At 36.3% G+C, this 72,089-nt stretch overlaps 1 pseudogene; it reads left to right on the forward strand.

Annotated features, from left to right (window-relative positions):
* Nucleotides 1-21,740: 21,740 nt before the first annotated feature.
* On the forward strand, nt 21,741-24,444 carry LOC131658976 (casein kinase II subunit beta-1-like; annotated as a pseudogene).
* Nucleotides 24,445-72,089: the final 47,645 nt, after the last annotated feature.

The following is a 72,089-nucleotide window of genomic DNA, read 5'->3' on the forward strand; positions in this document are numbered from 1 at the left end:
CATGCGCCCATGGTGATAAAGAAATGAATTTAGTTTAATAAATATATAACTCTGTTAGAAATGTGTAAAAATCAAATAAAATCACAAAATAGCAAAAGGTGGGGATCGGACCCGCGACCTAGGCAAGGGAAAGAGTCTTAAGAGCGCGCGCATTACCACTGGGGTGGCAATACACCCATTTACTAAAACGCCTTCAACTAAATATATTTTAAATCAAGTTTCAAAAATCGGTTTCAACTTCATCTTCAACCTTTGCACAAACCATTTTTAGAAAACGTGAATATATTAATTCTCAACCAAATGCAAAACTACAAACATGAAACTTGTGTATTTTTTCATCATGAATTCAACCATGTATCATCCATGAATTTATTTTAACTGTAACTCAAGAATTTCTCAGAAAACCTCAAGAACCCTAACTTTTCAAAACAAGATTAAATGATATATACCAATTATAAATGGAAACCAGTTGAGGGCTTTTGATCCTCACATTGTAACTAACATAATATAATCAAGTTTTGCTCAAAATGATACAAAAATTAGAGAGTTCAAGTTTGAAAACTTACCTATGCATATGAAGATCAAGAGACATGTTAGAGCACTTCCAGATGAGTTATGATGATTGGGATTGCTTCCTTGGACCTCAGTAATGCTAACTGAATGCTTAGATCACCTTGAAATAGTCTTAATCCTCCTGCCCGATTCAAGTTGGAATAGCTTGAAGTGAAAATGGAAACTTGATTTAGAGTGATTATAAATGTGATGTGAGTGATCAAAAAGCTTATATGTGATGTGTGTGAAGTGTTTGAATGGTTGTTTGACATAAAAATTGTCTAAAACTCAAAATGCAAAAGTTTATACAAGTTAGAAATTTGGAGCTTTCAAGTGAGGTAGTGACTTTGGGATTTTCTGTGTGTTTAAAAACAAGAGTAAAAAGCCTCTATTTATTGGGAGGATTTGTGATTTGTGGGGGAAAAATCCAGACCATTTGGTTTATTCAAACAAAAGTTATGTGACTTTGCTTCATGGTGAAGAAATCTTGAAGTTATGGTTCCCATGGTACTTGTAATGCTTTATACATAACTTAAGGGGATTCTTCTTCAAAACAGGAGGTTGCTTGTTGGTTTTGAGATGTTATGTGATCAGAAGCAACAATGTATGGGCTTAAGACTTAAGTTTTGTGATTAAAGTCACTTTACCAAAGTGGAAGTCATGCCTTTAGTCTTGAAATGGAATGAAACATTGGTTAATGATCAAAACAAATGGATAACGCTCTTTGGATTTATGTAAGTTTCTGATTAGAGAAAAATTTACACGAAAGAGGGTCTGCAAACAAGGATTATGCATATTTGGTTCAAGATTGCAACTTGGTTCTTCATGGAAATGGCTTGTAATTTAAGAATGAAACCCTAGTTTCATCTCTTTGAATCTCCTACCTCACAAATGCTATGGAGGAGTTCTTGTACTTTTTTGAAAGCCTTAAACATTCTCTACATTGTTCATGTTTCGTGTTTCTTCAAGTTCCCAAGAAATCTTTATGTAAAGTGGCCTCAAAGATGCTTACTTTTGAAGAATAAATTTGCCTCTTTGTAAAAATTTCTAAGTGTTAAAAATGTCAACAACTTTCAATCTTCATAGCTTAAAAACCATTCATCCTTTGGAATATTGTTCACATTGAAAAATATGTAGATCTTGGTTTTCTCTTAGAATTGAGCTTTGAAACACAAATTTTGGCCAAGTATTGAGGAAGTTATGACCTTTCAAAGTTGAGTAAAAAACATGTATTTCTTCATGAAAAAGTTAAAACCCTAATTGTTGACTTCTCTATTCTTAATTGATTTTCTTGGTTTTTATTGATCAAGTGACTTCAGTAATCTTATATTCATAATTTTGATCTTCAAAAGTCAATGGTTGACTTCTCTATTATATGAATAGTTGACTTTTTCCAAATGATATGATTTCTTCTAACCATCAATTGAAACAAGCTCTTCTATTCAAATGGATGTTATGCATGGATTATAACGAGGCATTAGTATCCTTGAATCATGATTTGATCCATGGTACCATGCTTTGACCAAAAGTCAACTTTCTAGAGAATTAGGTCAAAAACCCTAATTATGCACCAGATGAATTTGAAAGTTGTTGATCTTGAATGTGTTAGACGCTGGCCTTAGGATCTAGAGGGGGGGTGAATAGATCTTACACAGTTTTGCAGAATTAATTGAACTTTAAGCGGAAGTGATTCTGAATCGACTCGCGTCTATTCCGAACCACTATTGAAACGATTGTATATGTGTTGAAACCACTAACCAGCTTGAGATAAACGATGAGAGAATACACTATAGAATCAATACGTCGCTCTACTGAAAATCAATTAACTTCTTATATGATGAACGACTTTGCAATGCAGTAATGGTGAAAGAAGCACAAACACAAACACTTGGTGATAATGATCAAATTGATGGTGGTTCAATGTGTGATGGATTGTGATGTTTATATAAGTCCTTAATTCACAATCTTAACAGTCGAATCGTTGATCAATTTGCTATTATAAGCAAATATGAACAGAACGTAAATGAAAAAGTAAAAGCGACAAGAACACGATATTTGTTTAGGCAGTTCGTTGATCGTCCTCGCTACGACTACGTTTGCCCCCAATTCCAAACTGAAATTGGGAAATCTTTCATTAATGTTGAAAGTAGTATATACAAAGAAGATAACAAAGCGATAAACCATAAACCAATTATGTCGATCCTTTGAATCTTCTTCCCCCTTAATCTTGAGTCAGATCAAGGTTATCCAAGAGCTTCACTTAATCCCTTTTCTGCAGTGTCTTGAATTGCCTTGAACCCTTTTTCTTCAATCTTCACACTCAGATGGATCCTCGATGAAACCTCTTGATAAAAACCCCCAAGAAACACCTATCTTGGAGGACAAAACCCGCAGATTTTATTCACCAAAAACCCCACAAATCTTCACCCACTAGGAATCTTCAATTCCGTTCCATGGACGTTATCGAACTCGATCACTAACCCTCAACGCAAGAATGATTATGTGTAATTGTGTTGGAGATGACGAAGAACGAAGATGAGAAGCCTTTGTGTATCTTTCAGTCGTTGGTGTTGCTTTCAATAATTGAACCTTTGATAATATATATGAGTGCCTATCAGTTGGAGCCAAGAATAACAGACATTTTGGCATTTTTGATCAGTTAGGTCGACCTCTTGTAGGGCTTAGGTCGACCTAGCAGAGGTGCATTAACTTGAAATGATTTTGCTCCCAGTTAGGTCGACCTGTTTGGGAAGTAGGTCGACCAAAATTCTCTTCAGATGAGTTTTTGGGATATTTCTTCAGTTTAGGTCGACCTAGTTGATGTGTGGGTCGACCTAGCAGAGGTATGTGAAATTTTCTCCATTTTAGGTCGACCTAGGTTGACAGTAGGTCGACCTAGCTGCTGCTTTTCTGCATTTTTCTTGTTTTGCTTATATTGGGTCGACCTATATGCATAGTAGGTCAACCTGCTCTGTAACAAATGACCAATGCTTGCTTTTCCTTGCGTTCATCTGCTTGTCCCTTGTTGCTTGTATGCTTATTGGGTTTGCCATGAATCAAAAACATCTTTGTAATTGTGATCTTGTATTCACATACTCCCCCTTTTTGATGATGGCAAACCGATAGTAGAAGCTTTGGCAGTAAGTGATGAAGGCTCAACAAGGCTCCCCCGTACACTCTGCTGATCTCCCCCATACACTAATGAAGGCTCAACAAGGCTCCCCCGTACACTCTGCTGATATCCCCCGTACACTCAGCATCTATCTCCCCCTTTGACAACATCAAAAAAGAAACAACGAAACAGAAGAGAAGAGTAATGGGAGAAACATAAAGAATACCGGCATTCATAGTAATAGATAACATGTAGATAGTGAAACCATAAGAACCAAAAATGTTTTAAAAGAACACTACAACATACATAATCGTTAACAGATGCAAATAGAGGTGACATAATATCCAAAGATAAACTTTGAATGTTACAATCAAGCACACATAATATTCAGACAAATTTAAAAGAAAAACTAAACTAAGTACTTAGAAACTTTAGTAAATATTCATGACAATGATGGAATGAGATGTAATGATATGATGGAATGAAAAGATATGCATCCTAACGCCTTCCCCGTCTTCCTCTTCCTCTTTGAAATGTTTGAGGACGGTCTTCTTCAACTTGTTCCAACAGATCAAGCACGGAGTGGTTTAGAGTATTGAAGCTTTGACTTATGTTGGCATGATGATGCAATGCCGTTTCCTCAAACTGATTCTGTCTTAGACTCGAGTTGGAGGCAAAAGTCTCAAAATCGCTTTTGTGGTCTTGAACTAAGTTGTACAACGATTGATATTGTCGTTGTTGTTCTTCATAGCGATCTTGTTGGAGCTGTTGCATTTGTTGGAATTGAAGCTGTTGTGTGTTGAAGTGTTGTTGTTGTAGGAGCTGCATATTTTCTAACATGGAAATGATGTTGGTTTGATCTGGCGGAGGCGGAGCCGTGTATCCTCAAGGGATATCCTCTTGTTGTGAAGGAACATATCTCCAATTTGCATCCGTATCTTGTGCAACATCTTCCATGTGGTGATCATCATCATTTGCATTGTCTTGATCAAGTCCTTCTTCTTCATTTCCTGCATTGTTTCCAAACTCCGTGGGATCATCATAGTTGTAGATAACCTTCCCTGTTCCCTTTTGAATGAGATAGTAGGTTTTCCTAACTGGATTCCAATGGTATCCCATAAGAGTCAAGGTGGTTTGTGAGAATTCTTGAGATTGATGTATGCGAGTGTAGTGTAAGTGATCAAGTCGCATGCCGAAGTGATTGACAATTGTTTGAATGATTGATCCATAACACAGGGCTGTTGTTTTCTGTTGAACCTCATGAAACTTAGCAGCTAGGAAGTGAGCCCAATGTATACGCGTTCTATTTTGCAGCAGATACATGAGCACAACTTCATTCCTTTCAATTCTTGAATACCCTCCTGCCCTTGGTCGAATGATTCTTGAGATGACCCAATTTAGGAGCCTAGGATCTCGCTTCAGATGACCGGCTGTTATTGTTTCATTAGGTCTGTCAAATACGAAAGGGTCTTTGAGGATAGACTTCATGTAGACCTCATGGTCATAGTTTCCCGGTACATCCCCGTCTACCATACAGAATTCATCACCTACAATTTTCAGACCAAAGATACTAATCCAAGCCCGTTTGTCAACAACATGCGACCTAGAGCCCATTTTGAAACGGAAATTACAACCATCCCCTTTTGTAAATCCTGCATAGAAAGCCCTAACGGTATTTTCACAGTACGGAGTATCACATTGCACTAAGGGATGAATATTTTGATGTTCAATCAAAGCAGCGACATCGGGGATATGCATGTTTTCGACAAGATTTGGATCATAGGTATATTGCTTAACAATTTTTCTTTTCATCTGCCATTTCTCAAAATTTTCCCTACAATCAGGATGAACAAGAGCACTTACCGGTTGAGATGATGAACCAGAAGCAATTTCCTTTCCCTTTCTTGATTTTGGAGGCATGGTTGTTGATGATTTGTGTGAGAGGGATGATTTTTGACACTCTTTGAACTTTGAGGTATTAGGGTTGGCCGTACACAATGATGTGAAAATGAGTGGGAAAGAAAAGAGGAATGATTATGAATGAATGGGGATGGGTCGGGTCGACCAACAGACCCAAAATTGGAAATTTTTGAACCAGTAGGTCGACCTAAATGCAGGCCTGGTCGACCTAACAGAGAATCCTTAAAAAATTGCAGATTAGGTCGACCTAAAAAGAGGGTAGGTCGACGTAACTGGGCATTTTGGCTAAAATGTTGAAAAAGGCTTGTGTAGGTCGACTCAGATGCATGTTAGGTCGACCTAAGTTGCTTCAAATGTTTGAAATGCCTTAGGGATGTTACTATATGATGCTTTTATGCTTAGTTACTTGCTTGTATGCCCAAAACATGATATGTTATGAATGGAAATGATAGACATATATATGTAATTGAGATATATAGATAAACATATATGAAGTCACTATAAGCATGTTAATTGATAGCATATTATAGTATCAATAAAATTTTTGGAAGTGAACAATAAACATGTTACCGCTTTCTCAATATGTAGGTGTTTTGTCATCATTGTGTGGAGTCCTCTTGTTAGTGTGCCATACTCCTAGATTTGATGATGAATTGTCTTGATAGAATGTTTCATAACTTGATTGCTTGATTTTTGCGAAAAACTCATCTAGTATCGATTACTTGATGTTCTCCCGGATGCGGGACATGGTCCCAAACATTATTCTGCTTAGAATAGGTTTAAAATTTCTTTGCAATGCAACTTGCCAATTGCACATCAAGTAATGCGTCCTTTGTGTTTTTCGGGTTAACTTGTATTTGTGATGTATCTTATACATTAGTAGTGGCCATGGTCACCTACATTTCCTTTGCCAAGAATAGTTCTTCATAGATGACATACCAAAAAGTGATATGTCTCCCTTTATGTGTCTTGAGCATCAGCTATCAAGGAACCACCACCTTTCGGCGATGTCAAGACACTTTTCCTGCAAGATTAATTTAGAATAGAAGGTCCCCAATCTTCATTGGGTCCTAGATGGTGAGTACAGACATTGTTGCACTTAGGCAACCATTGAAATACTCCTTTAGGAACTAAAATTCTCCTAAATTTGCATTTTTCAATGGTATGGCCCTTTTTGCAACAATAATGACAGGTAATATGATGAGAACATGCTGTTTTGCTAGTTGATACTTTTGGTACAAAAGTGTATTTGCTATATAAAGGAGTATACGATCTTTTGAACTTATTTGGATCAACGGCAAAAGTCACTTTTGGTTGTAGAGCCTTGTCTAACTTGGCTTTTAGATCTCTTACTTCTTTTTGCCAAATGTGACATGTCTCACAACCAAACCATGATGTAGGATCTATTTCAACTTTATCCTTTTGAATGTCTAGCATAGATTGTTTTAAAGCTTCCATATCCTTTTCGGTTTTCTCAACTTTTGATTCAAGATATGAAAAGATTTTCTTATTTGAGGCCAAAAGTTTGAAAGCTTTAATTGCATCTCTATGTAATTCTTCAAAAGCAAGTTTTAGTTGAGAGTGAGATACCTTATCTACGAGTTCAGGTTTAAGATGACTTACAGCTTTCTTTTTCTTGTGTTGATGAGCCATGAAACATAGGTTTGCTGATTCTTCTTCATCGCTTGATGAGCTTTCACTAGATGAATCACTTTCCCATGCTATGTAGGCTCTTTTAGATTTGTTATGACCTTTTCTTTGGTTCTTCTCTTTTTCTTTCTTAAGGTATGGACAATCCGGTTTGTAGTGACCGGCTTTCCCACAATTGAAGCAAAGGCCTTTGATTTTTCCTTTGTTGTCGTCATCTTGTTTGAACTTGTTTGATTGCTTTCTATAGTTGATCAAGCCTTTGTCAGAATGTTTTGCTCCATTTTTCTTTAGATATTTGTTGTATCTTCGCACAAATAGTCCCATTTCCTCATCATCGGAGTCTTCGTCATCACTTGTATCACTATCCTTTAGCTCTTGTCTTGAGGTCTTGGAGCTTGAAGCTTTTAGAGCTATTGACTTCTTCTCTACCTCTTTATCCATGTTCTTTTCTTTCTTTGCCCTTTTCTCATGCATGTCAAGGCATTTAAGGTGTTGTTCATGTTCCTCTAGTTTACCAAAGAGAGTGGTAATGTCTAAGGTGTTTAGATCACTTGCTTCCTTTATTGCTGTAACCTTGGGTTGCCATTCCCTGTTCAAGCATCTTAAGATTTTGTTAGTAGCAACTGCATTGGAAACAGGTCTATCAAGAGAATTTAACCGATTTTTCAGGTGAACGAATCTCTTCTGCATATTTTCGATGGATTCACCATCTTCCATGTGGAAGAGTTCGAACTCTTGAGTTAACGTATTGATCCTAGCTAGTTTGACATCATCCGTTCCCTCGTGGGCAACTTGCAATGTGTCCCGCATAGCTTTAGCGGATCTACAATGGGAAACGCGATAGTATTCATCAACTCCTAGAGCTGAGATTAGAATGTTTCTCGCTTTCCAATCGTATGCATATCTCTTTTCATCTTCAGCATCCCAAGTATTTTCTGGTTTTGGAACAACTGCACCAGCTGCATTTGTCATGGTGATCTGAAAGGGACCATTGACAATAGCTGTCCAGATGTTCCTATCAATTGCATTGATGTGGACACACATACAATCCTTCCAATAGCCATAGTTTTCACCGTTGAAAACTGGAGCTCTATTTTGAGCCCCTTTAGGTCCGGAAGCCATCTTTCCAATAAGTGTTTCACGTAGCACGGAATAAACCAGAGCTCTTGATGCCACTTGTTAGACGCTGGCCTTAGGATCTAGAGGGGGGGTGAATAGATCTTACACAGTTTTGCAGAATTAATTGAACTTTAAGCGGAAGTGATTCTGAATCGACTCGCGTCTATTCCGAACCACTATTGAAACGATTGTATATATGTTGAAACCACTAACCAGCTTGAGATAAACGATGAGAGAATACACTATAGAATCAATACGTCGCTCTATTGAAAATCAATTAACTTCTTATATGATGAACGACGTTTGCAATGCAGTAATGGTGAAAGAAGCACAAACACAAACACTTGGTGATAATGATCAAATTGATGGTGGTTCAATGTGTGATGGATTGTGATGTTTATATAAGTCCTTAATTCACAATCTTAACACTCGAATCGTTGATCAATTTGCTATTATAACCAAATATGAACAGAACGTAAATGAAAAAGTAAAAGCGACAAGAACACGATATTTGTTTAGGCAGTTCGACAATCGTCCTCGCTACGACTACGTCTGCCCCCAATTCCAAACTGAAATTGGGAAATCTTTCATTAATGTCGAAAGTAGTATATACAAAGAAGATAACAAAGCGATAAACCATAAACCAATTATGTCGATCCTTTGAATCTTCTTCCCCCTTAATCTTGAGTCAGATCAAGGTTATCCAAGAGCTTCACTTAATCCCTTTTCTGCAGTGTCTTGAATTGCCTTGAACCCTTGTTCTTCAATCTTCACACTCAGATGGATCCTCAATGAAACCTCTTGATAAAAACCCCCAAGAAACACCTATCTTGGAGGACAAAACCCGCAGATTTTATTCACCAAAAACCCCACAAATCTTCACCCACTAGGAATCTTCAATTCCGTTCCATGGACGTTATCGAACTCGATCACTAACCCTCAACGCAAGAATGATTATGTGTAATTGTGTTGGAGATGACGAAGAACGAAGATGAGAAGCCTTTGTGTATCTTTCAGTCGTTGGTGTTGCTTTCAATAATTGAACCTTTGATAATATATATGAGTGCCTATCAGTTGGAGCCAAGAATAACAAACATTTTGGCATTTTTGATCAGTTAGGTCGACCTCTTGTAGGGCTTAGGTCGACCTAGCAGAGGTGCATTAACTTGAAATGATTTTGCTCCCAGTTAGGTCGACCTGTTTGGGAAGTAGGTCGACCAAAATTCTCTTCAGATGAGTTTTTGGGATATTTCTTCAATTTCGGTCGACCTAGTTGATGTGTGGGTCGACCTAGCAGAGGTATGTGAAATTTTCTCCATTTTAGGTCGACCTAGGTTGACAGTAGGTCGACCTAGCTGCTGCTTTTCTGCATTTTTCTTGTTTTGCTTATATTGGGTCGACCTATATGCATAGTAGGTCAACCTGCTCTGTAACAAATGACCAATGCTTGCTTTTCCTTGCATTCATCTGCTTGTCCCTTGTTGCTTGTATGCTTATTGAGTTTGCCATGAATCAAAAACATCTTTGTAATTGTGATCTTGTATTCACAGAATGAACCACATTTGGACTTGGATATTGATGAGGGGAATCACTTTAGCACATGACAAAGCTTGAGATCCTTTTTGATCCTCAAAATCCTAGTTTATTTGAGCCTCTTGGTTAGCTACCTACCTTGTGAAACAAGCAACAAGAAAACACCATTTTTTTTGTATTTTTTGGCAAGTAAATGATGCATGAGTGATTATGTATAGTGAGGATGCATGAATGATAATGATGATAACACTCTTGGTGCTTAATGCAAAATGTGGTGGAATCTCCGGGTAAAAAATTAGGGTACAACAAAGACAGGTCTTCGAATCCAAACATCTACATTTTATCCCCTTATAATTTTTTTTTAAAATTTTTTATGACCTTTTATCTCGGTTTTGCTGAAAATCGAGGAGTAAAGTAGTTAGAGGACACGTCTTGGAATTCCAACAACTATAATTTATCACCTTTTAAATTATTTTTTCAAAAAATTATGAACTATTACCTCGGTTTTGTTGAAAATCGAAGGGTAAAATAGCGTATTTTTTTATTTTTTATTTATGATCAATTTGATGAAAAAAATTAAGTAACGAATCTTTTCCATCTATTTAGAAAGTAACACTGGTAAAGACATTGCCAACTCATCAATCCACATAACATTAGTGATCATGTAAAAGTCTCACTAGCCAATCAAAACATGAAAGCCCATAACTATCCAAAATGTGCTGAAATTTAAACTTAACATATTCAAAACAATGATAATGAAAGAAAGAGAAGGAAAATATTTTAAGGTTTGTTTCTTAATATAATCTTTTCTCTAGTAATTCCTTGTTAAAAATCTTTAATGTTAGTTGTAGTTATATCAAGTCAAATGTTTAATATTATTGTTGTTATTGAAATTTTGTATTTAACGATTCTATTGATTTTGTTTATTTATTGTTAATATTTTTGTTGTTGAGATCTACTGTTTAAAGATTACATGGATTTGATTGTTGTTGTTATTTTTGTTGTTGAGATTTAATATTTAAATATTCTACGGATTTTATTTTTGTTGTTGTTATTGGTGTTGTTGTTGATGATGATGATGATGATGATTTAAAATTTGTTATCAAATTTGATGTTCTGTAGATTTATACGGAGAAAAACAGGATAAAGCTACAATTTTGTAAACAGGACTTTACCCGTCAGGTTTTGTTAAAAAATGAGGAAAAATGTAAAGTAGTTTTGAAAATCCAAAAAATTAAGTTGATGGGGATCGAATTCATGACTAGTGTCATTTTTCCACACGGTTATTAAAAAAACCAAGGGATAAAGTGGCAGTTTTCATATCGCCCTTTATTATCCCACCTCTGTAACCAAGGTTATATCCTCTTCTCGTCCCACGTGAAATAGGATTATTTATAATAGTGAATTGGTAAAAATTATTTTATTGAATGTATTAAAATAATTTAATTTATTTGCCAAACAATACTAAAAAAATATCTAGTTGTTATTAAATTTGAGTGTTTTATAATATGTTTATGACTTTGTGTTAGATTTGGAGTTGTTTATTTAATATATTTACTTTGCTTCTTAAAATAAAAGAAATATTAAAGATATAGATTTTGGTGTGTGAAGAATCTTAGATTCGGACGGCAAGAATTTAAAATTTTTTATGGAAATATTATTATCAATGTAAGAGTTGTTCTTTATATTTGGTAGTTCATTAATATTTTAGTCTCTTTTCTCGATTTTTGAAGTAGATAAACTTAAAAAGATAAAGAAGGAAATGTGATAGTTTTGTATGGCAGTTTCCATACCCGTCTCTAGGGGTGGAAAAACAGGTCGTGGCCCGCGGGCCGGCCCGTGTAACACCCCAATTCTACCCGCAAAATTTAAATAAAATCAGAGTATAAAAATTCACAAACGAAACAATTGAGGTATCACATATTCATTCTCAAAAACAATTCACCTCGTCGCATAAAGCAGATACATAGCATTCATAAAGTACGGAGGAACCGACAACATCAAATGATAGTCTTTAACATAAAACAACTTCCACAGAAGTGCAACGGGAACTCAACATTTACCTCAAAGATTCATAGCATCATAATTCAACAATTAACCCAATTAAAGTGGCAATCTTCAAAAGACAACCCAAGTATTTGCCAAAACATAATAATTCAAAAGCAAGAAAATCAACACGTTTGTCATTCCGAGTGCTACTTATCAGAGCGACAACGACTCAAGACCAACTCGGATAACCTCCTCTCAATGTGAATCACCCGCATGTTACCAATATAAAGGCAATGGCGAAACAAAGAAACGGTGAGATATCAATTCATATAATTGAACGCGTGATAAATTATATATCAGAAAATAGACATATTCGGTTAATCGTATTCACAAGTATTGATATCCTCATATTATTCACAAAGTTATTTATTCACAACTCACATACTTCCGTCATATAACAAGTCACAAAAATACAATCACAATGTAATCACAAACGTCACTCTATGAATCACATAAAAATATATGGGACATGACTCATGTATATGCATGTGGTACCAATCGGAGCTTCAGCCCCCGTCACCAATTGCCCAATTCAGAGGTACAAGGCATAAGCCTTCGTCACTAATTTTCCAATCCAGGTCGTCACAATATATATGCAAATGTATGCGACTCGATGGACCGAACATCACAACACCATCATCATCATTTACTTCACAAAAATATTCGTCACAAGGCACACACCCATATCACAATTATTACCGATTATTAAAGGTAATACACTTCACACATAATACAACAACTTCGTACAACAACGTAACAATTCCGACAATTCATCAAATCAATGGACGATACCGTTAGCAAAAGAATCACAAAGATATTCACAACAATCACATTCACGGCCAAATTCGCAAGATACAGTAATTTACCGCTAAACCGAATAGTTAATCTAAGTTCAAGTTTATTCTAATTAAATAGGCTTATAAAAAATTGATTTAACTATTCATTTATTCGATCGATTAATATCACAATTTCGACAAAAGAACACCACCATGTTAGTGTACTAATTAAACTTAGTTACCACGTAAATTTTCACCTAATTTCGGATGATTAATTATACCGTTTAATTCCGCTATTTCGGTCAATGAGACAATTTTGAGTTACCAGCTCTATATCCTACTGTTCCAGTTAGAATTCATCTCTAATTCATGGGTCATTTACATTGTGACATACCATACATATATGCATATTCAGCATGTGTATTCATAAAGTAATTCTCTTAAGGCTATAACACAACAGTGTGGGTATGAATCAGCGGAGTTAATGGCACATGTAGAAAATAGAACATAAAACAAAGAGAAGCATCCTGCTTCATGTATCCATATGAACATGAATTGGAAAGTAAGACAAAAGTATATCACCCAGTAATGTAGCATGGAATGGACATAATGGTGGTCTAATGGCACACCGCCTGACGTCACGGTCTCTTTACCAGCAACAAACAATTTCAAAGTAACGGCAATTAACAACAACAATTTACAAATGGGGTATTCCAATTTCTAGAACAGAACAAGTTAACACAGTGAAATCAATAACCTAAATTCTAAATCCTCAACATACAATTGTTCAAAAGCCACATTATAGGAATAGAACCCCACCCTTACCTTGGATTTAGTGCAGCTCTAAGAAGTTTCAATGGAATTTTTGAGAAAAATTGCACTTTAGAGCAACACTTTTGGGTCCCCCTTTCTCCTCTTCACAAACCCTAGCCTTCCTTTCTCTATTTTTCCTATCTCTTCCTCGGTTCTCTTTCTAACTATACTATGCTTCTATTTTTTTTAAAGTGGCAAAAGTGACCACCACCACCTAATGGGCCTAACAAATATACCCCTTAACACTTATAAATGTCATTAATTAAACCCAAATTTATTCTACTCTTAATAAAAAATCATACTTCCACTTAAATATCATTATAATAAAATCTGATTATTTTAATATACCGACTGAATACTCAATGTCTCATATTTACACTCTAATCTTAATTACTCAGAAAATTCCCAAAACGCTACATATTACCTCATTAATAATATTAATACTAAAAATATTAAAATTTCCGATTAAATATTGATCCGCTATCCCGAACTAATACCGACTAAATCGCCCCAAAACGCGAAATTTCAATAAACATCACAAATGTCTAAAATAAAAGAATAATTATTTTTCCGTGCGTTACAACTCTCCCCCACTAGAATATTTTCGTCCTCGAAAATAGAAAATTTACCTTATTCGAATAACTCGGGATAGGAATCTCGCATCTTGCTCTCCATTTCCTAGGTCAAGCTTTCACCAGCAACTCCTAACTATACAACTTTCACCAATGCAATTTCTTTGCCTCTTAGAACCTTCATCTCACGATTCACAATTCGTACAGGCATCATCTCTACTGTGAGGTTATCACGCACCTGCACATCGTCCATCTGAATCACATGAGACGGATCTGAAACATACTTCCGGAGTTGTGACATATGAAACACATCATGAAAATTAGCAAGATTTGGCGGTAACGCCACTCGATAAGCAACCTTCCCAATCCGATTGGATATCTGATATGGACCAATAAAGCGAGGAGTGAGCTTCTCAGACTTCAGAGCTCGCCCAACACCAGTCACAGGTGTGACCATCAAAAACACATGATCACTAGCTTGGAACTCCAAATCTTTCCTTCTCTTGTCATGGTAACTTTTCTGCCTACTCTGAGAAGCTTTCATCTTATCTCGAATAAGCTTCACTTTTTCTATAGTCTCCTTAACATTCTCGGGTCCAAGTACCACACTCTCACCTGACTCATGCCAACATAACGGAGTCCTACACCTCCGACCATACAATGCCTCAAAAGGTGCCATCCGAATACTAGAATGGTAACTGTTATTATAGGTGAACTCAATCAACGGAAGATAAGTATCCCACGAACCTCCTTTCTCAAGAACACATGCTCTCAACAAATCCTCTAATGACTAAATAGGCCTCTCCGTCTGACCATTTGTCTGTGGATGATACGCCGTATTCAATCTCAACTTGGAACCCAACACCTCTTGCAAACTTTTCCAGAAATTGGAAGTAAACCTCGGGTCTCTATCCGACACAATGCAAAAAGTCACACCATGTAACTTCACAATCACCCTAACATATATCTCCGCTAACTTTGCAATCGGAAATGTGATGTTAACAGGTATAAAGTGTGCCGATTTCGTAAGCCTATTAAAAATCACCCAAACAGAATCAAATCCTCTCAAGGTGTTAGGTAATCCCGTTACAAAGTCCATCAAAATGCTATCCCATTCCCACTCTGGAACTTCTAACGGTTGCATCAATCCTGCAGGCTTCTGATGTTTGATCTTCGACTTTTGACAAGTCAAACAAGCATACACAAACTGTGCCACATCACGTTTCATACCGGGCCACCAAAACAAACCCTTCAAGTCTTGATACATCTTTGTAGCTCCTGGATGAATACTCAATTTGCTTCTATGACTCTCTTCAAGAATCGCCTTCTAAATCTCTTCACAATCAGGAATGCAAATACGATATCTAAATCTCAACACTCCACGCGCATCTAACTTGAAATCACCATTTTCAAGTCGATCGCTTCCTACCATCAAATCCACCAACTTCACATCTAGCTTCTAAGCCTCTCCAATATTGTCAACGAAGTCATTGTTAATCTTCAACATTCGCAACATAACACTATGCGGTGTCACTTTGCAAACAAAACTCAAGCCACGGAACTGCTTAGTCAACTCCAACTCTTTAACCATCATAGCCGACATATGCAAAGTCTTTCGGCTCAAAGCATTAGCCACTACATTTGCTTTTCAGGGACGATAGTTCAAATCGAAATCATAATCCTTCAACAATTCAAGCCACCTTCGCTGCCTCGTATTCAATTCTTTCTGGTCAAAAAGGTACCTCAAACTCTTATGGTCACTAAACAGTTTGAATCTAGAACCATAAAGATAATGTCTCCAAATTTTTAACACAAAGACCACTGCAGCCAACTCAAGATCATGCGTAGGATAATTCTTTTCATGGGTCCTCAACTGCCTAGACGCATAAGCAACCATTTTACCGCTTTGCATAAGCACACCACATAATCCCATCAAGCAAGCATCACAATACACAACAAAAGGCTCTCCTGAATTAGGCAAAGTAAAAACTGGAGCCGACGTCAACCTCTTCTTCAACTCATTGAAACTTTCTTCACATTGAACGTCCCATACAAAAGCCTTTCCTTTGCAAGTCAATCTCGTCAACGGAAGTGCTAACTTAGAAAATCCTTCGATAAACCGTCTATAGTAATCGGCTAAACCCAAGAAGCTTCTAATCTTAGTAGCTGACTTCAAAGTCTCCCATTGTAACACAGCATCAACTTTAGAAGGATCCACGACAATGCCACTACCAGAAATGACATGACCAAGGAAACTAACTTCTGGAAACCAGAATTCACACTTAGACAACTTGGCATACAATTTCTTCTCTTTCAGAACTTGCAACACAATTCTCAAATTCTCTTCATGCTCTTCTTCAGACTTAGAGTAAATCTATATATCATCAATGAATACCACCACAAACCGATCCAAGTAAGTATGAAATATACAGTTCATGTACTCCATGAATACTCCCGGCGCATTAGTAACACCAAAGGGCATCACCGAATACTCGTAGTGTCCATACCGAGTCCTGGACGCACTCTTCTGAATATCATATTCTTTTAATCTAATATGGTGATATCCGGACCTCACATCAATTTTAGAAAACACACTAGCACCCATCAATTGATCCATCAAGTCATCGATTCTTGGAAGTGGATACTTATTCTTTATCGTCACTTTATTCAACTGCCGATAATCAACACAAAGTCTCATACTTCCATCTTTCTTCTTTACAAGCAATACGGGATCTCCCCACGGCGATACACTTGGTCTTACAAACTTTTTTTCAAGCAATTCTTCTAATTGCTTCTTCAATTCAGATAACTCAGATGCCGACATCCTGTACGGTGCCATATAAACAGGTCTGGTACCAAGTACAAGATCAATCGCAAATTCAACTTCTCTTTTTATGGTATACCAGGAATGTCATCAGGAAACACTTCAGGAAATTCTAACACCACCTTTAACTCATCAATTCTCACTTGATTCTCAAAATACAAGGACGCCATCAATGAGAACATTTGTGCTTCGTCTTGCATCAATCGCCTAAATTGCTTACTAGTCAACAAACCAACTTCTTCTTCTTAAAGAGAACAAAATCTCACTGTGTTGTTAAAACAATTGATATGATTGTAGTTGCGTTTCAACCAAGTCATCCACAAAACCACATCCAAACCGACAAGCGACAAACACACAAAGTCAATAACTAAGTCTCTATTCGTAGCAGGGGAGTTCGACAACCATTTCTCCATTTGTAGCAGACAAAGTAAGACCCAATCTTTTCACACAATAAGCAGCAATAAAACAATGAGTGGCACCAGTATCAATAATATTAATTAAAGGAATGCTATTAATGAAACAAGTACCTTTAACAAGACCGTCCTTACTAGATGTCTGAGTGCCTGACAAAGCGAACACTTTAACACCTACAGCTGTCTTCTTTGGCTTCTGACACTGGCTATCAATATGCGCTTCCTAATCCGACAACTATCAACCAAATCAGCAAGAATACGGATCTTCTGGTGACTAACCGCTTTCTTAATTTCTGGACGTAACCCATTCTCAAACTTGATGCACTTGGAGAACTCACCATTCGCACCATCATAGTATTGGTAGAACTTAGCCAACTCACCAAACATGGCAGTATACTCCACAACAGATTTGTTTCCTTGTCTTAGCTCAAGGAACTTAATCTCCTTCTTACCATGCACATCGTCAGGAAATTACTTCCTCAAGAATTCCATGCGGAATGCAATCCAAGTGATCTCCTCACCATGAGCCTCCAACCTCCTACGGATCTCTAGCCACCAATCATCCGCTTCCTTAGCCAGCATATGAGTTCCATATCTAACCTTCTGTGCAGGAGTGCAATCCATAACACGAAAGATTCGCTCGATCTCCTTTACCAATCAAGAGCACCATCGGGGTCATGCGTACCCTTGAACACCGGCGGATTCTCCCTTTGGAAAGTCACAAAACTACGAGATCCAGCATTCTCGTCAGCATTCAGTTGGTTCTGCATGCTTGAGCCATCGCTTCCAAATAAGCAGCTATCGCAACATCATTCCTCCCAGCCATACCGTCACTACAACACAAACACAATCAGCACAAATAACAATACACGATTGTTAGACTAAACTTCGACTCGACACTTGGCTGGACAAGACCGACCTGCTCTGATACCACTAATGTAACACCCCAATTCTACTCGCAAAATTTAAATAAAATCATAGTATAAAAATTCACAAATGAAACAATTGAGGTATCACATATTCATTCTAAAAAACAATTCACCTTGTCGCATAAAGCGGATACATAGCATTCAGAACGTACGGAGGAACCGACAACATCAAATGATAGTCTTTAACATAAAACAACTTCCATAGAAGTGCAACGGAAACTCAACAATTAGCTCAAAGATTCATAGCATCATAATTCAACAATTAACACAATTAAAGTGGCAATCTCCAAAAGACAACTCAAGTATTTGCCAAAACATAATAATTTAAAAGCAAGTAAATCAACACGTTCTCCCCCCCGAGTGTTACGTATCAGAGCGACAACGACTCAAGACAAACTCGGCTAACCTCCTCTCGATGCAAATCACCTGCACGTTACCAATATAAAAGCAACGGCGAAACAAAGAACGGATGAGATATCAATTCATATAATTGAACGCAAGATAAATTATATATATAAGAAACTAGACATATTCGGTTAATCGCATTAACAAGTATTGATATCCTCATATTAGTCACAAAGTCATTTGTTCACAACTCACATACTTCCGTCATATAACAAGTCACAAAAATACAATCACAATGTAATCACAAACGTCACGCTTTGAATCACATAAAAATATATGGGACATGACTCATGTATATGCATGTGGTACCAATCAGAGCTTCAGCCCCCGTCACCAATTGCCCAATTCAGAGGTACAAGGCATAAGCCTTCGTCACTAATTTTCCAATCCAGGTCGTCACAATATATATGCAAATGTATGCGACTCGATGGACCGAATATCACAACACCATCATCATTTACTTCACAAATATTCGTCACAAGGCACACGCCCATGTCACAATTATTACCGATTATTAAAGGTAATACACTTCATACATAATACAACAACTTTGTACAACAACGTAACAATTCCGACAATTCATCAAATCAACGGACGCTACCATTAGCAAAAGAATCACAAAGATATTCACAACAATCACATTCACGGTCAAATTCGCAAGATACCGTAATTTATCGCTAAACCGAATAGTTAATCTAAGTTCAAGTTTATTCTAATTAAATAGGCTTATAAAAAATTAATTTAACAATTAATTTAATCGATCGATTAATATCAGAATTTCGACAAAAGAACACCACCACGTTAATGTACTAATTAAACTTAGCTACCACGTAAATTTTTACCTAATTCCAGATAAATAATTATACCGTTTAATTCCGCTATTTTGGTTGAACGGGACTATTTTGAGTTACCAGCTCTATATCCTACTGTTCCAGTTAGAATTCATATCTAATGCATGGGTCATTTACATTGTGACAAACCATACATATATGCATATTCAGCATGTGTATTTATAAAGTAATTCTCTTAAGGCTATAACACAACAATGTGGGTGTGAATCAACAGAGTTAATGGCACATGTAGAAAATAGAACATAAAACAAACAAAAGCATTTTACTTCATGTACCTATATGAACATGAATTGGAAAGTAAAACAAAAGTATATCACCAAGTAATGTAGCATGGAATGGACATAATGGTGGTCTAATGGCACAGAGCCGGACGTCACGGTCTCTTTACCAGCAACAAACAATTTCAAAGTAACGGCAATTAACAACAACAATTTACAAATGGGGTTTTCCAATTTCCATAATAAAACAAGTTAACACAATAAAATCAATGACCTAAATTCTAAATCCCCAACATACAATTGTTCATAAGCCCCATTATAGGAAGAGAACCCCACCTTTACCTTGGATTGAGTGCAGCTCTAAGAAGTTTTAATGGAGTTTTTGAGAATAATTGCACTTTAGAACAACACTTTTGAGTCCCCCTTTCTCCTCTTCATAAACCCTAGCCTTCCTTTCTTTATTTTTCCTTTCTCTTCCTCGGTTCTCTTTCTAACTATACTATGCTTCTATATTTTTTTTAAAGTGGCAAAAGAGACCACCACCACCTAATGGGCCTAACAAAATATACCCCTTAACACTTATAAATGTCATTAATTAAACCCAAAATTTATTCTACTCTTAATAAAAAAATAATACTTCCACTTAAATATCATTAAAATAAAATCTGATTATTTTAATATACCGACTGAATACTCAATGTCTCATATTTACAGTCTAATCTTAATTACTCGGAAAGTTCCCAAAACGCTACATATTACCTCATTAATAATATTAATACTAAAAATATTAAAATTTCCGATTAAATATTGATCCGCTATCCCGAACTAATACCGACTAAATCGGCCCAAAACTCGAAATTTCAATAAACATCACAAATGTCTAAAATAAGCGAATAATTATTTTTTGGGCCTTACAGCCCGCGCACCCGCCAAAAATAGTGGGTTGGGTTGGGAAGCCCGCCGTCCGCTAACTCGCCATTTTGGCGGGGCGGACATGATTTTTGTGCCCATTTAATTTGGCGGGAATGTCCGCCCCACTCGTTTTTTGGCCGTCTATATACAGTAAATTATGAATGCGATCTTAAACGATTTAATGATATGCACATTGTGGCTGGTTTGACCGTTATTATTTACTTAACTATAGCTGAAAAAATATAAATGGATAATATACTCACTTTTTCACTTTACTTTTCTGTTTTCATTTTAATCTCAAAAAATATCCCGTATTTTTTTATTTCAGAGAAACTTGTTATCTTTCTTTAAAAATTTTACTTTGTTACTAAAAAAAAAACTTTTACCCTAATTTCTTTACTCTTTTTTCCAAGTGATTTACTATTTTCATTTCTCCATTTTATATGGCACATGTAGCACACCCTATTTAAATATTTAGTTATTGTGTTGTTATTATAATTAGGCTTAAGTATGTTTTTGATTCTAACAAATATCTCAAATTTTATTTTTAGTTGATATAAAAAAATGATATATTTTAGTCCCTATAAAATGTTTATGCATGCAGTTTTAGTCTCTGCTATTTTTTAAAATTTCGAAAACTGTTTAATTACCCTTAAATATTTCTTATAAAATATTTCTTTTCCAAATTATAGAATTTTTTATAATGAGAAGAATTAAATGTGAATTTTTTAAATTTCAAAAAATAATGACAAAAGTAATGCAAATCTCGACATAGAAATCAAATTTTGAGTTTCTTTTTATCGAGGAACTTTTTATAACGTTCTAAACATATCTGTAAATTAATCATTCAAAAATACACATCGATTTAACAGTAGGGACTAAAACTAAATGCATAATAATTTTATGGGGACCAAATATATCATTTTTTTAATAGGGGCTAAAAATAACATTTGAGATATTTATAGGGACCAAAAATTTACTTAACCCTTATAATTATTAATTTAGTTATTTTAAGGCTAAGGGCACTGGTACAAGGATATACTGTATGTTTAAGTTTGGAATTGAGGTAAGGGAGGAGAATGGGTTATCTTAATGGTGATTGAATATGAGAAGGTAGTGAGTGTTCCTTCCTCTCTAAGGATTTTTAGTAATATGCTTAAAATTTGAAATTCATTTCTTTGATATGTGGGTATGATGAATTGTGTTGTTGAATTGCAATTTCGTGTTGTTCCTCTTAGTGTGTTTGAAATTGTGTTGTATATGTTGCAAAGAATGATACAATTGATGAATTGATGTGTGTTATAACGTTGCTAAATGATCTATGTAACTGAGGATTAATACTCATAATATGTGACTGTGTGTTATGTGCAAATTGGGACCTTTGGGTTGCAGGCAAAGGGCTTTTCGATAAAGAAAAACAACAGAATAGTGATTCTGCAATCTATATAACCGGTTACCTTATGATGTAACCGGTTACATGGTGCAAAACTGGGTTTTTCAGCATTCAGGGACTGAGGTAACCAGTTACCTTGTGATGAAACCGGTTACATCAGTGTGTTGGCAGATTTTTCTAAACTTCAAAAATCCACAACTTTTGACTCAAGTGTCCATTTGACGTCTAACACCCAAATTTTATATATATATATATATATATATATATATATATATATATATATATATATATTTAATGTACTAATTATTTGATGTTGTGAATAATTGATTTTTATTTGAATTAATTGATATTGTGAATCATTGATTTTTATTTAAATTAATTGATGTGTGCTATATGACAGATGTTTGTGGTTTTTGAATTATTTGTGACACCCTTGTTTTGAGAAGCATGATTAATTTACTCTGATTTATGTTATATTTTCCGCGGGGTTTAGAATGGTGTTACATTAGTGGCATCAGAGTAGGTCGGTATGTCTGTTTAGGTTGTCTAATGTTGTTTAATCCTTACACTACTAAATATGACATTTGTCAAAAGATTTTACATCAGACATTTATTTCCAATGATATAAAAAATATATGAAAAAAATTAAAAATGTATAACATAGTGGCAGTATTGTAAATAAAATGAAGAAAAAAAGGCAGTGGCAGAATTGTAAATAAATGAAAATCTTGTTATAAGGGATTTTACATCGGGCCTAGTTAATACCCGGTGTGATAAATGTTACGCATAATGGGCCTTCACATCGGTCCAAATAAAACCCGATGGAAAATGTTACGAAAGTGGCCTTTACATCGGGCCTTTTAAAAACCAATGGGAAATGGTCCGCCCAATTTTTCGTGAAAAACCCTAATCCAGCCAAATCTCGAAAATCTATTCTCTCTTCTTCTTCCCTCCGCCGAAACTTCATCTCCCCGCATTCACCTTCGTAGCAATATCGACGATGTCAACGATGTTCTCGACAAGCAGCTCGAACGTTCCTCTCCTTCTACTTCTCGTCCCATTAATGGCAAAAACAACTAGGACAGAGACAACAACAACACCCCCATCTTTTTGCATAATATCTATGGTACCCATTTTTTATCTCTATTCATTAATTTAATATCTTAATTTTCGCATTATAAATACAATTTTCGTTTTCCCTCTTTTTGTATGACCTAATTTCGTTTTTTAATTTTTTAATTTTTGTTTATTTGGGTACCCTAAAACAATTGAATAGGATTCAAATACTTGTAGTTTATTTCAGCTTACAAATTTAGGTGTTTAATGCATGTTTCAGACTAGTAGATTATTTCGATGTTGCTGTAAGGTACTATCATAGTTTGGGTGACTAGTTGCACGAGATGATATTGGAATTCATGTGCTAACTTAGTATATAAATTTGTGAGATTGGCATTTAAGGGATGATTTGGTTTTATGTTTGTGCATTGGCTGCAGAGGAATCTGAAACTGATAGTGAAGAGTCGGATGTTAGTGGTTCTAATGGAGATGACACATCTTGGATCTCATGGTTCTGCAATCTCAGAGGGAATGAGTTCTTTTGTGAGTTTGATGATGATTACATCCAAGATAACTTCAACATATATGGGTTAAGCAGTCAAATGCCTTATGATTACGCTCTTGATTTGATTTTGGATGTTGAATCCTCCCATGGCGAGCGTACATTCATATTATTTTTTTGTTAGTTTTGTGGTAATGTAATGCTAGTGTTTAGATTGCTCCTTCTTTTTGTTATACTTCATTTTTCTTCTACTTTGGTCTGAAAATTAGGGTTTTTAAAGCTGAATTCATATTATGTATGGCTGCATCTCTGTTTGCCTTTCCAGCCGTTTTTTTCTTCTTTTTATTGTACAAATGCTTATATGGTTTAATTGGAATTCTTAGGTGATATGTTCACATAGGAACAAAATGGGTTAATTGAATCGGCATTAGAGATGCTTTATGGTATGATTCATGCACGTTACATACTAACAAGCAAAGGAATGGCTGCAATAGTGAAATTTCACTGTCACTAATCGCTGTTCTCACACTTTATGATTCAGGAGATTGGCAATGTTAACAAGTAATAACATTGCAACTTCTTTGCAGCATGACAAGTACAAAAACTATGACTTTGGTAGATGTCCAAGAGTTTATTGCTCTGGACAACCCTGCCTTTCAGTTGGTTAGTCAGATATTCCGAGGTCATGTACCTTGAAAATATATTGTCCTAGGTGTGAAGATCTTTATTATCGTTGGTACAACTCATCTTCTCGTGGATGCATGTTGGTCTTTCAAGTGCGCGAAAGGACTTCGATGGTTGGATATTTGTTGTTTTCTTATTTTGTAGTAGTCCACCGTGTGTAAACTTTCTTATAATTTGAACACTTGTGTTTCCTAGATTAATACTTTTGTAAATCTACTGTTCATTTTGAAGAATATATATATATATATATATATATATATATATATATATATATATATATATATATATGCATCCTAGCTATTTGGTGCAATGAAACTATCCTTCACTGGTTAGAAAAATATAAAAATAGTGACATAAATGTTGTCTGTATGATGTGGGAAAAATGGGAAAAATAGCGACCAAACTTTGGTCTGTGTGGTATTAGAAACATATGAAAAATTAGGTAAAGAAAATTACAGCAAAAATAGGAAGAACACCTAGAATTCGCTTAAAAGAAGAAAACATATTACATCAGGCCATTGAGGAAACAAATGTAAAAACATATATATTACATCGGGCAACTGGAAAAACCGATGTAAAAATTATATATTACATCGGTCCGTCGAGTTCACTGATGTAAAATATGGCATATATGTATATATATATATATATATATATATATATTAAAAAATGAATTATTTTTCACATCAGACATCTGAATTTAACCGATGTGGTATGTTATTTTTTCACATCGGGTCGTGGCCCGATGTAAAATGTCTCTGATTTACTACATCACTTGGATTTGAATCGGACCCAGGCCTGATGTAAAAAGTACTTTTCGCCCGATGTAAAAAGTACTTTCTGCACTAGTGTTAGTATGTGGCATGTATGTGAAACACTGTTGATGCTTTCTTTCTTTTCTAATCTTTTCTGCGGGAGTGAGATTGAAACAAGTGAAGGAGAAGCATTTGCTTATCTGAGTTGTTTAAGGGGGGAGGGTTGGTTCAGTGTGTTGTTGAGTGCAAGAGTGCGGATCTGAGCTGATGTTTATATCAACTATTTTTCTAAGTCATTTATATTTCTGGTGTCAGGGGACGAAGTAGACTTGTTTATGTCATCTAAACAAGTGAGACAGCCAGATGAGAGAGTCTTACCCAGATCAGTTCATTTGAGGTAATTTTAAGGGCGAAAATATTTTAAGTGGGGGAGAGTTGTAACACCCCAATTTTAGTAATTAGTTATATATATATATATATATATAAATTAATTGATGTTGTTGTAGTGGGGAAAATCTAAGATCAATGCCAATGACTTACTTGACTCATTATTTTAGTGAAAGTCGCCACCCCGCTTTATTGAGATCTTAGGAAATGGGAAAAGAGCGAAATAAACCCAAAAGAAGTTGTTGATTATACAAGGGGAACCTTTTTGAAAATATGTGTTTATTAAAAGATATTCTATGCAAAAGATAGGTTTGTTTGAATTTTTAAAATAAGGTCGGCATGATATTAGATCTTGTTCCTACATACCTCCTCGGTGCAATGGAGAAGTCAGAGCTAATGTAATTCCTCTTAAAAGGGAAAAGGTTTTTAAAAGGAATAAACACTTTATCATCGTAGGAGAGGATACTCAGCCATTGATCTCAAACATGAGAACAGACAGATTCTTTGCGTCACAAATGAAAGAAGGACTCCAACTTGGATAAAATCAACAAGTATGCCAGTAGGTCTCATAAGTGGTAAAGATTCCACCATATCAATCAATATCAAAATCGTGGGGTATCGCAACTCACTACAACAATTAATTGTGTCTAAACTTTGAAAGAAATGCCAACAAGGGCAAAAGATATGTTAAGCAAATATTTTAAAAGAGATTGCCAACATAATAATGTTTTCGAAAAAGGGAGAAGATTCTGAAAATCTAAGAAGGGGAGAAGATGAAGGGACTATCCTAGAGCATAAATTAAAAGCTATGGAAAAAAACGACCTAACCAAAATAAGAAGCCAACACTTGAGATTAAGAGTCAAGGTAAATTTCTCATCCTTTGGACTACCAACACTAAACCAACACAATACCACTTGGGGATCTAGATGAACTTGATTATCTTTATCACCACTTGCACCAAACCTTTGGATTACAATATAAAAATCTTGACGTATATCAGGATGAGTAACGGCTATGTGTAGATGAATTCCTTATCATAATGCCTTGGAATTAACCATCAAGGACTTTCGAGGAAATACCTGCATACACAAACAGAAAACAACCCAACACCTTGGAGTACACTCCAAGGACTTCCAAACAGAATAACAATAAGATAACAAGGTCTAGAGGTGCTAAGTCTAAAAGGTCCAGGTCTCCAAAATGCTCGGGATAGTAACCAATAGTCAATAAAGAGCCTTAAGTATTTTTTTATCGTTTTAAGTTGTTTATTAGTGTTGTAGCACAAAAATAAAATATTATCCAAATGGAAAAAAGGAAAATGGCGGAAACATAAACGCACGTCCAAATGGACAAAAGGAAAAATAGTGAAAACATAAACTTGATGAATGATAAATGAGAAAATTAAAGCATAAAGCGAGAAACATAAAGAGCGATATAATAAAGTGCGGAAATTAAAGTCAATTGTTAATTGTTAGTAAGATGACCATCTTGAAGCTTGTCAAGTATATCATCTATTTTGGAAATGTTAGCAATATGACCATCTTAAAATTTGTCAAGTATATCATTGATTTTGGTAAATGAAGATCGATGATGAGTGAATGATGATCTTGGGTTTAAATTCAATGAAAGTTCATCAAAAGCTCGATAAAATCAAAGCGACTACACGATGAACTTCCATAAGTCTTAAACCAACCGCATACAATCTCTGCCATATTTGATCTTTTTCGATTCAGGACAATGAATGTTGCGCTATGTTAAGTAGATCGCTAAGTAACTTATATAGAAGTTACCCTACAACGAGGCTGGTCAAAAATTTTAGTGCTAAGGCATGCAAGAAAACGATATGTAGATCGTTCTCTAAAAGTAATATTGCACAAAAAGAAAAGAGGTAGCAGTATCATCTTTATCAAGAATCCAAAAGAATTCCAATGACATCGAAGATTTTCATCCACCAAAATAAAGGGAAATAAAAGATGGAATCACATTGAAAGGTTCCTTCCATCTTCAAGTTCAATCACTTAATATTGCGGATTAAGATTATCATCCCATCAACGCCCTAAGTCCATTGACTTTGAAGAGGATCTCTAAACTTGTGATTCAAAGAAAATATCAAAAGAAAGGAGTGGGAGAAGAGTTAGAACCAAAAACAAGTTTAAAAAGGCCAAAAACCACACTCTGTCAGCGTGAAATCGATTTCATCAGGAGGGAAATTGATATCACTACTGCAATTTAAAAAAAAAAGGTCACGCACATAATGAAATTGATTTCACATGTTTATTTTATAGCAAAAACAACATTTAAAGGAGAAAGGCTTGTTCAAACATAAAACCAAACACCTAATGATCTTGGATACAATTGTGCACGAAAAAATCATCAACTCACCATCAAATATCACCTAAATAACACCACAGATGTAGCACATATAATCATCAAAGGATCACATCTTGAAGGATGGAATGGATCTAAATATTTACCAATTCTTCCACAAACTTTGAATCAACTTCAAGAACAAACACCAAATGCTTTGATTTACCAAAATTTATGAAGAAAAAGTGTTTGGATGGAGGTTTAGCTCAAAGATTAGTGAGATTCAATGTGAATCTCACTAACTTTTTGTGAGAGAAGAGCTTTGAGTGATTTGGGAAAGAATGGGAAGAGAAATTGCAAGAGTTTTTTTGGCTCTCCAAGCTTGTGTAATGAAGAGGGGGAGGCCTCTGTTTATATAATTGGAAGTGAGGGTAGTGGAAAATACCCTCTGTTTATATAATTGGAAGTGAGGGTAGTGGAAATCTATTTCCCCCTATTCAGAATGCGATCTTGGTGAAAATTGCAGTATGGAAATAGATTTACCCAGGAGGTAATTCGATTTCACCAGAGAGAGATGTTGAAAACGCCTTGTTTAATGGATTCCTTGGCTTGGTACCTACAAAACACAAAACTATAAAAGGAAAAAAACAATATTTTTGGTATTTTGGTTAGTATAGCATATACACAAGCTAAATAAACATTGGTGCTTGATGGTTCCCTCAAAGATGAAGTGATCATCACACCAGAACAAAGCCTTAAGATGAAGCTCTTGATTGATGATTGAGATGAAAATGATGTATAATCTTAGGGTCAAAAATTAGGGTATGACAGTTGTGACAATTCCTCATAAAAGTATTGGATGAGTAATTGCTCGGTGATCTGGTGCTGAGGGAAATTTGATAGTAACCGGTTGAATCTCTCCCAATACTTAGCTAATGATTCATTGTCACGTCTAATGCCACATATTTCTTTACTAATTGATGCAGCTCTGGAGGCAAGAAAATATCTCTCTAAAAACACTCTTTTCAGATCATTTCAGCTTGTGATGGAATCCAGTTCAAGGTAATAGATCCAATCTTTAGTTGCACCTTGCAAAGAAAATGGGTAAGCCCTCAGTTTGTTGAGATCTTCAGTAATACCTTCTGGCTTCAACGGTGTAGAGCTTACAACCTGAAACTCTTTCAAATGCTTATGTGGATCCTCACTTGTAAGACCATTAAACCTTGGCAACAAGTGTATCAAACTAGATTTCAATTCAAAAGGTGTATCAGATGCAAGATACACAATACACAAATCATTATAGTTCATATAAGGGGAAGCCAACTGTCTCAAAGTTCTTTGTTAAGCCATGTTATCAAAAATAATTTCTGAATTCGAATCAAACAAGTAATATTAATAGTCAGAAACAAAATAAAAATCAATATCGGGTGGTGAACTAGTGCCAGCCTACTTTTGTCTATAGCGTGTGTGCAAGTTTCTCTGAATTTCAGGATTAAGATTAAACAAGTCAGAACAACCAGATGACCTAGTAGCCAGAACTAATGCAGCAATGCAACAACAAACGCGAAAGTACCAACAATGTCCTATAACAGTCAGAAATAAATCGTAAGAAGTAATACAATCAAAATAAGTTCGGAAAAATATAAAATCACAAAATTTAATCTAATTAGATGAAATAAGAATTTTGAATTTTCTTTTTTGGATTTTTTTGAAACTGCGAGAACAGTAAAAAATTAATTAAAAATATTTAAAAGAAGAATTTGGCGATTTGAGGTCTCACACAATTTTTCAGGTCCCAGTAGCCAAAAAAGTTAATTTTACAATTAGACACAATTTTTCCAAAAACCGATTTTTCGACTCTAAACGCGAATTGGCCAAAACCGTGAGGAAACTAGGGCCTAAACACGAGAACACCTATGACTCTAATATATGTTAATAACGACATGAATCATCAAAAAAAGGAACCCTCGAGGGTTTACTACTGTACAAGGAGATGTACAAATTTTGAAGAACTTAGGGTTATATGAAGAGACAACTGACACTCCTATCAAAGGTAGCGACAAAGAAGTTGATGTGAAACACAATGAGACCATGAAGCAGTTTTGAAATATTATGGAAGAAATACCTCAAGAAGGCTTAGAGAACAACCATTCCCTATATATATATATATATCCATGAAGTGTGGAGAGGATACTTTGACCAATGTGCTACTTGATACTAGGTCTTCCTTGAATGTCATGCCAAAGAGCACCCTGGATAGGTTATCTTACCAAAGGGGAACCTAGGAGATCAAATGGAATCATTCTAAAAGCCTTCGATGGATCGAAGCACACTGTCATTGGAGAAGTTGTTCTCCCTATCCTCGTTGGACCTCATGTTTTCCCAATAAATTTTCAAGTAATGGATATCTATCTCGCTTACTAGTGTCTGTTGGAAAGACCATGGATCCATAGTTCTTAAGTTGTAACCTCTACTCTCTACCAAATGTTGAAGTTTGATGTGAATGACAAGTTTGTTACTCTTTATGGAGTACAAACGATGATTATCAACCAGTTGTCATTGTTTCAAAATATTGATACAGATATCAAAGAAATTGGAACTCACTTCCAAGCCCTGGATACTATCAATTATGTGCAAGATAAGAGGGTTGGTGCATCTATCTCTTCCTCATAAGATGCCCAAGAGGTTGTTGAGCAAGGATTATATGAAGGTTGGGAACATGTTAGTGAACTTACTACTAACAAAAACAAGAGTAGTCCCTCATTTTCTACTATAGACTTATGATTTTTCTCCAAACACTATATATGGGTTTACCCTATTCAGTTTGGTTCCAGCTCCCTTTCATATTATTCAAAAACTCAGGATGTTCAATGACACGGTTCAAGAATTTAAAACTAGGTATGTACCTGTTTTGTAAAAGTTGCAGAGTCATCTTAAGTCTGAGTGGGACATGATCTGATATGTGGAGTCTAAGCACCCCAATTTCACTATTAGGAGATTTTTGGAACCAATCTCCATTGAATAAAACCCTGTCAATTGTGGAGTAAATATCACCCCTGAGTATTATCTGAGGTCCATTGACATTTCCTGACTGACTTTTGATATGATCCCACAAAATTCTCCTTTTTTCCAGCTGATTAAGGGCATAAATCACAGTAAGGTAGTGGGAGAGAGTTCCATATATGGTATACACTTCATTATATATATGTTGATCAGATCTATTAATAACATGGATATTCCAATTCAATGGTTTTCACATTAGCCATACTCTCCCATTTATGTGATAGTTATAATTATCTGCATATATCCAACCATTTCTAAAGCAATTTCTAACTTTTTTTGCATTACTTATTTTAACCTTAGTTTCAACTAAAGAAGAAAAGATACCTTTTTTTTTTGAAATGGCCACCAATCTCTAAAGCATTTTTCTCTTTTATTTAGGCCTCTCACATTCCAGCTTATCATCATGGAACTTTAGGGTCATGTTGGCTAGATCCATCCCCATCTTCTAAAGCTCCAAAACCATTGGTGCACTAAATACTAGGCTCTATGATTATTTTCCTCTTTTGATTTTGGTTCTAACAACAATCCATAGATGTTCTGCCTCTGCTTCTTCATTATCCTTCTTTTGTATCAATTTGTCTTCATCTTGTTTTGCAGTTTCACTAGTTGTGGGATTTGTTATGATCTTTTTTGGCGCCATGTGTGCTCTTTTTTCTTCCCAATTGGAGGTTCTTTCTTCTTCCAAACATGTCTAACTTTATCACATATGTTACAAAAAAGTGGGATTCATTCATATTCCACTACTTATTGTATCTTTACTCCTTTTGGATCTCTTATTGTTATTTGTTTCTTCAATTCCACAGTAACATTTACTTCAACCAAAACTTTAGAATATGATACCCTAAGCTTCTTTACCGTGCATTCATCCGTCATAAGTGGTTTGCCAATCGCGCTTGCTATCTTTCCTAAGCTTTTTTGTTCCCAAAAGATAAATGGTAACTGTGGGAAAGTAACCCATATAGGGAGTCCCCTAAGCACATCTGAAATCACATGTCTATTCATGTAGAAGCATCCGTTTCTTATAGATGGTATAACCCCCTCTCATAAGGAATGTATCTCTATCTATTTTTTTCTTGAATTGAATAAGAAAATAACCTTTTTCATTGTAGTAGAGTTCAGGTAATGCCACGAAATTCCATATGTTCCTCATAAACTTCTTCACAACATTCATGGATAACTCACTTCCTAGGGTATACATAATGAATGCATTCCCCTAGAATTCCCTCTCAGAGATTACATCTTGTTCTTTGATAACCACTTCAATCTCACCATTAACAATCAGTGGCGTTGTGTATGCTATTTCGACCCCATTTTCAGCCAAACGATTGCCTGTGATGATGTCAACCCATGGTTTGCCTTCTTCTAGTGATGGCTTTGCTTTTTCCACAATTGGTTGTTCAGTAATCAGATTCATCAATGGTTATGATTTAGGGTGTGGTGATTTCGTGGATTTCCTTACATTATTACTCTTTATGCTATCTTCATTGGATGTAGAACTTGACGATGGTAAGAACAATCTCACCGCCGTTGGTGGCGTCGTTGCCGCCTACTTTCTCGGTTGACCTCGAAGATTAGGAGTTTAAACGTCTTCAGCGAACTCGATTGATGAAAAAATGGTAGTGGTTGACGGAAAATGATTCTCGTCGAAAATCGCCTCTCTAAATCGTCAAATTTTAAAGTATGATTGTAGCATCTATTTGTATTTTTAGTAACTTAATTGAAAGAGTATTTGGTTTTATATATATATATATATATATATATATATATATATATATATATATATATATATATATATATATATATATATATATATGCTAAATCAGTTTCATCATCATCTATTAAAAAATTATTAACCATGTAATGATCATTATAATTTTTTTAAAATAGTAACAAAATCACATTGATAAACAATCAATTAAATTATGTCAATTTAACTACTAACTTATTGAAAATATTTGAAAGTGTTGAAACTAAAATCTAAAATTAATTATTAATTAAAGTAATATTTAATTCTCATTAATAAATAAGTGTGAAATACAAATAAACCAAATTTTAATTATTTATTAATCTATTTAATAAATGGTAATAAGATGATATTGAAAAACAATAGATTGAATTATTTGTATAATTTAAAACTTTTCCGAATATTTGAAAAGATAAAAATAGATAAATGGAGAAGTAAATCATTATCTTAAAGTAATATTTAATTCTTATTTATAAAAGAGTGTGAAAGACATGAACAAAATTTTAATTGTTTAATTACCAAAAAGAAACTTTTAATTATTTACTAATAATTATAATTAAATGCATCAAAAAGTAAGTTGTATTTTCTATTAATATACAATTACAAACCTATTAAAAGGTTTTTCTCTCCTTGTATCAGTATGAGAGGCTGTTGTTGTACTCCCTCCGTTTTTTATTATAAGTCGTTTTAGACTTTTTACACAGATTAAGAAAAATAATAATTGTTGTATGAAAATGAGAAATTATGAAGGTTTTTACAAAATTATCCTTCATTAATGACATGTGGAAGATAAATTTATATAATTGAAAGGAGAGAGAATAATAAATATTTAAGGATATAATAGAAAAAACAACATTAATTATTCATTGGAATTGTAAAACAACTTATATTTAAATACAAAATATTTTTCCAAAATGACTTATAATAAAAAACGGAGGGAGTATTTGATTTAATTTTAATGGTGCTAATTTTTTTCTGAATATTTCCTTGATGATGTGAATCCTAAAACTCTTAACGTAGTGGATTTTGAAAATTGTTTCTTATAATCATATGATTGATGGTTGTGCAAAAGTTCCAATAGAGAAGTTTCACAAGTTTTATGGTAGCAACTCAAAAAGGAAGGTAAATTCAAGTTTTTGTGTGAGGATGTTCTGCAATATAATTTGGGGAATCAGAAGCTTCCATTCTTTAGTCTCGTTTGTCAACAAGTTCATTATTAACTGCTTGCAGGGTAATAAGGGGAGAGATTTGATATTATGTGCCATTAACAAAGGGACAGATATCAGTAAAGGGTGGAGGCTGGGGAAGGCTAGCAGAATCAGTTTGTGCCTTGATTGTGTCTTAAAAGAAATATTGTTGTAATTGACATTAAGAAATATCCGGATCCGATTCGGAAACATGATCAAAAAGTTCAGTTTTAAAGTTTATGCTATGAGTTATTGTCTCGGCTTACCGTGTATAAATTCAACATTTCTCATCAGTGTTCAAAATCACCTCATGTGTTTTAACAATAACTTATACACTTTCTCTCTAATTTGCATTGTTCTGTGTGCTGATATCATGGAACATAACACTGGTACTGATAGTGTGATGCTAGGCCCACTCGAATTAAACTAAAGCCCAAATGGCTTCAAGGATTTGTGACAAAATAATAGTTTTATTTTTATGTTGTTTTATGTTTTACTGGTTGTTTGGGCCTGGCCCATTTTCGGAATAGCCCTTTAGGGCATAATCTCTTATTGTATTTAAATGGTTGGCTGCCTAATGAAAGAGTAGAGAATTTTCACAAATTATTTTCTTTATTGTTGCTGCAAATTGTCTTGTGTTTGTTCCCTAGATAACCCTAGATCTAGATTTAATATTTGCTTAAACCCCTTTCTATCAAATTGGTGCTTTCATCTTGTACCCATGGGCCCCCCAAAACCACCAAACCCTAAAGATATTGTAGAGGAAGCTGTCCAAACAGCCCATCTCCACCTTGACAGTGCTATGCAAGAGACTCAACAACAAATGGATGAGAGATTCCTCAAAACTCAAGCAGAAATGGAGCAGCTTCATACTAGATTGGAAAATGATAAACATGTTTCAGATTCTAGATATGAAAATATCATGGGTTTGCTCACAAAATTGGCTTCACAAGCTGAAAAACAGCCCTTTGTTACTGTTCCCGCATCCACTATTCACTCCGCTACTGTTCATGGAGGCACTATTCAGAGCGGTACTGTTCATACCACCAGCTCATCAGGTATCATCCCAAACCCCCCTTTCATCCCTATGACTACCAACTTTACTTCTTCTATTGCTAATTTACATACACCCCACGCATCTCCAAATTTCACACGGCCATATACCACTATTACTTTTCTTTCCACCACCCTTTCAAACAGCCAACCACCCCCTCCCCATTCCACATATTTTTGAACAGCATTTAAACGATTGTTTTCCACCCAACCATTTGAACCTTCCTACTATATACCCCCCTGTTTTCACTACAACTCAGCCTTTCTCTATACCCCATTTTTCCCAAAATCCTTATTCACAATACCACCAAAACCCACCACTCACCCCTTTCCGTATACCTAAACTTGAACTTGCGATGTTTAATGGTTCTAACCCATTAGAATGGTTGTTTCAAGCGGAGCAATTCTTTACTTTTTATAATTTACCAGCTGAGAACCGTTTGGCTATGATGTCATTTTATATGAAAGGTGAAGCCCTAGGTTGGTTTAAATGGATGCATCAAAATCATGAATTAATGGATTGGAATTCATTCACCAAGGCTTTGGAATTGTGTTTTGGCCCATCCACTTATACTAATCACCAAGCTGAGTTGTTCAAATTGAAACAAACACATTCTGTTGTGGAATATCAAGCTCAATTTGAAAAATTTGGAAATCAGGTTGTTGGCTTATCGAGAGAGGCTATCCTTAATTGCTTTATTTAAAGATTATTACCAGAAATCCAAAACAAAATTTCTATCCTTAAACCAGCTTCAATCTCAAAAGCTATTGGGCTTGCAAATCTCATTGAATCCAAAATCCGGTACTCAAAGCCTAAATTCAAAAAACTATATTCCCCACACTCCAACAAGCCCAACCCACCAGCCTCACCATCCACTTCTACACTTGTCAACAAACCCCCCATCTCAGCACCGACCAAATTACATATACGCAAACTGTCCAATGTTCAATTACAAGAAAGGCGTGCACAAGGGTATGTTTTAATTGTGATGAAAAATTTATCCCTGGCCATAAATGTGCAGCAGGAAAGTTTCTCTTACTTATTGAGGATGATGAGGTGGACATATCCGAAATTGTTGACGTCAGCGATACACCTATTATTACTCAGGAACAGGATGACACCTATTTCCAACTTTCCCCACAAGCTTCCAAGGGCTACTTTTCTCCCAAGAATTTAAAGTTTAATGGTTACATAAATGGTCTTCAAGTTGCTGTCCTAATTGACACAGGCAGTACTCACAACATTTTACAACCACGCATAGCTCACCACCTTAAACTTCCAACCAAACAAATCCCAAATTTTTCAGTAATGGTGGGTAACGGTTCTAAATTGTCATGTTCAGGAGTCTGCCCAAAGGTTCCCATTAAGCTAAAAAATAACTCATTTTCTATTCCTTTTCATTTGTTACCTATTGAGGGAGCAGACGTCGTTCTAGGCATGGAATGGTTAAAAACTTTAGGTCCTCTTATGGCTGAATTCTCAATACCCAAGATTTCTTTCTCCTACAACAACAATGACATCACAATAGCAGGTGACAACAAAACCCTCCTTTCACCCTCTTCCTACAATAACTTCTGTCACCTTTTACAAACTGATTCTATTGCCTCTATTCACCTTTTACTTTATCAACCATCAAATGACCAAACACATCAAATGCCTACCTCAGACACCAATAATCTGGACAACCTTCCCATTACACTCCCTCCAAAAATTTCTTACATTATCAAATCTCACTCTACTATTTTTTCCAAACCCAAAGGTTTACCCCCAACCCGACTCCACGACAACCACATCCCTATCCTACCTAACACAGCTTCAATAAATGTTAAACCCTATTGCTACTCCCATTCCCAAAAAGATGCTAGGACTATCCTCATACAAGAGATGCTTAATGAAAGAATTATAAAACATAGTAACAACCCTTATTCTTCCCCGGTGTTGTTTGTTAGAATAAAAGATGGGAGTTGGCGTTTTTGCGTCGATTATAGAGCACTAAATGCTGTTACAGTCCGTGACCGTTTTCCTATCCCTACAATAGATGAACTCTTTGATGAATTGGGTTCGGCAAATATTTTTTCTAAGATTGACTTAAGATCTGGCTATCACCAGATTCGGGTAACACCAGGGGACACTCACAAGACAGCGTTCAGAACTTTTGATGGACACTACGAGTTCTTGGTAATGCCTTTCGGCTTAACTAATGCTCCTAGTTCTTTTCAATCTGATATGAACGATTTGTTGCGACCATATCTGAGAAGGTTTGTGTTAGTTTTCTTTGATGACATACTCATTTATAGTTCTTCCCTTTCTGATCATGCAAATAATTTAAATTTGGTTTTAGAATTGCTTTTATCTAACCAATTTTATGCCAAGTTATCCAAATGTGTATTGGCTAATCCTAGTGTTGATTATTTAGGTCATATTGTCTCAAGTGATGGTGTAACCCCAGATCCAGCAAAGATACAAGCTATCCTAGATTGGCCGAAACCACGCTTGCTCACGGCTCTCAGGGGTTTTTTAGGACTCACCGGATTTTATAGAAGGTTTGTACGCCATTACGCCTTTCTCGCCGCTCCCCTCACCGATTTATTACATTTTACAAAACTACAATGGAACACAGAAGCTGACTCAGAGTTTACAACATTAAAGAGAAAGAAGACAGAAACCCCTGTTCTGGTACTTCCTGATTTCTCCAAACCCTTTGCGCTTGAAAAGGATGCTTCGGTATTTGTAGCAGGCGCAGTTCTCTCACAGGAAGGTCATCCAATCGCTTTCTTCAGCAAGAAACTTTGTAACCGCCTTCAAGCATCATCGGTCTATGTTCGCGAGATGTTCGCCATTACAGAAGCTATAAAAAATGGAGACAATACTTAATTGGTAGACATTTCCATATTTTTACAGATCAGAAAAGCCTAAAGAATCTCTTAATTCAGACTATACAAACACCTGAACAGCAGAAGTGGGCTGCTAAGTTACAAGGGTTCGAGTTTGATATTCATTACAAACCTGGTAAGGCCAATCAAGTGGCTGACGCTTTAAGCCGTATTCCGTACGAGGATGCTGCTCTGCTACTTTCAATCTCATCTCCTGTGCCTCGCCTCATCAATCAATTGAAAGAATATTACAAGTCAGATTCTTTGGGAAGACAACTTAAGGCTAATATTCAGGCAGATCCCTCACAACAGAATGACTTCAAATACAAAGCAAGATTGATTTATTTTAAAGAAAGAATCTTTATACCTGAAAATCAAGATCTGCGACACAAAATCATCTATGAGTTCCATTGCACACCAGAAGGTGGTCACTCGGGTCTGTAACCAACACTGGCTCGATTATCATCTTCCTTCTTATGGCCTGGAGTGTATAAGGACATAAAACACTTTGTTAAAACATGTACCATTTGTCAGCAAAATAAATACATGACAACAAAGAAACAAGTACTCCTTCAACCCCTACCAACACCTTACCAAGTTCCCATGGGCACACTGTTATTTGGGTTGTATGCGATAGGCTAACAAAGTTCTCTCACTTCATTGCTCTTCCTGCTAAGTTCTCTGCCAACTATCTCGCTCTTCGTTTCTCAGTGGAGATATGTCGCTTACACGGAGTACCCAAGTCCATCGTCTTGGACTGCAACCCCCTGTTTCTCAGCACCTTCTAGAAAGAATTATTTCGCGCACAGGGAACAACCTTGAAGTATAGCTCCGCCTATCACCCTGAAACAAACGGTCAAACAGAAGTTACGAATCGCTATCTAGAAACCTACTTGCGATGCTTTACGAGTGAGAATCCAAAAAGATGGTTTAACTACTTACACTTGGCTAAGTTTTGGCATAACATAAACCACCATTCTGCCATTAAGATATCACCTTTCGAAGCTCTTTACGGCCGTCCGCCTCCATCCTTTCCACCGTACATAGAGGGATCCACAAATCTTGCATCTTTAGACGAAAGCTTGCAACAGAGACATGAACTGTTACAGACCTTACAACACAACTTATACAGAAGCAGAAAACAAATGGAGACCCAAGGAAACAAGAAACGAATCAATTGTACCTTCCAAGAGGGGGATCTCGTTCTGCTCAAACTTCAGCCCTATCGCCAGATCTCCGTTCACCGTCGCACATCGCAAAAGTTATCTAAGCGATTTTTCGGTCCTTTTACAGTTCTACTACGAATTGGAAAGGTAGCGTATAAACTTGATATCCCAACATCATCAAAGATTCACCCAATGGTTCACATATCTCAGTTGCGAGCCTTCCACAGTGAAAATTCTCCACCTTCTTCTTCAGAGATCCCGTTGGATTTTGAGCCCCCATCAGATCAACTCCCCAACCACGGATCTAACAACACAGAGGTGGAACCTTCGAAGCATGCAACCGATAATGTTTCAGGAAATCTGCAAATAGATCAACAAACTTATTATGCTGACACAACAGAAGGCAAGCAAAAGGAACTAAGAGACAAGGAACAATTATTACCTCACATGCAACAGATGGATCCTTGGCTTAAGATATGATTGTTCAACCTTCTGATACCTTAGTGATTGTAACACCCTTCTAATACCCCGCATAAATATTAAACAATAATCAGAGTAAAACATGAAAAGGGCATTACAACTTCCATTAATATAACAATTACTCAGGTCATGCCATAAAAGAGAACGTTAAACCCAAATATTATTCAGATCATCATGTTAACACAGCGGAAATATATTTAACATCTGAACAATGCAACATCCAAAGTCATAGACTTAAAACACCACCATAATAAAACACTGAAATAAAAAGAGTTCAACAAGTAACTCTAAACAACGTCCCCAGTGTTACACGACCAGAGCATGACACAGACCCAACTGACTCTAACGAACTACTTGACGAGCTAATCCTCACCAAGTACAAGAGCTATTCCTCAATCTGAAAAATAACAACAGTAAGGGTGAGTCTCATTCACATTTAAATAATGTTATAAGATATAGATAATAAAATATCAAATCACATGCCATTCACCCAATCACAGTTACGATCAGATTCAAAACCACACAATCAGTAAGCAAACAACCAATCAACACATATTATAACATTGGACAATCTTATATTTATGTTATAATAGCACAAGTACCCTAATGCAATGCAACTACATGCATGTGGTACCAAAATCTGGGATAACCCAACTCACCGACCCACCATCGTCAAGGATACGGTAACACCCACTCACTAATTCCACACAATGGGAATTAGCTACCACTGATCCACCATCGTCAAGGAACAGCCACATAATGATTATGAATGCATGTATCAACCATAACATGCTCATCACCCATATAAATCAATCAAATGTCATAATCATCAACTACAATAATCAATAGCCACACACAATCATGCTATTTCTCAACCATAGTAAAACACATATTTTATACCAACAATACATGTATAACAAACACCGGTTAAACACGGCAGCCCCGTCCTTAACTGCTTCCTTTATATGTCTAACGGTCATCGCCAAAACTTCTACACTTTCACCTTCAGGAAAAATAACTGTCTTTGAGAAACAATTGATATAAACCCGATTGAATTGTAACCAACTCATTCCCAGAATAACATCGAGTTGCTCCAACAGAAGGCACACTAAATCCATTCCGAACTCTCTACCAAAAATATCAATTGGACAGTTCAAACAAGCAAATGAAGTAGTCACTGAACCCGACGCAGGAGTGTCAATGATCATACTTCCATTAATATCAGATATTTCCAAGTTCAGTCGTTTAGCACAATCCAACGAAATACACGAGTGAGTTTCCCCAGTATCTATAATTGCAATTAAAGGAGTGCCATGAATAAAACATGTACCTTTGATTAACCGATCTGCTGGAGTAGTCTCGGAACCAGATAAGGCGAACACCTTACCACCATCTTGATTCTTCCTTGGCTTAGGACACTTAGGACTAATATGGCCCTCTTCTCCGCAGTTGAAACAAGTCACAGTGTTTCCTTTGCACTCAATAGCAATGTGGCCTGCCTTTCCACACCTATAGCACTTCTTTTCTTCACTTTTGCACTCGTGAATGCGATGTCCAGGTTCTCCACACTTAAAGCACTTAATAGGGGCACTAGAGTCTCCCCCACTAGGCTTCTTCCAACCTCCAGCTTTCTGGTTACCTTTACCATATGGCTTACCACGATCCATATGCTTCTTCCCTTTCCTGTCGACTAACTCGCGAGAGTGTGACGACTTCAGCTTAATATTGTCCTCTTCAAAGATTCGGCTGCAGTCAACCAAATCAACAAACCTGCGAATCCGCTGATATCTGATACCCTGTTTAATCTCATCACGAAGACCATTCTCAAACTTAACACACTTCGAGAACTTGCAAGCCTCATCATTGTTGTAGTGGACATAATACTTTGCCAACTCAACAAACTTGGACGCATACTACGGCACAGTCATGTTACCTGTTAGGTGCCAAATTGTGTTTATATTTAGTTTAATTAATGGCACCTTTCGACCGTTTTTATCGGATATTCGTGCAATTCCCTGAAGTTTTAGATAATTATTGATAGTTTATAATATTAAGCTTTCATTTTATGTTAATATGTGTTTTAGTTATGATTGTGTAGGTTTTGGCCAATTTTGGGATGTTTGGAGCTTGTCTTGATCTTGACAAGAGATTCACTGGCAGAAGTATGCGCGCGTCGCGCTGGGATGTGGGCGCGTCGCGCCCTGGGCAAGATATTTTGGAGCTTCCAGACAGAGAGTTGCGCGCGTCGCGCGCATGGGCGGTTTATAATTTTAAGTGTAATGGCGCGTAGCGCGCTGGAGGGCGCGACGCGCCCTGGACAGAATTCAGAAATGCTATATTAAGGGGTTTTCAGATTTTTTGTGTGATTGGTTGATCTTGGGAGCTAAAGAACACTTGTGCACTGTAGCAAACAAAGAATTGAAGATTGGAAGCTTTGATCGTCGATTAATCGCCTTTGATGCTTGTTGATCTTCATCCTTTACTTCTTGAGCAAGCTACCATTTTCATGGATAGCTAAATCTCTTTTGTATCAAGATAAGATGTAATCTTCCTAGCCTTTTGTAGGTTTTTCTTGTGAATATATGTGTATGAACAAGTGATGATCAATATAGATGGTTTAGTTTGTTTATTAAAGCTTTTTCTTTGGTATAAGTGTTTGAGACATCAATATTTGTATCTAGATCTAACTTTATCATCTATCAAACTATAAATTGCAGACATGGATTTAGCGTTTGATGTTTACTTAGTATCGGTTTTAAAACGTTATTTGTATTGTTTAAACGGTGGAGAAATCGTCGGTTAAACAATACGGTAAATCTAACTATATCGTTGCGGACACGGACGATATAGGCGTCGATACGTAATTATGTTGATCGTTACCATGTTCATATACGTATATTTATAAGGAGACATACAAATTTAGGTCGATGAAATCGAATCTTGATACATTTTCTTTAACTTAGAACTTTCATTAATTTACTCTTTGCTACTAAAAGAATTGAATGACCTTTTGCAAACCCAAATTTAAAGTAACATTAACTCAAGACAAAATAGGCTATAGAACGGCGGTGATATCGCAATAATCCCTGTGGATACGATAATAACGAAAAGTACACCACAATACTCTTTCAACAAAATGGCGCCGTTGCCGGGGATTGTTGTTTAGATATTGCAAGCATTGCAATAGTTTGTTTTGTATTGAGTCTTATAATTAATATCTTGTTTTTAAATTTATTTTCCTTGTGTTTGTTAATTTGCTTGGTTAGTTTTTCAGATTACAGTTTATGCGAGGACGTGTACCTGCAAATCAACTCCTTTTTGATCCTGAGATTGAGAGGACTGCTCGTAGAGAGAATAGCAAAACTCGTAGGAGGAGACAACTAGCTAGGGAAAGAAGACAGCAACAAGAGGCATCTTCTTCTTCAACTCCTGTTGAAAACTTGGTTGAGGAAGAAATGGCTGCGGATCCTCCAGCTCGAGGGCCATGTGTTAACAGCCCTCGTCTCAATGCACAATTTGCTCGTGATCAGGCCAATGGAAGAAACTCCGAAATGAAGACGGGGTTACTTCAATTATTATACCAAAATCCGTTCACAGGGGCAGATCACGAGGATCTATTTACTCATCTAACAAAGTTCTACGAGATCGCCGGAACAATTGGTGCTCCGGAAGACCAAGAAGAACAGGTGTTCAGGAGACTTTTTCCTCATTCCTTAATTGGAAAAGCTAAGGAATGGTACCTTGATCAACCTAATAATGTCATGACAAATTGGAACGAGTTAGAAGAGAAGTTCTTGGATCGGTTCTTTCCTCACAATAGGTTCATGGAAGCGAAAACTTCTATTGCGGTGTTCTCTCAAGGGTCGAATGAATCTCTCAATGAAGCATGGGAGAGGTTCAAGTCCATGGTTAGAAAGTGCAAAGGTCATGGGTTTGATGAGTTGTCTCAAATCCATATCTTTAGAAATGGACTCCAACCTCAACCAAAAACTCTTTTAGATGCTACTGCGGGTGGTTCGTTGATGTCAAAAACTGCTGCAGAAGCGATTGCTATCATTGATAGAATGGCTTTGAACGATCATCAAGGGCAACACAACCGTAGTGCATTGCAAAGAAAACCGGGAGTTCTTGAATTGAATACTAGTGATGCAATACTTGCTCAAAACAAGTTATTGACACAACAAGTAGAATTGCTCACTCAACAAATGTCAAAACTCCCTCAACAAATCAAAGAGATAAATGGGAGCCCTTCTAAAAATCAACATGTGATGTGTTGTGAATTGTGTAGGGGTGACCATCAAACAGGTTTTTGTCCTCCACCGGGTGAAGAGGTGAATTATGTGTCTAATCCTAATCAAGGATATGGTGGAAGACAACAACAACAACCTTACAACAATAACCAAGGTTACCAACAAAGAGGTAATCAAGGTTATCAACAAGGATGGAGGCCGGAAGCGGGCCCATCGAATCGTCAAAATCCTTATCAAGGCGGTTACAATCAACAACCTCAACAAACAAAGCTTTCTATCGAGGACACTCTTAGCCAATTCATGCAATTGCAAATTGCAAGCCAAAAGAGTACGGATGCCGCAATTAAGAACCTTGAAACTCAAGTCGGGCAATTGTTAAAGCAACTTGCCGATCAAAACAAAGGTCCTTTTCCGGCTACTACACAAGAAAATCCTCGTGAGCATTGTAAGTCAATTCTAACTCGTAGCGGTAGAAAAATTGATATGGGTGTAGGAGAAATAGTTGAGGAGGAAATTGTTGAGAAAGAAAAAGATAGGGTGATTGAAGTAGAAAAAAATGTTGAGGGTGATTTAGTTGAAAATGAGAAAGAGAAAGAATTAGTGGAAAAAGAAACTCTTGAGAAGGTTGTAGAAAAAGAGAGAAAAAAATTGAGTGTGAGTGAGAAGGGAAAGAAGAAGGTGGATGATTCTATACAAGTGAAGAAATTACCTTACCCTCCCGGTCCGTCAAAGAAAGAAGATGCAAAGCACTATGCTCGGTTCTTGGATATTTTTAGCAAGTTGCAAATTAATGTTCCTTTCTCCGAGGCATTAGAGCAAATGCCGATGTATGCAAAATTCATCAAAGACATCATCACTAAGAAGAGAAGATTCTTGGATCCGAAGGTAGTAACGGTGAGCTCTTGTTGTAATGCGTTAATTCAACGCACTACTCCGATAAAATCGAATGATCCTGGGCGGGTAACCTTACCGGTGTCTATTGGAAATGTTCACATAGGCAAAGGTTTGGTAGATACCGGTTCTAGCATTAATTTGATCCCATTGTCTATGGTGAGAAGATTAGGAATCAACGATTTGAAGCCGACAAGAATGACGTTATCATTAGCAGATAAATCCACAGCTCATCCTCATGGAGTTGCGGAAGACTTACTTGTCAAGGTTGACAAATTTTGGTATCCTGTTGATTTTATTGTCATAGACATGGAAGAAGATCCTGAGATTCCATTGATCTTAGGAAGGCCTTTTATGAAGACGGCCCGAATGATGATAGATATTGATGATGGCTTAATGAAATTAAGGTACCAAGATGAAGAATTATGTCTTGATCTCTTTGAAGCCATCAAGCATCCTAATGATGAGGATGATTGTTTTAGAATCGATGCTACCGAAAGAGCTATTATGAAAGTGGAGAATCAAATGCACTTGTCAAATCCTCTTGAGAAGACTTTAATGGAAGCTCTCGAAGTTCTCACCAAAGATCAAGAGAAGGAAATCGAAGATTGCTTGAGAAATTTAGAGGCTTGTGAGGAGATGAATCCATTTGAAACTCAAATTGAAGAGTTGAAGGATGAACCTAAATTTGAAGAGCAAAAGGTTGAGTTGAACGTGTTACCGTCTCACTTGAAATACGTGTTTCTCGGTGACAATTCTACTAAGCCGGTTATCATTAATAGTGGTTTGTCTAACAAGGAAGAGCATCGATTGAAGGAAGTGTTGACAAAGAATCAAGAAGCAATAGGATGGGTTTTATCCGACTTGAAGGGTATTAGTCCGGCCTATTGTATGCATAAGATTATGTTAGAAGATGATTTTCGGCCCGTGGCACAACCTCAAAGGCGTTTGAATCCAACCATGAAAGAAGTTGTTAGAAAAGAGGTTGTGAAGTTATTAGAGGCGGGTATGATTTATCCCATCTCCGATAGCGAATGGGTGAGCCCGGTGCATGTGGTTCCTAAGAAGGGTGGATTGACAGTTGTGAGAAATGAGAAAAACGAGTTGATTCCTTCGAGAGCGGTGACCGGGTGGCGAATGTGTATTGATTATAGGAGGTTGAACCAAGCAACAAGAAAAGATCACTTTCCATTACCTTTTATGGATCAAATGTTAGAGAGGTTAGCCGGAAGAAATTTCTATTGTTTCTTGGATGGTTATTCGGGATACAATCAAATATCAGTGAATCCGGCGGACCACGAGAAAACTGCTTTTACATGTCCTTTTGGCGTTTTTGCATACCGAAGAATGCCATTTGGACTATGTAATGCTCCTGCAACATTTCAAAGGTGCATGCAAGCTATCTTCTCAGATTTGATCGAAAAAAGCATTGAGGTGTTCATGGATGATTTTTCTGTGTACGGGTCATCATTTGACTTGTGCTTGAAGAACCTTGATGTGGTGATGGAGAGATGCATTGAAACAAATTTGGTTCTCAACTGGGAGAAATGCACTTTCATGGTGACGGATGGGATTGTTCTTGGCCACAAGGTTTCTTCAAAGGGGCTTGAGGTCGATCCGGCAAAAATTGAAGTTATTGAAAAGCTTCCCCCTCCGGTGAATGTTAAAGGCATAAGGAGCTTCTTGGGACATGCTGGGTTCTATAGAAGATTCATCAAGGATTTCTCCAAGGTTGCAAAGCCTTTGAGTAATCTGCTCAACAAAGGTATGGAATTTAATTTTGATGAATCATGTCTAAAAGCTTTCCTAGAACTTAAAGCAAATTTGACCACCACACCCATAATTGTCGCTCCTAATTGGTCGCTTGAGTTTGAACTCATGTGCGATGCGAGTGACTATGCGGTTGGTGCGGTCTTAGGCCAAAGGAAGAACAAACAATTCCATGCTATACATTATGCGAGCAAAGTTTTAAATGAGGCACAGGTTAACTATGCCACTACCGAAAAAGAATTGCTCGCAATTGTATTTGCATTGGAAAAGTTTCGCTCTTACCTTATTGGTTCTAAAGTTGTGTGTTATACTGATCATGCCGCAATCAAATATCTTCTTACCAAGCCTGATTCAAAACAAAGGCTTATTCGGTGGATTCTTTTGCTTCAAGAATTTGATCTTGAAGTGAAAGATAAGAAAGGTACAGAAAATTTGATTGCGGATCATTTGTCTCGGTTAGTGAATACCGAGGTGACAAACAATGAAAAAGAGGTGAGGGAAGAATTCCCAGATGAAAAACTGTACATGGTACAAGAAGTTAGACCCTGGTTCGCAGATATGGCTAATCACAAAGCATCTGGCTGGATACCGGAGGATCTAACTTGGAATCAAAGAAAAAAGTTTTTAAACGATGCTAATTTTTATGTTTGGGACGATCCTCACTTGTTTAAGTTGAGTAGTGACAATCTTTTGAGAAGATGTGTCGCGGATGAGGAGGCAAAAAGCATTTTGTGGCATTGCCACAATTCGCCTTATGGTGGTCATTTTAATGGTTTGCGTACGGCCACAAAAGTCCTTCAATCGGGATTTTGGTGGCCTACTTTGTTCAAAGATGCTTACCACCATGTTGCCTCATGCGACAGTTGTCAAAGAACTGGTGGAATAGGGAAAAGAGAGGAAATGCCCCTCCAAAGTATTGTAGAAGTTGAGGTATTCGATTGTTGGGGCATTGATTTTGTTGGACCATTCCCTTCCTCAATGTCAAATGAATACATCTTGGTAGCTGTTGATTATGTGTCTAAGTGGGTGGAAGCGATTGCTTCACCCAAAGCAGATGGTAAGACCGTGATAAAGTTTTTGAAGAAAAATATATTTTCGCGGTTTGGCTCGCCAAGAGTATTAATTAGTGATGGTGGATCTCATTTTTGTAATGCTCCGCTTGAAAAAGTGTTGGAGCAATATGGAGTAAAGCACAAGGTAGCTACTCCATATCATCCACAAACTAATGGGCAAGTTGAGAGGACCAATAGAGAGATTAAGAGAATTCTTGAGAAAACTGTGTCTAGCTCTAGGAAGGATTGGTCAATGAAGTTAGATGAAACCTTGTGGGCATATCGGACCGCTTTCAAAGCACCGATCGGTCTTACACCATTCCAAATGGTGTATGGTAAAAGTTGCCACCTTCCCATAGAACTAGAGCATAAGGCATATTGGGCCTTGAAGCTTTTGAATTTTGACCACAAGTTGTGTGGAGAGAGAAGAAAAATCCAACTTAATGAGTTGGAAGAGATGAGATTGCATGCCTATAAGTCCAATTCAATTTACAAGGAAAAGACCAAATTCTATCATGATAGTAAGGTTAGAATGAAGGACTTTAAGGTAGGGCAATTAGTTTTACTCTTCAATTCTCGGTTAAGACTTTTCCCGGGAAAGTTGAAGTCTAAATGGTCCGGACCGTTTTTGGTCAAAGAAGTGAGAAGCCAAGGGGCTATTGTGATAGAGGACCAAAAATCAAACCAAGAGTGGGTAGTAAATGGTCAGAGGTTGAAGGTGTATCGGGGAAGCGATTTTAATCGTGAAACTTGCGTTTTATCGTTTGGCGATCCTTGATTGCCTTTGACCGTCGAGCTGACCGACGTTAAACAAAGCGCTCTTGGGAGGCACCCCAAGTTGTATATATTCACTTGTATTTGTGTTATTTATGCAGGTGGGATTTTTAGGTTGTCGTCGAGCCAGAAGCGATCTACCGGTATTTTTGGGCGTGCTGAAACAATGCAGTTTTTCTGCTGTTTCTGGTGTAGCGCGCGTCGCACCCATTTGCGCGCGTCGCGCGCTTTGTGAGTTCTAAGACCCCTTCCTGGCAGAGATGAGGGCGCGTCGCGCCGGTTCTCCGCGCGTCGCGCGCTGTACATATTTTTGAAAAAAAAAAATAATTTTGGTTTGGGCCTACCCATGCTGGGCCCGACCCGGTTTCGTGGCTGAAGAAGTTCTTAGGGTTGTTGGAGGTTTTGCCTCCATTCTTCCCTTTCTCCTCTTTGTTCAAAGAAAAGAAAAACATCTCACACACTCTAGTTCTTAATCTCTTGCACTTTCCTCACTATTCTCGTCTCTCTATTGTCATCATCATCAAAGGTATGTTCTCTCTTCCCTTCTATTTCCATTAGTTTAAGTTTTAGAAGTTTAGGTTTTTAGATTTAGGAATTTTGAAAAAAAACTAGGGTAGAAGACATCTTTTGCTGCATCTTTTGCTGCATCTTTTGCCTGCTGGAACCCTTAGAAGGGAGGAGAAGCAAGTTCTTCTCTTCTGTTTTGCAGAAAAATGAAGCTTTTTTCTGGGTTTCGCAGAGCGCGCGTCGCGCCCTGTTCAGCGCACGCCGCGCCCTGGGTTCAATTTTGAAATTTTTTTTATGTTGTCTGTGCTGTTGTATAGGTCTGTTTGATGATTGATGATGACTGTGGCTTGAATTGTGCTGTTAATTTTGAGCATGTGCTAGCTTTATTTCAATTGTTGTGTGTTTTGTTTGAATTGCAATTGTGCAGGAATGGCACCCTTTTTAAAGAGAAAGAAGACTGGTTCTGGTGAGGGATCTTCCTCACAAGCTGGCAGGTTTGATCGGACGAAGTTTCTAGGTTCGGAGCAAGAGGCGAGGTACCATGAGCTTGAAAGCCGCGTTGTGTGGAGTGAACGAACTGTGGTTCCTATTGACCACGGCCTCTTCCAAAGGGCGTGGACTGCTTTGTCTGAAACATGCTGGGACAAGTTGTTCACTCCACCACAATTCTATCAGGTGGAGATTGTCAGAGAGTTTTATGCAAATGCCTTGCCTCCGAGCAGTTGGTCAGGTACTGAAGCTTACCCGTTTAAAACATGGGTGAGAGGTAAGGCCATTGATTTTAGCAAAGAGGCTATTTTTGATTTTCTGGATAACCCTCTTGCTTTGGTAGAAGAGTGTCAGTACCATCCCAGGTTGAATAGAGGAAATTGGGATGCAGACAGCATTAGGGACAGGATTTGCAGGACTGGTTTCACCTATACTCTGACTAAAGCTGGGCTGCCAAAGACTTTTACTCGTAGTCAGTTGACGGAGGAGGCTCAGTTGGTGACTTCGGTGGTCCTTTACAACATTAGGCCACGGAGTCACACTTCTTCCCTCACCATTGATACGGCAGGTTTGGTTCAGGGTATTCTGAATAGTGATAACATTGATGTGTCCAGGATTGTGGCGAATGAGCTGAAAAGAGTCGCCCTGAATGGGACTCTTCATGGAGATGGGGTGAAATGTAGGTTGATTTTTCCTGGTTTAATAATGGGTTTGTGCAGGAAGGCTGGTGTCCGGTTCCCAACTGGTGGGATGATCCCCATGGATGGTGTTATAGATGATATTTTTGCTAACAGGTACTGTTTGCCTGGAGGTCGTCCTTTTGGTGTTGCTGCTGGTGCATCTGACCTTCCCGATGCTTCTCAAGCTGTTCCGGTTGCTGCTGCACCGCCTGCTGGTCCACAGTATGGTGATGCAAGTGATTGGAACTATCAGATGCATATGGCGCATCAGAGAGCGTTTTTGTTTTTGCAGGATTCTATCCGGCAGCTTTCTCTGCAGCAGCCTGTTGGTTCCAGGGATGATTTATCTGCCTATGCTTCATGGCCTGAGGGCAGGCCAGATCCTGAGGAGGGGATGGAGCAGGATGATCCGAAGACTTCCGATGAGGAGTAGTTTTGTTTTACTGTTTTATGTTTTATTGTTTTTAGTTTTATGTTAGAACAATTTTTAGTTACTTTGTTTTTAATGTTTATAGTTTTGTTCCATCCTTTTGGATGAGGTACTTTGAAAGGCTAAGTTTACGCCTTTGGATAGTTAACACCTGTTTGGTGTGGTTTTTATTTTATATAAGTTCCGTTTATTTTATTTTTGCATTTATTTATTTTTAAGTAGTTTATTTTAGTTTAGTGTTTATATTTTAGAAATAATGGTTTGATAAGTTGTCCTGATGATTAATTAGCTGGAACACGAATTTTTGTTGCCACGATGAATTTGGATGATGCAACACAATTTGAGTGGTGATGATATAAGTTGAAAACTGTACGCGCAAGGTACATCCTTTATCATTTTTTTTATCAAGTACCTTCGATTCTGATGCTTTTAATTGTACAAATTAGTTGTCATTAATTTCTGTGGATAAAATTAGTTCAATTGTGAATCACTTTAGCCTAGCTGTAGTTGTGAGGAGACTTTCCACTCTGTATATATATAAATTGTGCTGGATACCAGCAATGTGCGTTTTAACTCGTTTTTATTATGATTAATCTTGCATTGTTATTAAATTGTGTTAAGCATGAAAGTGATCAAGGCGTTTTGTTCTGCACTATGAGAAAAACTTCCAATCCAAATATAACCTACCCGGTGAGTGTGTGAGTATTTGCTAACCACTTTGAGCCGTTTTCCAAGATTCTTATCGGTTAAGCTTATGTTGTATATAGATCTCTATACCGATTTTTGATAGAATCTTGATGACTTTCTTTTCTTTCTACCTTGAACTGTTGCCATTTGATATGGTAAGGATTGATCCCTTTTTGCCTTAGAATAGGGAGCATTCTTAGTGATGTCTTGGTAATATACAAGTTGGGGAGAATGAAATAAAGGTGTACATTGGTGAGGATATATCAAAAGATAGTGCTCAAGGGGTATATATATTTATGTATATAATAAAGAAAAAAAAATATATAATAATAATAATAAAGAAAAAAAAAAAAAGAAAGAAAAGAATTCTGTGACCCTTGAGCAAGTAATGAATAATGTGGTAAACTTGGTTGTTTAGGTTGTGATAATTGAATTTGAATGCTCTCTTAGGTTTTGACATTTTCGATTCAATGGCCGTGAGATATGAGACACTTCCTTGTTAACCAAGCCAAGCTACAACCCGAAAGTCCTTAGTGATTCATGCTTATACACTTTTTATATATCTTATGCTTAGATGAGTTTATAATTAATTCGGTATGTTTGCGTCATTGTCTGGTGAGTGTTAGGATCCTCCATTTTTGTTCTCTCAGTAGAGAAATACGTAGGTGTGATTCATTCTTGAACTTCTTTTGCTTTGTGGAATTTCTGACATAGAATTTGTATATAGGATTAGCATTGCTATCATGGTATTTTGATGAAAACTGGTAAGGATTGATCTTTGTGTACTTTTGGAATTTGAACCATTCAATTGTTCTTGTTTCTACCTTGTTGTTTCATTTGTGATATTTTGTGTTCCCGGTAATTTATCATTGTTTTGTTTGAGGACAAACAAGAGTTTAAGTTGGGGAGAGTTGTTAGGTGCCAAATTGTGTTTATATTTAGTTTAATTAATGGCACCTTTCGACCGTTTTTATCGGATATTCGTGCAATTCCCTGAAGTTTTAGATAATTATTTATAGTTTATAATATTAAGCTTTCATTTTATGTTAATATGTGTTTTAGTTATGATTGTGTAGGTTTTGGCCAATTTTGGGATGTTTGGAGCTTGTCTTGATCTTGACAAGAGATTCACTGGCAGAAGTATGCGCGCGTCGCGCTGGGATGTGGGCGCGTCGCGCCCTGGGCAAGATATTTTGGAGCTTCCAGACAGAGAGTTGCGCGCGTCGCGCGCATGGGCGGTTTATAATTTTAAGTGTAATGGCGCGTAGCGCGCTGGAGGGCGCGACGCGCCCTGGACAGAATTCAGAAATGCTATATTAAGGGGTTTTCAGATTTTTTGTGTGATTGGTTGATCTTGGGAGCTAAAGAACACTTGTGCACTGTAGCAAACAAAGAATTGAAGATTGGAAGCTTTGATCGTCGATTAATCGCCTTTGATGCTTGTTGATCTTCATCCTTTACTTCTTGAGCAAGCTACCATTTTCATGGATAGCTAAATCTCTTTTGTATCAAGATAAGATGTAATCTTCCTAGCCTTTTGTAGGTTTTTCTTGTGAATATATGTGTATGAACAAGTGATGATCAATATAGATGGTTTAGTTTGTTTATTAAAGCTTTTTCTTTGGTATAAGTGTTTGAGACATCAATATTTGTATCTAGATCTAACTTTATCATCTATCAAACTATAAATTGCAGACATGGATTTAGCGTTTGATGTTTACTTAGTATCGGTTTTAAAACGTTATTTGTATTGTTTAAACGGTGGAGAAATCGTCGGTTAAACAATACGGTAAATCTAACTATATCGTTGCGGACACGGACGATATAGGCGTCGATACGTAATTATGTTGATCGTTACCATGTTCATATACGTATATTTATAAGGAGACATACAAATTTAGGTCGATGAAATCGAATCTTGATACATTTTCTTTAACTTAGAACTTTCATTAATTTACTCTTTGCTACTAAAAGAATTGAATGACCTTTTGCAAACCCAAATTTAAAGTAACATTAACTCAAGACAAAATAGGCTATAGAACGGCGGTGATATCGCAATAATCCCTGTGGATACGATAATAACGAAAAGTACACCACAATACTCTTTCAACATTACCTTGCGTCAGCTCCAGAAATTCAACCTCTTTCCGGCCTCTAACATCCTCAGGAAAGTACCTCCGCAAGAACTCTCTCTTGAACACAGGCCAAGTAATTGCAACGCCAGCAGCTTGCAGTTCATCCCTACTAGCCATCCACCAATCATCAGTTTCTTCAGACAGCATGTGAGTACCATATCTCACCTTTAGATTTTCATCACAATCAATCACTCGGAAAATCCTTTCAATTTCCTTTAGCCACTTCTGAGTGCCTTCGGGATCGTGAGTGCCTTTGAACAACAGAGGGTTGTTCCTCTGAAAACTGTTCAGCTGCCTGTCAGCACCAATTCCAGCCCCATTGGCATTCCCACCCAACACACCAGCAATCATACCCAGAGCCTCAGCAATCGCGTCGTCGTTTCTTCCTCCTCTTCCGACCATTGTTCTGCTAAGTATAAAACAATATTTATTAGAACAAGAAGTACCGATAGTGTCAACCTTACACTAATCGCATACGAGGGATTAACCGACACCAAGACTCTGACTCAACGACCGACTATGCTTTGATACCACTATTGTAATACCCTTCTAATACCCCGCATAAAAATATTAAACAATAATCAGAGTAAAACATGAAAAGAGCATTACAACTTCCATTAATATAACAATTACTAGGGTCATGCCAAAAAAGAGAACGTTAAACCCAAATATTATTCAGATCATCATGTTTATACAGCGGAAATATATTTAACATCTGAACAATGCAACATCCAAAGTCATACACTTAAAACACCACCATAATAAAACACTTAAATAAAAAGAGTTCAACAAGTAACTCTAAACAACGTCCCCAGTATTACACAACCAGAGCATGACACACACCCAACTGACTCTAACGAACTACTTGACGAGCTAATCCTCACCAAGTACAAGAGCTACTCCTCAATCTGAAAAATAACAACAGTAAGGGTGAGTCTCATTCACATTTAACTAATGTTATAAGATATAGATAATAAAATATCAAATCACATGCCATTCACCCAATCACAGTTACGATCAGATTCAAAACCACACAATCAGTAAGCAAACAACCAATCAACACATATTATAACATTGGACAATCTTATATTTATGTTATAATATCACAAGTAGCCTAATGCAATGCAACTACATGCATGTGGTACCAAAATCTGGGATAACCCAACTCACCGACCCACCATCGTCAAGGATACGGTAACACCCACTCACTAATTCCACACAATGGAAATTAGCTACCACTGATCCACCATCGTCAAGGAACAGCCACATAATGATTATGAATGCATGTATCAACCATAACATGCTCATCACCCATATAAATCAACCAAATGTCATAATCATCAACTATAATAATCAATAGCCACACACAATCATGCTATTTCTCAACCATAGTAAAACACATATTTTATACCAACAATACATGTATAACAAACACCGGTTAAACACGGCAGCCCCGTCCTTAACTGCTTCCTTTATATGTCTAACGGTCATCGCCAAAACTTCTACACTTTCACCTTCAGGAAAAATAACCGTCTTCGAGAAACAATTGATATAAACCCGATTGAATTGTAACCAACTCATTCCCAGAATAACATCGAGTTGCTCCAACAGAAGGCACACTAAATCCATTCCGAACTCTCTACCAAAAATATCAATTGGACAGTTCAAACAAGCAAATGAAGTAGTCACTGAACCCGACGCAGGAGTGTCAATGATCATACTTCCATTAATATCAGATATTTCCAAGTTCAATCGTTTAGCACAATCCAACGAAATAAACGAGTGAGTTTCCCCAGTATCTATAATTGCAATTAAAGGAGTGCCATGAATAAAACATGTACCTTTGATTAACCGATCTGCTGGAGTAGTCTCGGAACCAGATAAGGCGAACACCTTACCACCATCTTGATTCTTCCTTGGCTTAGGACACTTAGGACTAATATGGCCCTCTTCTCCGCAGTTGAAACAAGTCACAGTGTTTCCTTTGCACTCAATAGCAATGTGGCCTGCCTTTCCACACCTATAGCACTTCTTTTCTTCACTTTTGCACTCTTGAATGCGATGTCCAGGTTCTCCACACTTAAAGCACTTAATAGGGGCACTAGAGTCTCCCCCACTAGGCTTCTTCCAACCTCCAGCTTTCTGGTTACCTTTACCATATGGCTTACCACGATCCATATGCTTCTTCCCTTTCCAGTCGACTAACTCGCGAGAGTGTGACGACTTCAGCTTAATATTGTCCTCTTCAAAGATTCGGCTGCAGTCAACCAAATCAACAAACCTGCGAATCCGCTGATATCTGATACCCTGTTTAATCTCATCACGAAGACCATTCTGAAAGTTAACACACTTCGAGAACTTGCTAGCCTCATCATTGTAATAGTGGACATAACTTTGCCAACTCAACAAACTTGGACGCATACTACGACACAGTCATGTTACCTTGCGTCAGCTCCAGAAATTCAACCTCTTTCCGGCCTCTAACATCCTCAGGAAAGTACCTCCGCAAGAACTCTCTCTTGAACACAGGCCAAGTAATTGCAACGCCAGCAGCTTGCAGTTCATCCCTACTAGCCATCCACCAATCATCAGCTTCTTCAGACAGCATGTGAGTACCATATCTCACCTTTAGATTTTCATCACAATCAATCACTCGGAAGATCCTTTCAATTTCCTTTAGCCACTTCTGAGTGCCTTCGGGATCGTGAGTGCCTTTTAACAACAGAGGGTTGTTCCTCTGAAAACTGTTCAGCTGCCTGTCAGCACCAATTCCAGCCCCATTGGCATTCCCACCCAACACACCAGCAATCATACCCAGAGCCTCGGCAATCGCGTCGTCGTTTCTTCCTCCTCTTCCGACCATTGTTCTGCTAAGTATAAAACAATATTTATTAGAACAAGAAGTACCGATAGTGTCAACCTTACACTAATCGCATACGAGGAATTAACCGACACCAAGACTCTGACTCAACGACCGACTATGCTTTGATACCACTATTGTAATACCCTTCTAATACCCCGCATAAAAATATTAAACAATAATCAGAGTAAAACATGAAAAGGGCATTACAACTTCCATTAATATAACAATTACTCAGGTCATGCCAAAAAAGTGAACGTTAAACCCAAATATTATTCAGATCATCATGTTTACACAGCGGAAATATATTTAACATCTGAACAATGCAACATCCAAAGTCATACACTTAAAACACCACCATAATAAAACACTTAAATAAAAAGAGTTCAACAAGTAACTCTAAACAACGTCCCCAGTATTACACAACCAGAGCATGACACACACCCAACTGACTCTAACGAACTACTTGACGAGCTAATCCTCACCAAGTACAAGAGCTACTCCTCAATCTGAAAAATAACAACAGTAAGGGTGAATCTCATTCACATTTAACTAATGTTATAAGATATAGATAGTAAAATATCAAATCACATGCCATTCACCCAATCACAGTTACGATCAGATTCAAAACCACACAATCAGTAAGCAAACAACCAATCAACACATATTATAACATTGGACAATCTTATATTTATGTTATAATAGCACAAGTAGCCTAATGCAATGCAACTACATGCATGTGGTACCAAAATCTGGGATAACCCAACTCACCGACCCACCATCGTCAAGGATACGGTAACACCCACTCACTAATTCCACACAATGGGAATTAGCTACCACTGATCCACCATCGTCAAGGAACAACCACATAATGATTATGAATGCATGTATCAACCATAACATGCTCATCACCCACATAAATAACCAAATGTCATAATCATCAACTACAATAATCAATAGCCACACACAATCATGCTATTTCTCAACCATAGTAAAACACATATTTTATACCAAGAATACATGTATAACAAACACCGGTTACAACCCTAACATCATATAGGTAAAACATTCATTAGTGTACCTATAAGCATAAACCACCACAACCAAATAAAACCGAGTATTTTAAAATCATTTCGAGTCACAACTCAAAACACCAATTTATTATATAAATCATTTGATTAGCTTCACTATGCTCGAAACGGCACCAAAATCCGGCTTACGGTTTAAAAGTTACACCTCTTTACACTTTTCAAGATGGCCTGTCGCCAATAGCCAACAGCACGCGGCGCCACACACAGTCGCGGCGCGGAACGCATAGGAAGCACGCCTTCGCGGTGCAAACAGAGGTTTGCGGCGCGGAACAAGAAGGAACTACGCCTTCGCGGCGCAAACGAAGGTTTGCGGCGCGTACTGAACACAACCAAACTTCCTGCCTTTCTGCCAAGCAATTCGCGGAGCCAACCCCTAGACGCGGCGTGAACTGGCGATTTCCAGAACTTCGAATCGCAGAAAACAGCCTGCGATTTTGCCCTTCCTTCACCAAATCATTACCAAACCAATTCCATTTCAACCAGATTTCGCATACAATAAACAAACACATATTATAACACATTATAATACATTTCAACCATCTAATTAACACCGTACATGATCAACACAATAATTACCAATCAATTCTCCCAAAACCTAACATTTCTACAACCTAAGCATAACTCGATTGATGCGAATAACAAGATCAATTCTATCATACTACCTATAATCCCATAATAGAAGATAAACGGAAGAGTCCCCCCGTACCTGAAGGTTGATTCTTCGCTCTTCCTCTTGTCGCACTTCTCTGCTTCTCCTCTTTTTCACGTGTTTCTCTTTTTTCCAATTGCTATAACCTTCTCTATTCCACAACTCCTTCTATTTTATTAAAAATAAAATAAAATTATTTTAATTAGTAGTAGGGCCTACCAATGCACCCCCTCCTTTACTAATCGCGACTCAAGCCCATCTGATTAATTCTCCATAATCCTCAATAATTCCAAATAATTCCCCCATTATTCAATTAAATTAATATAAATTAAATTATGAAAAATATGGTGTGTTACAGTGACTATCGATGGAAGAAGAAGGAACGAAGGAGAAACTGTGGTGAGAGCGGAAGATGAAGAAGGAGAGAGACAAAATGGAGAGAAAGAAGTAGATTTGAAAATGAGTAATGACTTGCACTTTCAATCTCCTAAATCTAGACTTTCTGTACCCGAGGCAAACACTTCACGTGGGCAGATTGATAGTTCCAAGGCTATGAATAAATCTCCACCCTTAAAAGCATTGGATCTCTGCTGGATCGATCTTCACCCTTGTAGCATGTAGTCGTTACCCCACGTGATGGCACTTCTCCCCAAATACAGCCTGTTAATGTGCCTCACACGCTTTCTCAAAAGCCTTTCCAACTGTCTCACACAAACAGCTATTGCACTACAGCTGTTCCGCAAAAATATTCTGATTCCAATAGTGTTGTTTCTGTTGGGCCCTCGAATTAGGCTACTGCTTTGGACCATAATACATCAAACCTTGAGGACAAGGTTGCTCCTAGGCCGGTTAGTACTGATTCTAGGCCTACTCGAATTAAACTAAAGCCGAAATGGCTTCAAGGATTGGTGACAAAATAATAGTTTTATTTTTATGTTGTTTTATGTTTTACTAGTTGTTTGGGCCTGGCCCATTTTCGGAATAGCCCTTTAGGGCAAAATCTCTTATTGTATTTAAATGCCTGGCTGCCTAATGAAAGAGTAGAGAATTTTCACAAATTATTTTCTTTATTGTTGCTGCAAATTGTCTTGTGTTTGTTCCTTAGATAACCCTAGATCTAGATTTAATATTTGCTTAAACCCCTTTCTATCATAGTGCTGAAAGCAGTCGAGTCATTGACGACTCTTCCCACTTATCGCAGGAAGATTTGCTCAAGCTATGTTTGGTTGGTACTTTGCTATCAAACAACCCAAGTCGTTTCAACGTGCTGAAGGAGAGATTATCGGAATTGTGGCAACTAGAACAAGGTATGGATATCTCTAAGATGGTGGAAAACAGGTTCTTGTTTCAATTTTATCATGTGTCGGATTCGGATAGAGTGTATCAGGGAGGTCCATGGCTCCTTGATAAATTTATGCTAATCTTAAAGAAGATCAATTTTGGAGATGAGCCACTCACTCTGCTGCTGATTGAAGTTAAATTGTGGGTGCAAATTTTCCAACTTCCTTTTGGCTTAATGAACGAAGAGGTCGGTGTTCTATAGGTAATCATATTGATAAGTTCATCGCATATGATCAAAAGAACGGCTATGGGGCTTGGAGGAGATATATGAGAATTAGAGTTGCTATTAATGTGCAAGAACCGTTGAAGAATGGATGGGCATTTGAGCGGCTTGGAGGCGATATTATCCATATCAGTTTCAAATACGAGAAGCTTGGAATTTTCTGTTTTCTTTTTGGTATCCTGGGACATTCTGAAAACTTCTGTCCAAAAATTAACAAGTCAAAAAGCGGAGGGGTGGCGAAAAAGTGGGGAAATGCTGCTCGTAAATAAAATGGCTCACTTGATGGCAACAGCAATTCAAGCAAGTGGTTGAGACGGGGAGGTCGAGGAGCTGGCGGCAGAGGTCAAAATGTTCGTGCAGATGGGCATGTCGGTGATAATTCCTTTGTCAACTCAAACTTGAATGCCAATACTATCAACCACTTGTTGTTTGGTAAAGTATTGATAGATAGAGATTCCTCCTCAAAGCTATTAGTCTTCTATAAACGTGGAAACGATACTGAGACTCACTCAGAAGGGAACCCAAGCTGGACTCGTTTTAAGCCTTCAGACAAGATCGAAGTTGCAACGACAAATACTTCTCAGATGGCCAACTTTGCCGGTGATAAAGTTGTAACTCTCCCAATCGTTAATACGGAGTTTTCGGTTCAACTTCGAGAGAAGGCTGTTGTTAGTTTTAGGGGCACGCAGCAATTGGAATGTGTCGGCAACATATCCCCCAATGCAGCTATGATGTAGTGTACCCATAATTAGGCTGAAGCACCATTTTTTGGTAACTTGGTTCTGAATCTGGACAAGACTTACACTGTTGGAAAGTTTCTAGAATTCGAAACCAGGCCTCGGACGCTGCTGATAGATGAAGGAAGGGGGAGGAAGAATGATGAGAGGGGTGGTAATACTTTTATGAACAGGTCGCACATTGGCCAAGGTAGACATGTTGTGACGGTTACGGAAAATGTAGAAAGAGGGCGAATTACTCAGGCACAGGAAACAAAATTACTTTAGAAAATTCTGCTATAACTCAGATTGTTGAAACTAAACCGACAACCCTCAATACGCAAACTGGGGGAGAGATGACACAGGCCACATGATGGATGAAAACTGCTACTGAATTTCAGATGGAGCGTATAGCTGTCAGAGATATTTCCGCTGGACAAAACTCTATCAGAATTCTTGCTACAAAGGTCTCTATAAAAAATCAAGCTCGCCTCAAATTTCCGATAAAAAACATTCTGCTGGAAGAAGGGAACCGTGTTTTTGAATATATTGTTGTGGGCTTATCTATGAAGGAAAGGTCCCGAATAGAGGAGAATGGAGCAGCTGCGACAAATCAAGAAGCAGCGAAAAGCGTGAATGAAGACATAGTTTGTAGTGATGATGCTAGAAAACTCAAATTAGTTGTTGGAAATGACACAACCATGCAAGCTGGAGTTGGCAACAATGTCGATATTGTAATGTCAGGCACTATTAATCAGGTCGGCCAAGAGCCATGAATGTTATTAGCTGGAATTGTCGGGGTCTAGGTAGCCCGAGCACAATTCCGAACTTAAACTACCTCATCCGAAGATATAAACCAAATGTTTTATTTATGTTTGAAACAATAAGTTATGCTAATAAAATTGAGGAGTTACGGTATTCGTTGGGTTTGGAGTCGTGTTTTATAGTCAATAAAGAAGGCAGAGGTGGTGGGCTGGCAATTTTGTGGAATTTTTCTAATTTTTGTTCAATTCAGAGTTACTCTATCAATCATATTGACGTTATTGTTCATGACTCAGAGCCGGTAATTGGAGGCTCACTGGTTACTATGGACATCCTGAGGCTTCTCGTAGGAGGACTTCTTGGAATTTAATTCGTAATCTCGTTGATTCTTCCAATTTACCTTGGTGTATCTTAGGAGATTTCAATGATATATTGTCGCCTGATGAAAAAAAGAAGAGTGGAAAGACCAAACTAGTTAATCAGCGGTTTCAGACAAGTTGTTCAAGATGCGGGTTTGGTCGATATTTTCATGGAAGGTTACACTTTCACATGGTTCAAAAGTCTAGGCACGGCGCGAGCAGTTGAAGAAAAATTGCATAGAGCTATGGCAAACAATACTTGGTGCAGGCTGTTTCTGAATGCTAAGGTGAAAAATTTAACGGCTACAACCTCTGATCATTACCCCATCCTTCTTTGCTGCGATATGCCTACGTCTCATGTAACGACTCGGAAAGTTTTTAGATTCGAGAATGCTTGGTTGACGGATCCAGCCTTCAGCGACTTTGTTCACGAGCAGTGGCATAAGTATGGTGAAGAGCATGGCAGTATCATGGAAAAATTGGAAGTCTGTGGGAATAGTTTTCTTCAGTGGAGTAAAAATAACAGTAACAAGACTAGAAATGAAATTGAGAGCATCAGTAGAGAGCTTAATATAGTTATACAGCATGTTGGAGGTGATAATTTTAATTATTTCACAGCCCTTAAACACCGCTTGATTACTCTTCTGGTTAAAGATGATATGTTATGGAAACAAAGAGCAAAAGTGCATTGGTATAAGGACGGTGATTTAAATACTCGCTTCTTTCGTATTTCAGCTTCTACCAGACAGAAAATTAATACAATTCAGTTGCTCACCAACGATAATATGGAAATTATCAGTACGCCGAAAGGGAGGTGTAAATTAGCTCACGACTATTTTATTGATTTATTTCAGAAGAAGCCAAGTTCTCGGGACCGGGTTCTTCAAGCTATTAACACATCCATCTCTACTAATGATAATGATATGTTGACTAATCCATTCGTTATTGCTGAATTTAAAGAGACTATTTTTTCTATGCAAGCTGATAAAAGTCCGGGTCCTGATGGTTTTAATCTCTGTTTCTACTATCTGTTTTGGCATATATGTGGGGTCGAAATTTTCAATGCTAGTTGCTTATGGCTTGAAAGCGGTATTTTTCCTGATAAGCTCAATTTGACAAATATCACTTTTATTCCGAAAGGAGATTCCCAAACTACCATGAAAGATTGGAGACCAGTTGCTCTGTGCAATGTCTTGTATAAAATTATATCTAAAGTACTCGCTAATCAGCTTCAGAGAGTCCTCGACAAATGCATTTCTAATAACCAATCGGCTTTTGTGACGGGAAGATCTATTTTGGACAATTCCATGGCAGCTATTGAGGTGGTGCATCATATGAAGGCATAAATCAGAGGTAAGATTGGTGACATAGCTCTTAAACTTGGTATCAACAAAGCTTACGATAGAATTGATTGGGACTATCTTAAGGATGTGCTTTCCACTATGGGTTTATGTCAGAAATGGATTGGGTGGATTATGCTTTGTGTAGAAACTGTTGATTATTTTGTGGGTGTGAATGGTAATTTGGGGAGTCTGATTGTATCGGTTTGGGGTTTGAGGCACGGCAACCCTTTGTCACCGTATTTGTTTATTTTATGCTCTGAAGGACTTTCAGCCCTTACTAAACTAGAAGAAGCGCGAGGAGATATTTATGGTGTTAAAATTTGTAAGAATGCTCCCGTTATCTCTCATTTACTATTTGTCGATGATAGTTTCCTTTTCTCCAGAGTAGTTATTAGCGAAGCAAATATGATGAAGAATATTCTGACAACATATGAAGAAGCCTCCGGTGAAGCAATCAATTTCCAGAAGTATGAATTCTATTGTAGCAGAAATGTTGATTCTGGTCTTAGAGATCTCTTGGCTGGCACCTTAGTAGTTCAACAAGTATTAGGTACCGGGAAATATCTTGGAGTCCCCTCTATGATAGGAATAAACAAGAAAGCTACTTTCAAGTTAATCAAAGACAGAATTTGGAAGAAGATAAACTCCTGGAGTAGTCGAAGTCTCTCGTAAGCAGGTAGGAAAACGCTTATAAAATCTGTTCTCCAAATATTATGAGTATTTTCTTACTTCCTTTCTCCTTGATTGATGAAATTGAAAAATGCTGAATTCCTTCTGGTGGGGTCATACAAGAGCTAATTCTAAAGGTATTCACTGGTTATCATGAGACAAGCTGTCTTTGCCAAAGAAAGTTGGGGGTATGGGTTTCAAAAATCTAAGTGCTTTCAATTATGCCATGTTTAGAAAACAAGCTTGGAGCCTTATGACTAAGCCTAACACTCTGGTTTCGCGCCTTTACAAGGCTAGAAACTTTCCCAATTGTGATTTTCTAAAATCAGAGATTGGACATAATCCGAGTTATGTTTGGCGTAGTATTTGGAGTGCTAAATTTGTGGTGCAAAGAGGTTACAAGTGGAGAATTGGCACAGGTGTGTACATCCCGGTTTGGGATCAAAACTGGTTATATGATAGTTCTGCGGTAACTAATTTGTGGCCCGACAATCTGATGGTGGCAAATCTCAAAGTTTCGGACCTTATTAACCCGAACGATTAACATTGGAAGTTGAACTTGATTTATCCATTAGTAGATGTGGTGAAGTGATGCAGAAAATTGTCAACACTCCTTTATTCGAAGCGGTTCATGAGGAAAAAATGGTTTGGAATCTTTAAAAGAACAGTTTTTTTCTGTGCGTAGTGCCTATCCATACTATGTCAACGAAGCCATTGACACCTCTCATTTGCGTATTAATAAAAATTGGGATATAATTTGGAAGATGAAGATCCCTCCAAGAGTGAAGAACTTTATGTGGTGTTTATGTAGAAACTGTGTCCCTACTAGAAAATGTCTCATTTACAAAGGTGTCGGGTGTCCTGATAGTTGTGTGATATGTGGGAATGGTTATGAGAATAATAATAATTTATATTTTCAGTGTCCTAAGAGTATCGTCTGTTGGGAAAAAGTGGGGATGTGGCACACTATTCAGCAGTTAATCAACAACAGAGGAGATTTTTTTCTGTTGTATTTTCTTTTCTGCAGGTCTCTACTCATGAAAATCAAGCGGTTTTTTCAACTATTTTTTAGAGCATTTGGAAAAGTAGAAACTGTAACACACCTTTTCTAACCTCAAATAATAATAAACAATACTCAGAGTAAACATGCATGGAGGAAAAGGGCATCACATATTGATTTCCACAAAAATGAAAATCCCAAGATAACATACAAACATTCATAATATGCAAAGATCATATCGTAACACAAATTGAAAATCTCATACTTTCATACGTGATGCAAATGTTAACACATATCCAAATATTAACACATACATCCAAAATATCCAACAAAACATAAAGATAGCAAAAGCTCAAAACATAAGCATAAAACAACGAAAAATCCCCCCCCCCCCAAGTGTTACATGACCAGAGCATAAGACTCGCTACCTAATCACACGACACACTCGAAAGCTTTCCGGCTAACCACGAACAAGCCACTAAGTGTCCGAACCTGCACGTTACCCACAGAGGATAACATTCAAACATAAGGGTGAGAATTCAAATCATTATTAGAAAGTATAATAAGTACAGTGACTTAGTTAACAACCATATGAATTCAACACACTTCACATAATCATATAAATAGCATTATCTCATATTTCACATCTTAAGTATACAACAAGACTCAATAGTATAATCTTCAAAAGAATTAAATACTATTATTCTAAATATACACACCAACCATGATTATGACATATTCATATGTATTCACAACAGTCATATATCCAAACACCACCAAATTCAATTATCACATCAAATAACGCTAATGTGACTCAATGAAAGACATGTGATTCTATGCATGTGGTACCCAATGTGAACCCAAAGTTTCACCGCTTTCCGATTCAATATCTAGAATCCAAGCCACGCTTCCGATCCGGAAAAGATCAAAGCCAATACGTCTATCTCTAGTTAAGGATCACGTCTGCTACGCCTATTTCCATTCAAGGATCAACGTCTCTTACCATGTGAACCCATAGTTTCACCGCTTCCACCATAAAGCCGACCATGCTATGAATGTATGTACAAATACCAATAATATATGCAATTAAGATTATCTCATCAATCTTAACTTAATGCATACCACGATAATCCAACTCTATGAATTATCCACCAATTTTATACAACATTCACAACACACACACACACATATATATATATATATATATATATATATATATATATATATATCATTCACATATAAAGGCTAATAATCAGTTACGATTCACAAAATCCAATTAACACTAGTAACCATACGATCTCATATTAATCCACATACCAAATAACAATTGCAACAAAGCACAACAACCATTACATATCCAATCACAAACATCATGAATATATCTTCACATATCATGTTAACAATTGCTATTTATCACTTACCAAAACATATCACACATATGAATTATTACATGTTATCCTACACAATCACATTATAATCAATCAATCTTGTTTCCAATCAATCATATACTACCATATAGAACATCTCAATAGCTTCGCAAAAGTTCATGTTTGCTGCTGGGAACGGGTTCCCCAATCTGGGAACCGGGTTCCCCAATCTGGGAACCGGGTTCCCAGACCTTCTGTCTGCTAAAAATGCATTTTTTTATATTGGAACCGGTTCCCCCTTTTTGGGAACCGGGTTCCCCTACACCAGAACCCCCAAAACCCCATTTTTTTGCTGTTATGGAAATGCACATTCAACACCCGACATTCCCCATTTTCCCAACAATCTCACCACATTTATGGGTCAATTTATACACTTATAATAGCGCTCAATTCAATAACTCTCATTATCAATTCCTCTCATTCAACATCATAAATTCATCAAAACATGATTAATAGCACAAATCTCATAAATTCAACATAAGCCCTACATTTCTAGGTTTTCATGAAAATGGTAAAAGGAAGAAGATGATCATACAACACATACACTACCAAATCATACGAACCCACAATGATATAGATTCTCCCCCTTACTTCTTTGATTCTTCAAACCCTAGTTTTTGCTCTTCTCTTCCCTTTTGCTCTTCTTCTACTCTTTTCCTCTTCTCTTCTTTCTTCCCCAAAAATGCCAAAGCTGTGAAAATGTTATCTCTACTCTCCAACCCTTACTATCCATTTCTCTTTTTAATGGGATTTCTAACTTTGTACCCCCCCAATTTACTTATACCACTAATTAAGCCCAATTGATAAAATCTCTTATTATCTCTATTAACCTAGTAACTAAATAAACTCAATTATACACATAATCAATTAATTCGCTTAATTATTATATCACATAACAATTTAATAAATAATTAATACACCAAATAAAATAAAGTAATATAATAAAATAGATACTGACAAAAACAGGTTGTTACAGAAACAATGCTCTTTGGAATCAAATCGAGGATTCTCCAGATAATATATGCTTGCGAGTTTCGCATCTTTTATCAGGTTGGAGAGACGCCCTACAGGCCAGGATCATAACTCCTCCTATAGAACAATCGGTAACTGATCCTAAGTGGTGCAAGCCACCCAGCGGTCGGCTAAAATGCAACATTGATGTATCTTTTTCAAATGACAAGGTTGGTTTAGGTGGCTGTATTAGAAACGATGAGGGTATGTTTATTGCAGCACGAACAAAATGGTTTTCTCCTATTACTGATGTTGATAACGGTGAAGCTCTAGGTCTCTTGGTTGCTATTAATTGGGTTTTGGACTTGGGATATGATAATGTGGTTTTCGAGTCGGACTCAAAAAGTGTGGTGGATAGTTTGACTATCCCTAAGCCAAACGACCCAGATTTCGGCGCCATTGCTCGAGTCTGTTATCAGCTTCAGACTCACTCTGCTAGGAACTTTCAGGTTAAGTTCATTAGAAGAAAGCTAATGAGGTTGTTCATGCTTTGACTAAGGCGGCTCCATCTCTTGCTAGTTTTCATATTTTTAACGATGTACCTTATTATATTTACAATCGTATTATTAATGAAATGGTTTAGTTTCTTGTTGTAAAAAAAATTACTAACTTATTAATGATTCATTACCGACATTTCAAAAACAATACTAAGATGATAATGAAATTAACTGAAAATCAAATCAGAAACATAAAATCAAATCATTAATAGGAAATAACACTTAATTCTTATTAGTAAAGGATAGTTAAAAAAAAGTAAATAAGGTTATAATTTTTTCAATAATATTTGTTAATAAAAAGTATTTTATTTATAATTAATTTTAGAATATTTAATTATTTCAACATTATTACATATCTTCATTTTTTTAAAAAAGAAATACATTATCTCCATAAATTAATAATTTATTACTAAAAATACATCCACGAATTATTTGAGTTGTGTTTCAAAATTTATTTTTTGAAATTTTTTTAAAATGATAATTTTCAATATCATCTCATACATGCTCCAAAGTTTTATAATATGTCTATTTTTATTGGATTTAAATACTATATTCCAATATTTTATTTACAAATAATCTTTAAAATATTTAATATATAATATACTACATATCACTTCCATATTTCAAAAATATATTTTTCTGTCGTATAAATTTATACTTATTTATGAATAATCCATCACATATTCTCATTATTTCAAGTAAATTATGTCTATAGTTTACAATGAAATTATATAATAAAGTACTATAAATATGTAGAATAATCTCATAAAATAAATATTTTACTTTTAATTAAAATTTACAGTTTAAAAATAAAAATTAATCTACACACAAGCATCGTGCGGGTCATTGTCTAGATATAACTCACCGAATTAGTTACATAAGAAATATGCCATGGCATATTCTATTCTAGAAAGATTTATATATATATATATATATATATATATATATATATATATATATATATATATATATATATATATATATATATATATATAATTTTTTAACAAAAAAATATAACTATTTTCCTTATTTTGTATCAATTTAAATTACATTTTTAATAGTCTCTTTTTGTAAAAATTAACAAATTTCCATTTTCATAAAAATAAATATATACAAAATGTTTAATTTAATTATTTTAAATAACATTTTTAATAGTATTTTTTTTATAAATATGAACAATTTTCCATTTTCATAAAAATATTATATATAGAATATTTAAATTGATTATTAAAAAATAGAATAGTTAATAATCTATAATTAATAAATTTCATAATAAAAAATGAAATAAAAAATAATTTTAAAAAATTACTATTAACATGAACTTTTAGAATAGTAATTTTAAAAATTTCTATTAACATGAACTTTTTAGATAATTAAATAACAAATGTGGAAGTTGCCAAAAATTAACAAATACCAAAACGAAAAAGTAGAATTTTAAAATATTACTAAAAATAAGAATTAACTAATTCATTACTAAAATAAAATATATATTAAAACCTCAAATCTTTAACTTTCTCTTCATTTATCCGCAAAAGCAAAACATTGAGAAGAAGCTTTCAGTTCATCTTAACTACAGTGTGTAAGAAAAACAAAAATGGATAACACCAACATAGAAGCTAGAGAGGAACTAATGGTTTCACTATCATCCATCGAAAACAAAACTCGAACAACTGCATATTTTCTCAAACCTTCCTTCCAGAACTTTCATTTTCTTCCACCCCATTTTTCTATTTCCTCTGAAACTACCACAATATTGCCGCTAGAAATAAGGTATAATGGATGGAGACCACCCACAAAAGAATGGAAAAAATGGGTCAAGAAGTTACAACCAAAGTTTAAATATTTGTGGATTCAAACTGGAATATATCATGCAATCAAAACTTCTACGTATGTTTTTCCAACACAAACACAAACACATTTGTTTTTCCTTGGGGAGAATCAACAATAACATTGGAAGACACAAAGGAATTAATTGAAGCAAGAAAAGCAGAAAAGGAATTAATTGAAGCAAGAAGACTGTTTAACCGTTCTAAAGCTAAAAAAGTGAATCAAAGGGCATGGATGATGCATTTTATGGAGAGTGAAAGCAAAGTGGAGCATGAAGCTTTTCTGGTTTATTGGTTATCAAGGTTTGTTATTCCTGCAGATGCTTATGATACTATTTCAAAAAGTGTTATTTCTATTGCTGTACATTTAGCCCATGGAAAAAGAATAGCTCTTGCACCTGCTGTTTTAGCTAGTGTTAATAGGGATTTGAGTTTACTTCATAGTGTCATTAGAAAAAATGCCACAACAACTACAAAGAGTTTGAGAGTAACTATTTGGGCTCCAATTCAATTGGTTCAAATATGGGCTTCAGAGAGATTTTTAGTTCTTAGATGGGATGGTTTATATTGCAGGATTTGGGAATGGTTTTTTGTGGCAACCATATTGCAGTATTTTAGAGATGTAACTTGATCTTGAAAACATGTCTGAGAAGTTTGAAAGAGTGATCCTCAGTTGATTTGTAACAACACAACAATTTATAACGATTTATTGATAACTCCTTTGAATTTTATTGTTGCTTTGATTTTGTAGTAGTTAATATGAAACTGCCGAAGTTGTGGTTATTTTGTTCATTATGGAAACATCAAAGTAAATGAATTAGTAATTTTGTTATAGATTTGCATCAAAGAAGAACTTGTATTGATAATAAGGAGTATCTCAATTTCCTATTAATTAATGAACTTGTTTTAATATTTGCTTTATGATATCAAAAATTTATTTTTTAAATTTATTTAATAATTAATATATTTGTATTAAATATATTCTTTATTCAATAAATTTCTCTTTCTATATTAAGTGTCTAAATAGAAATGGTGAGTAATCTAATCCAGTGAGTTTTAGATAATCTCTAATATTATTTTAAATATTAAATTTAGTCTAATTTAACTTTACAAAATTGACTTGTTAAAAAAATTTATTCTCACTTATAAACATATCATTATTTATAGAGGCTTTTGATATATTGCTTCATATAAATTTTATGCAAAAAATCTAAGGAAGATGCATTACAAAACAAACATTCTGAGATGGCTACAATCCAATCAAGACGGTTTACAAATATATAGTCAAATTTTACAATATATGTTCATTAAAATGTTATAAGTATTAGATTAAAAAATGACAATATTATGCAATTTAATTGATTGAACGAGTGAACATAGTTTATTTTCTTTTCCTTGTCTCACAAGCTTCTGCTTTATGCATTGAATTCGTGAAAGTAGAATGAAGATGGTTAACCTTCTTACATTATATAGACTTATATAGTGCAAGAGAGGTGCCCATGTTCAATCTTTGTTATTAATCAATAATCACTTTTCAATCTCAAGGGTTTTGAGATATTTCTAATTGTAGTTCATGATCCCACTACTAAGAAATTATATTTAATTTTTAACGTGAGGAAGATTTAACCTCGGTTACAAAACAGAGGTAACGGAATACTTTAGAAATTTTTTTCATTTTACTCCTCGATTTTTTAATAATCAATAGGTAAAATTGTCTGCATATGTATTCGATCTCCAACAACTACATTTATAATACTTTCATCACAATATAGCGCCAAACTTTTCTCTCTGTTGAAATTTAAATCGAGGTAATAAAGAAATATTATTTCCTCGGTTGACTATTAAGTTCTTATGATGAAGTAATGGAAAATTGAGAGACTTTCTCTAATAATGAATTTAGTGATTTTATATCATTAAATGTAGGTGATGAGAGTTAAATTAATAGTCGATGATGTGATAGAAATTTTGAAAAAGAGGAAGGTGTTAATCCTTTTATGTTAGACATGAAAATTGATCTTGAAAAGAAGATTGAAAAACCTAAATGAATGTTATCTAAGCTTAAAGAAGCAACATGTGGAAATAAGGCATAGTGCTCCTTAGTTGATTTGTAACAACACAACAATTTAAAACAATTTAATGACAACTCCTTTGAATGTTATAGTTTTTTTAGGTATAGTAATTAATATGAAGGTGCCGAAGTCGTGGTTATTTTGTTCATTATGGAAACATATGAGTAAATGATGTTAGTGATTTTTTTTCCAAATTTGCATTAATAAAGAACTTGTATCGATAATAAAAAAAATATTTTCAACTTATAGTAGCTTATTATGTATCAAATTTTGAGAAAAACAAGGGATGAAATTGTTAAGAAACAAGTGTGGAGAAGTTTCAAATTGATTAAAAATATAAAGATTGAATACTTTCTCAATGAAAGAATCTGCACATTTATTATTTTAAGATATTGAATGAGTATGTGGTGTGTCTCTTATAAGATGTGCTACTCATATATAAAAAGCTAAATATAAAGGAGGGTTTCTCTAGATTAGGCTTGCAAGCCTATTTTAATTGGCAAGATTGGTTCACAGCCTAGGATACTCATGAAAGGAATGCTAGTAATCAAATTTCTGTAGTGTGGTCTCCTCCAACTGAAGGTTGGGTAAAGTGTAATGCTGATGCCGACTTCAATAGGACTTACCGTTCTACTAACAGAGGTTGGTGTTTTCGTGATAACTTGGGTAGATACATTATTGTAGGAATTGCTTGGGATATAGGTAGTATGTTTTCTATAGAAGCTGAGGCTTTAGCTTTGAAAGAAGCTATTCAACATGTTGTTACCATGAATTTGGATCATGTGATATTCGAAAGCGACTCTCAAGTGGTAATTCAAGGCATTCATTCTGCAGCTACTGGTTTGTCTGAGTTTAATTTTACTCTTCTTTCTATAAAGCGTTTGTCAGCTTTTATTCCAAATTTTGAGGTAAAGTTTATTAAATGCCAAGCGAATATGGTTGCCGACTCGTTAGTTAAGGCGGTCAATTCTTAGTCTAGGCGTAGTATCGTTAATGTTATTCCTCCTTATATTGACTTTCATTTGATAAATGATATGAGTTAAGTTTGTTCCTGTCAAAAAAAAAAAAGCTAAATATAAGTGAAAGTTGCATTAGTTTTATGAAATTTAAATCATGTGAATATTCAAAAAGATTTTCTTATATTTTATGGGAAAGAAAAAAAATTATATTCTCTTATTTGTATTAATTGAAAGGGAGTGAAATGAAATATTTATAAATTGATAAAAATATTTTATTGAATGTTTAAAGAACTTTAAGTTATTTGTCAAATAATACTAGAAA

The sequence above is a fragment of the Vicia villosa genome, linkage group LG3, assembly GCF_029867415.1.
Source record: "Vicia villosa cultivar HV-30 ecotype Madison, WI linkage group LG3, Vvil1.0, whole genome shotgun sequence".
Lineage (NCBI taxonomy): Eukaryota > Viridiplantae > Streptophyta > Magnoliopsida > Fabales > Fabaceae > Vicia > Vicia villosa.